A 72089-nucleotide genomic window follows, 5' to 3' on the forward strand; every position below is an offset into this window, starting at 1 on the left:
AAAAGATTATTTTTTTAAGAAATTTTGAGAAATTTGTTTTTGTGTTGTTTTTGTGATATTAATTTTATCTTGATACATTGTTTTATTAAATCATTATAGACCATTTTTATGATATTAAAACTAATGTTCAAAAATAGTATAAATGCTATTTTAAATCATAAAATATTTTAATTTTCTAATTTAAACATTTATTAATTTTGATAAAAGATATTTTTGATATCAACTCCATAATTAAAATTAGTATTTACAACTCAGTCGATAACAAAGTTTTAGGATTCCCATCTCCAATGTAAAGTAACAGATGACGCGTTAGTTTACATAACATATTTTGTGTGGAATACATTGTTTCAATATATTATATATCAAACAATTATTATAATATTAACATTATAAAAAAAATTTTAAATTAATCTAATTTAATTAAAATATTTATTTTATTTTCATGAACTTAAATTATTCATTTTAATTTTTTGCTTATTTCAAAATCAATTTTAATCAAATTATCATGATATTATTATTATAAATAAAATTAATTGATTTATACAATGTAATTAAAAATATTTTAGTTTTTATACATTCTTTCTAATGATTAAATGATTTCATTATTCCATATTCGAAATAGAAAACAATAGAGAAATTTAAAAAATTTTATAATATTATTTTTTATTTTTAAATTATTTATTATAAAATTATCTGTAATGTAAAAAAACATTTCTTAAGAATAAAAGAATCAGAAAAATATGATAAAATTTATTATTTTATTGTATTCCATCTATTATTTCGTAGTTCATTTTTATATAATTAATTTTTTTAAATTTTTCATTTTTTTAATATTAGATATATATCTAATATTAATATTTAATAAATCAATATTTTAGTTATAACTCTTTTTTTGAATTTAATTATTTTATATGTTAGTTATATTAACATAAAAATATATGTTAATTATTTTTAATAGTTAGAAATTATTATTGTAAAATGTTATAATTATATTGTTATAATATATATATTTATTTTCTTATGTTTTATTTTTCTTACAAAAATATAAATTAATTAATATATTTAAACTAAAATATATTTAATATATTTAAATTAAAATTAATATATTTAATGTCGAAAAATATTCCATCAAATTTAATTATTTGTTAAATATATGTTAATTGATAGACAAAAATTCTACATTTTGTGCAATTAAATATTTGAAAGATCGTGCAAAATAATTTCTTTGTAAAATGCCAAGAGGAACGAGTGAAACTTCTGAATGAAGATCAATGATCCAGCTATTGTTACAAACCTCATGTCGCGCGTGCCAGCTGTGTGTCTCAATCTACACCCTTCTCGAATTTTTTTATATTCATTGTCCTTTATGGTAATTCTTCTGCAACTCACGTCGCAAAATTATAACTGAAATATATCATGCAAAAATGATGTTAATAAATACAATTTTCAATTGTCGAATTGCTGTAAAAGCATTAAAGCAGTTAACATAAATAGATATACATATTTATTATATAAGCCAGATGTGTAAAAATGAATTTTTTTTAATATTTCCCAACCATTTGATTTAATAAAAATATTATTACTTATTTAAATGTGATTCTTATTTCTTAATTTAGTTTTGAATAGATGTATAGTTATATTTTTATAGTAATATCAATAACTTGTTTATTGAAAAATAAAAATTTATTAAAAAGAATTCTAATTATATTATATTTGATAGTTATCATTTATTGATATACATACATATATATAAAATGTTAATTATATTTGTAGAACATTTTTTAAAAATCAATTTGAAAAATACCAAAACAAACACAAAAATTGATATATAAAAATATCAACCGAGAATTATTTATTAAATTATAAGCAATTAATATTTACAAAATTAGATGAAATACATTCTATCTCTATCACTATATCGTTTTATTCTATATTCATCTCAATTCATTTAATATAAATTGCAGTTGCATAATTTAATAAATAAATTTAAATCAATATTTTTTTTATATCAATTTGTACGTTTAGAAAATTAAAAAAATTTAATTTAGAATTGATTCTCAAAATCTTATGAATATAATAACATCTTATGTTCTGAGGACAATATAAGCCGTAGATAATTTTGTTTCTTTACTTGTTAGTCACAATACTTTGAAGGGAATATTAATGTTGAGTGCAAAGCATTATTAAATGCAACATAAAAATACGAAAATAATTTGAGTAAATATTGCATCCATTATATAAAGACTAAAAGAAGACAAATATAGGAAGAGTATATAGGAATAAGCATTTTATTATAATATCATATTGTAACAAATTAAATACAATAATTTTAGAAATGTAGGTACAGAAATATACCAAAGACAATTTTATACATTTATTAAAGCCAAATAAAAATAAATAAATATTTGTTATAAAAAAAAAATAATTTTTTGTATTTTGTACGAATATTTTCATTATATTCAAAAAAAAAATTATCTTTTGTTATTTACAAAATAAAATTTTAATAATTATTAAAAAATATTTGTAAATTTAAAATTTAAAAAACATTTTAAAATATTTTGAGACAACGAAAAAATAAAAAAGAAAGAAAAATAAAAAAAATTTAATTGTCATTTTATTATAATTTAATTGACTTTTACAACAAATGCATTTATTCTGTGTTTGATAAATACACCCATTTTAATATTTAAAAAATAAATAATTGAAAGGTATGGAAGAAAATTTATATTTTTAATAAACGAAAATTAAAAATTGATAATTAAAAAAAAAGATATCTTAATGATGTTATATTAATAAAATAATATAGAATTAATTGCACTTAAATCTCAAATTTTTGACACACCCGGTATTGTGCAAAACCATTACGGATCTTGGGGTCTTGTTAGAGGCGCCTGTGCATGTGTAGTCTGTAATGGCAGATGGCGTGGGGCCTATATGCTGAGCAGCTGCAGCAAAGAAAGGGAGCAGACATTGGAGGAAGAAGAAAGGAAAAAAAAAGAGGGGCAAAAGATCATGGACATAGTATACACATACTCATAAGAACCGCCCTATTCCTATAATACAGAGGAAAAAAAGCTGCCTATACGTAGCTTTTAGTCACTGGAAAATCCTATGAAAAGGAACCTGTTGGCAGAATTTGCGTCATCATTAGTAAGATAGAAAAGATACGAGATAAACACGACACGCAATATTTTTTCTTGTTAAAATTTTGAGAATTATTTATCAGTTTTGTGTCATATTATAGAAAATGGTATATATATATATTAATGATTGAAATTGAAATCAAATTTTGTTACAAAATTATAAATGAGGTATACATAAAAATCTTATTATCATCTTATTATCATAAACAGAATATATATACAAGTTGCATCTAAATTATATCTTATTTCTATGATCAATCTTGTGCTTATAAATTATAAATATAAATATATAAATATTTTTTAAAAAATACAATTCAAATGTTTCATAATTTTCCAATAATTTTTATCAATTTGAAATAAATAAAGCATAAATTTTTTAAAATAGAACAGGATAGAATAAAATAGGAATAATATAAGAATAAACGAATGTTCATTTTAATGATTTTTAAATGAAATATGAAATTTGTATATAATTTTAATTTTATTGTAATATATAATAGATTATTTTCTTTTTTTTTACTTCTCAATTGTCTCACAAATTTTTTTTTTAAATTTCAATAAGATCTAATTTATGATAGTAAATAAATAAATGCTTTTTGGATTTATTTTGAATTGCATTTTTTGAAATATATTAATATAAAAAGAGAAAGAGAATATAAGAAGAGAATGAGAATAACAAATTATGCAATTATTGTGATATATAATACGATGTAATGATGAAATATAGATAAATATTATTATTTAATATTATATTTAAAATTATATTTAATATTATATAAAATTAATGTCAATAATAATTAATATTAAATAAAAATTAATATTAATTCAATAATTACAATAAATAATTTATATAAAATCAATAATAATAAGAATAATAAATAGAATAAAATAAATAATAATATATATAATATTATATATATACGTATATGTATTACTAACTATTCGAATTTCAAATATTTTTATACATTGTTTACAATTTTTTAATAAAGCATTAAATAACCTATACGTATTTATGTATACATATATGTATACATTTATACGTATTACATATTTTGTTTATTTTTTTTTCAAAATTTGATATCCTATTGTATTTTATATTTACTATTACTTATTTATTGCATTTTATATTTAACATTTTACATATTCATCATTGAATTAGAATTTGTTATATAAATTGAAAATTAAAATAATAAAATGAAGAAAAAAAATATTTACATTTAAAATATTATTTATTAAATGCGTATACTTTGTTAATGAAAGTCGATATTTTATATTATAGTAATGCCTGTGTTTATAATGCTGTGTACTGACATACAGCTGATAAAGCAATTCTTTATTAACGGGATTCATGTGGTTTTTTACATCGTCTGTGGTTTGAAGTTACTGCAGCAGTTACACCAGTAATAACAACACTAGAGACAGCAGCTGCAGATCTCCTCTATCGACGAGAGGACAGCTGTTCTCTTTTACTGCTTCCAAATTATGATTTAAATTTCTGAATCAAGTTCTGCTTTTCCTGCTTCTCTTATGATTTATTTGATATTCTAGCAGAATCGTAAATTCCAAAATAGTCAATGTTTATCTGAAAATTTCTATGTAGAAATATATATAATAAAATCAATATGAAATAATTCTAATAATTTTTATATTATTTCTGATAAGTCACTATGATATCACAATTAAAATGATTTTTAATATAATTATAAATTTAACCAGTAAAGAAACTAAATAATACCTATCTATAATTGATTATTTCATTTATTATTATAGGAAAATTTATTTATTTTAAAAAATCTGAATTTTAATGAAACTGTATATATAGAATATATATAGAATATAATAGATTATACATAGAGCAATTTATTTTTCGATGGAAAATCTCTGAAAGTGTGAAATCAATTTCAAACAAATTTTCATTCATTTTTTCATACTTTATAGATTTCATCTGGAATATTTTTTATAATAAAATGGAGCAAATCTATTATTTTATAGTTTAAAATTTTTTTTATTTTGTATTAATATAAAATTATTATATTTAAAAAATACGAAAATAAAACTAATATTTTAAGGATTAATTTCATTTTCTCGAAATGATATTTCACTAATAAAAAAATTACAATTATAATTTATAATTTATTATAATTTATTATAATAAATTGTAATTATAATTATAATTGTAATTATAATTTATTACAATTTATATACTCACAGCATTTCACATAAAATGTTATTATTTGATAACATTTTATTAGCTGAAGTTTTATAAAGATATATAAAGGTTTTCATGATCGAATATATCTAAGTATATTTATATGCAAAATTGGTACATAGTTGCTTTAATAAATAAATTTTTTTTTATTAATTCCATTATACAATTTATTTTAATTTAATTATATTAATTTATATTAAATTATATATATTAAAAAAACATAATTTGAATAATTTTAAAAATGTACTTGAAAAATGTACAATTTCTTTTCTTTTTCTTTTTAAAAAATATATCAGCATTAAAAATATCAGGTAATCAAAAAAGTTCTGTTATTCTGTTATTATTTTTAAAATAAAAAAAATATAAGAATATAGAACTTTACAATTAATCTGTCTTTGTTTTTATAAATGAAAATGATTATTATGTTGAGATTTAAAAATTGATATAGTAAATCAAATTTAAAATTATATATTGTTATTTATTATATTTAATTATAATAAATTCACGAAAAAGTTCTGAAAATATTGTTACAAGATTCGTAAATGAAAATATTTTGTTCTAATTTCGGATAATTATAACTTAATTTTATATCTAGATAATCAAGAATCAAAAATATAAAATTTTTAATTTTTTGAAATCATGACTTTTATATAATATTTATAATTTTTTTTCGTAAAAATAAGAAATTATTCTTTATATTAACTATTTCAATGAATAATAATTTTTTTATATATTTCTTTCTTTTCGTGTCTTTAAAAAATAACAAAATGATAGAAATGATAAAATTTAATAATTGATGTAAACAATTATTTCTAACAATAAATCAAACGTGAAACGCGAGATAATACTTTCTTATAGGATATCTTATACAATTGCATCCTTTGTACATAATAGAAACGATAATTCGAATAATTCACACCACGATACGTAAGTATATTTTATTGAAAACGAAGCGTTAACGATATTCCTTCCCTGAATTGAAAATGGTATGCGATTATATAATATAGGAGGATGATCGCAAAGAGGACGCGCGTACGCGTGCACGCCGTGTGTCGATTAGAATAGGCGAAGGGTGATTTAGCCCTTGTATCGAACTTGTATTGTATTCGTCTCGGTGCCAGCTGTTCCTATTTTTTTCTCTTTCTCTCTCTCTCTCTCTGTCTTTCTCGTTCTAATTCCCCCCCTCGACGAAGTTTTTCTCGAAGCTTTCCTTTGTCGAGCATCATCCACGTTCGTACCAATCGATCCGTGCCGAAATTAATCAAAAGGGAACGATCGTGAGCACGTGGACAACCCCTACTGCTCGCCGCTCGAACGAAACGCAGACGCTTCTCTCCGATCAAAATATTAAATAGCGCGACCAACCCTCGAGGGCACTGGCTCCCCAATAATAAGAGGTGGCGAGGTTCTTGCTTGTGAAGGGGGATTCGGGGGTACCGACGCGCGGCCACGTGCCAGCCATGGGAATATAATGCCGCAATGGCCACGTGCCCACCACATAACGGGTGTACGTTGAGAAAATGACCACTGGTTGTTTTTTAACCGCAAATGCATCCTATATATACAGTTCCTCCTTTTTTTATGACATATCTTCTTTTGTTTTTTTTCGTCTGAAATTTTCCTGAGAAAGTTAACTATGTGTTTCTTGATTGTATAATAATATTATACATATATATATATATTATATATATATATATATATATATATATATATATATATATATATATTTAATGATATATAACATTCAAATTTTTAAAGAAAGACAATTTTTTTATTTATCTTTAATACTTTCTTTTAATTAATAATTATATCTAATAATAAATTATTTTAAAAAAATTTATTTAATTAATTATTTGTTAATTATTTATATCTCGAAAAAATTTGTCCAAATTTAGGATAGAAAATAAGAATTAAATTCATTTATTTTATATTGTAATAATTTTCTAATCTTTAATTTTATAATTTTCTATCATTTAATATGATTATTGTGTCTGTTAATTGATACATACTTTTTCAATAAGAGTAATATTGATTTGAAATGCAAATCAGAAGTAACCAAATATTTAAAGAAATCTTTTGAAATTAATTTGTAAAGCATTTTAATATGTAAAATTATACATATATCAATAAAAAGAGGAAAGCTCTTCAATATATATGTATATTTATATAATATATATATGTATATTTATATATATAAATTTTATACATATAATTAAAATCATCATTAAATATAATAAATAATTAATATAAACGATATATAATTTAAAATGTATTTTATTATTCCTTTTATATCGAATAATGATTGATTAATAAATATTATTTTAAAAAATATTGCAAATATAATAATTAATTTTGAAAAATCAATTAGCATATAAAATAAAATTTACCTAAACTTCTGACGATCTTGAATAAGTATGCTAAAATGTGCCACAGTTAGGGCTTGAATGACAAGAGGGAGACTGCACTAGACATCTGTTAGATAGGGTAGTAACAAGATGAAAACACTTTTTTTTTTATAACGTTAATGAACTGCTGAAAAATTATTTTTCCCACTATATTAAAATTATCAAAAGATAAATAATAAGCAATTTTTTCTCAGTTTTTGGAAAATTATTTATTTATTCATTTAATTTAAAAAATTAAAAAGTTTATTATATTACATAATATATAATTAAATTTTAAATATTTTTTTTTGTTTTTATGAAACAATATTTTTACACAATTTATTAGATATAATTATTAATAAGTATAACATCATTTATTAATATAATAAAGTTAATTAAGTTATATAGAAATAGTCAGTAAGAAAGTCATATAAAGATTTTAAATGATAAAACAAAATTTTCTCATAGTTAATCAAAACATTATAAAACAATCAAATCATAGATGACGAACATTTCATTTATTTATTATTTTTTGTTTGTTTCTGTATCCAATGTGTTTAATAGTAAAGTATTAAAAATATTAGATGCCAAATTAATTTTTGAATTGTTTAAAATTTCAAAAAAAAAATAATTTAAAGAATAAAAATATTAAATTAAAAATTTTTAATAATTCATATTTATTTTTATTCAGCAAGTAAAAACATTTATCCTAAAGATAGGATAAAAATAAATTATGAACTTTGTTTTATCAAATCTATATATTTAATGTAATATACTTAATTTATTATGGTTATAATACAACATAATCTATAAAATTTCTATTTAGAAAAATACTTAATTTATTCTGGTACATAATTACTTCTATAATAGCACAATTTTGACTAAATACAATATACAATATTCAGAAAAAAACTTCGTTTTAATATGTTCAAATAAACTAGAATATAGTTAAATTAATATCTTTTATTATTGTTATTAAATTTAAAATTTATTATTATATTAAACTTATTATTAAACTTAAAAATGTTTTAATTATTATTATTTTGTAAATTATTTCGTTTACTATTTCTTTTATCTTTATTTTAATTTTTATTTTTATTTTAATATAAAATATTTATCTAAATATTTATCTAAGCAAAACACAATCCATATGATCATAGAAAAATATAAAAACATTTGAACATATATTGAAAACCAAAAAATTGATATTCAAAATATTGTTTAAACAATAATATCCAAGAATTGAAAATATATAATTGATATCACTTTAAAATATTCATAAAAGATTCATAAAATTAAATACTATATTTTTTAATTTTAATTTTTTTACATATCAGTCAAATTGAACTTGTAATATATTTTTATTTTTAGAAATTGAATGAAAATATGTATAGGTATTATCATATTATTATATTATTACATTATTATTCAAACAGTTATTTTCATTCCTGAATTGATTATAATACTCATCATACATATATGTGTGTAATATTAATTATACAATTATAAAAAATTTTCTTTTTTTCATTTTATTTATACAATCGTTTACAACACCAAAAATTAATCCATACTAATGCTTCATAAAATATGTTTTTATATTTGTCATATGTTTTTAACAATATGCAATAATATTAATAATTATAATATTAATAATTGTACAATTTCTCTAAGTATTTATTTCTTTATCATATATAATATTATGAATTTATATATATATAAATGAAAAAATAAATATAAAAATTGAATATTATATTATTTTTCTAAATAAATATATAATTCTAATTTAATAGGTATATGATTAAATATTTTTTTCTGAATTAATAAAAAAATACTTTTTTACGAAAAATTGCTTTAATGTCTTTTCTCATGTTACAATAATATTTGTATTAAAATTGACAATTTAATAAATATAGGATTAAATATTTTTTTCTGAATTAATAAAAAGATATAACTTTTTATGAAAAATTACTTCAATGCTTTTTTTCATGTTACAATGATACTCGTATTAAAATCGACAATGGAGATGCCGGGGATCGAACCCGGGACCTTTCACATGCAAAGCGAACGCTCTACCACTGAGCTACATCCCCATATAATAATTGTTTATTAATCATTTAAAATTGTATTACATTTTATACTAAAAAAATAATAAATTTTTGTATAAAAAATATAAAAATAATATCTTTAAAATAATTTAAATACACAAACATATATAAATAAAAAATATTATTGTGAAATTTTTACTATTCATAATTAATATAAAGATATTATAGTTAAATGTATATAAATCAAAATAGTTAATAACAAAATATTAAAATGATACTTTAAGATTAAGAAAAATTCTGCTTTATTATTTTATATATACATATTTAGAATAACAATTTCAGAAAAATATTTAGATAGAAATATATATATAATTATAATAGAATAATAATTAGAATAGAAATATATAGAAATATATATTCTATATATTCTATATATATATTCTATATATATATATTTATAAAATTATAAAATTTTAAAATTATAAAATCAATTCAGAAATCAAAATTAATAATCATGATTTTGTAGAATCATTAAGTTCATTAATCATAATTATAACTAACGTTGCTATTTCTATAATTTGAACTTGTAGAATTTTCACTTTTAATACAAGTTTTATCACTGAAAACATTTTTGACTTTGTAAAAAAAATTATTAATTGCATATAATTAATATTAAAAATTTATAATAAAAAAAATATTTTAAATTATTTTAATTTATAATAAAAGTGACATTTATTTTAATTTCTATTATTTAAAAAGAAAATAGAAAAAAATTTTTATTTTTATTATATTTTTTGTATTTAAATTCTTTTATAATAAGTAAGTTTTAGAATTTGTTATTTATATATTTTATATTTTATTATTATGAAATTTTATTAATATAATGATATTTTTTTCATTTCTCTTCAGATTTTTATTAAGATTTCCAAGTGGCATAATATTCCAAGTTTCACTTGGATAAGATGGTAACCCTCATCATAATTCTAGGCCTTTATTTATATACTTTTTTATCCATAATTTTCGTTTATCCTTTTTGTTAAAATATTTACTTATTATTTTTATTGTTTGGTATTTTTTCATTTTCCAAAATATACAATATTTAAAGTTTAGATACTTTTTAAATAAAGTTAGGAAACTTCATACCAACTTCATAAAGATTTAGAAATAGTTTAACTTATTCTAAGACGAACAATACAAAAAAAAAAAATTAATGAAACTTCAAGTTTCTTAAAATTTTAGATAAAACGTTTTAATCAAGAGTATTTATAAGAAATTTCAATCTCTATGATAGTTAGTGGAAAATTGATATAAGAATTTATTCTTCTAAAATCTTTTTAATTTCTTTAAATAATAAATTAGTTTTAATTCTTTCGATGAAAAAAATTTCATCGATTTACAAAAACTTTCAATTTTTAATTTTTAATTGTTTCATATACAATAATTGTTTTCATATACAATAATATATAATAATAATTATCTTATTATTTATTATCTAAAATTAATTTAAATTAAGTTAATTTAAATAAAATATAATTTAAATTATTATAAAATAAAAAGTGTTTCTAATATAATAATTTCTATTATGGTATATATATATACGTAAATATATGTACATTAAATATTATGTATTTTTTAAAAATTTGACTTGATTTGTGTTAAATGTGAATTAGGATAATTTTACAATATTTAATATCTATATCTTTTTACGTATTCATATTTAATTGCTAGTTAATTGCTGCAAAACGATTGAGTTAAAAGAAACATCTAAACCTGATCTATTCTGTTTTAATCAATATAATACAATATCTAATCTAATCTAACCTAATCTAATCTAATCTAATCTAACTGAATAATATTATATTTGCATATGATGTATACTTTGTATATGTACATTGATATGTATATTTTGTAACTAGGCTGAATAGAGTTTATATGTATAAAAAAAAGTTGTTCAGAATAATGGTTGATAACATATTCTATTGATTATAATTGCTATTTTATAATAAATAATTGGCGAATGCATTATATAATAGAGAAATAAATAAAAATTGTTTGAATTCTTATAAAGTTATAAAGTTTCATTTAAATTAAGTGTTAAAAAATAATTATGCATCATTTGAATTCATTCATTCTATCTTAAAGGATATGTAATTAAAGAAAAAAAATAATTGTCAATTCTTTAATTTTATAATATTTTTCTATAATATATCATATATATACAAAATTATATATATCATATAATTTTTTATATTATTTATTTATTAATTTTAATTTATTTATTAATTTTAATATATTATTATTATTAATTTCTATCGTTAAAATTATAGAAATTTTAATAAAATATACAAGCATTTTAATTTAATATATAACACTTATAAATTATTAAATTATTAACACTTCATATTTCATATGTTTATGTTCTTTACCGTGAAAAAATACATAAAATATTCTATAAGGTCTATGTAAAAAACCAATATTTCATATTGCAAAAAACCATTATATTTAATAAAAAAAAAACTCCAGTAAAGTTCACAAAAAAGAAATTTTTTTTTAAAGATTAAAGAAACATAAAATTATATATCTTACATAATACCAATACACATAAACATATATATATAGTAAACAAAATCAAATTATATAAACAAAAATAAATATAAAAGAGAATGAATGAAATATAAAATTATTTTTTGAATTTGAAGAAATTAAATTATTTATTTTAAAATTATCATTTAATCATAGTAATATAACATAATAATAATTATAGAATAATAATCGTCATTTATAAAATTTGAAATAACAATACATAGTGAAAATATTGTAATTATATAAAGTATATAATTTAAATAATTGCATCATATATATATATCAATATATATATATATATATATATATATATATATATATATATATATATATATTGATATATATTTACTTCATAAATACTCTAATATGAATTTTTAAAATTAAACATTAACTGTATATTATGTAATTATATGCTTTATTTTATTTTAATAAAAGGAATCAAAATGTAGACTAAATTAAAATGGAAATTAAATTCACTTTCCTTATGTATTGTATATTTTTCTGTTTAGCATGACTAACATAATGCAATTCTCTTTCTATTGTTTCTCCAACTGCAACCGCATAAGATGAGAATATTAACATTGCAGATACACATTTATGATTGCTTGCTTTCATTACTTGAAAAAAAAACTTCATTAATATTTGTAAATATAATTTGAAAGAATATTATTTAAGAATGATTATCAAATGATTATCTTAATTTTTTTAATCTAATTTTTTTAATAAACTCAAATGTTATTTGAAAAAATATATAAATTTCGAATGTATCCAGTTCTATTTATGAAAATAGATAAAATTCAATATAAAATATAATAGAATTTTATCTAATTTGTTAGAAGATAAATCAGTTTATATAATATAAAATTTATTGTATAATATAAAATTCATAGAGTATTCATATAAAATTCATAGAATAAAAATTCATTTAATTTTTTCCACCAGCTGTGATTTTTTTTTCAATTTATAGGAATTCATATCGATACAAAAGGATTTTATGAAATATTTTCTTCAAAATATGACTTTAAACTGAAACAGATATGGTTATTTAATAAAACTTTAAAACTGTAAAATTTTTGTCTGAAAAATTTTTCAAAAATGCTTTATTTTTGAGATATTTTGATTATTTTTGATCATTTCAGAATTTTTTGATATTCTTGAAAGTATAGAAGTAATAATATATTATATACTATATTATAATTAACTAATATTATTTAGTTAATTAACTAATAATCGAACTTCATGTGCTTTTTACCTGCATAAGAAATATATATCATGCCAAGTTCCGATCTTTGTAAAAAGAATATTGCCATTGAAGAACGTCTCATAGCATTTTATTTTGTATCATCCTTATCTTTACCAACTATGATCATTATTGCATTCAATATATATTTTGAATCTATTCAATGTCTGTAATAGAATATAAATTGATATCAACAAATCTCAACGCAGAAATTAATTTTCTTAAATAATAAGTAAAAATCATAATCTTTTAAATGAATGAAATACAGTTAAATCTCTTTAATTATCATAATATACAATACTTATACAATACTTATATTGTATAGAATTATATTTATACTATAATCTATACTATACTATAATATATACCATAATAATAGTTATAAGATAAGCAGTTTCGGTAATTGTTCATTTTTATTTTTTCAATTTTTATTTATTTTTTAAGTTCAAATGTAATGAATTCAAATTCGTTTAAATATAATCATTGTATTTAAACGTAATCATATTTTATTGTTTATTAAAAAAATAGCAATTTAATTTGATTAATTCTAATATAAAAGTATAAAATAAAGAAATATAAAAATTTCATGTATTCTATCATAATGATTGATTGCTAATTAAAATGATGATCATAAATCAAAGATAACAGATATTCGTTCTATAAATAAAACAATTTTATAGAAATAATAATTTTAATTTGATGGAAATAATAATAGTTTATTAGAAAATGTGAAAATTATTAATATAATGTCTAGAATGATCAACTAATATGAAAAATTTTTCCTTTAAATATTTTAAATTATTACTTGAATTATATACAAATCTTAAAATTATATAAGTCATTATTATAATAAAAAATTAAGATTTCATTCCGTACATATTAAATAAATAAAATTAAATAATAAAAAAATAAAAGTAAAATAGATAAGCATTAATCAAATGCATATCTTTTTACATTTGAGATTTTTTTAAATATAAATTATATTAAAAATAACATTAAAATAATAATATTCATATATTCATATTATCAAAATAATATATTATATAATAATATAATATAAATTTAATAATTTGATCGAGATTTAAATACTTGTATATAAATTTTTATAATTTATAAACGAAAGAGAAGAAATTTTGAAGAATAAAATTTCATGCAAAAAAATCATTTCATTAAAACATCAGAAAAACATCTATATGTTTATAGCAAAATCAAATTAAAGTAGTTAAATATTTCATGTAATACTAAATGACTTTATATCAAATATTTTTTAATAAATATGTAATGCGTGTTTAATGTTTTCAATATGTTCAAAAATAATTATTTTAAAGAACAACTCGAAGATAATATTTGTTTTATAGTATTCATAAATTAAACTATTCACTACAATTAAAGACGCTGTACATAAAATCGGCACAAACACGATATAATAGAGCTAATTTGATATATATAGCAACATCAAATATGATTTTTCAAATATTTTTTTTTTTAACATATTTTTTTTTTTAACAATTCTGAACATTTTTTTTTGATTTTTCAATTTTGTTTTTGAATTATTCGCAAAAAAACTTTCAAACTATTACATTGAATTTTTATGCATATACATTCTCAACAACACACGATATATTTATGACTGTAGCTATCACTTCATAATTGAACAAGCATGATATATAAAACGGGTGAAAAAATACTATATTAAATAATTAATATAATTATCCATTACAATTCATATTCATCTATAACGAGTTTAAGAATTTCGCGAAATATATAAATATACAACAATAAATAAAAAATAATACAATATTGTATAATGATATAATTACAATAATTATTCATTTCGAATTAAATTACGAATTAATATTGAAATAAAAATAATTTATCAAAAATTATAAATATTAATCATTGTATCAATCAATTCAATAACTTTGAAGATATTATTTTATAGATGAATTTTAAATTTAACACTTTTCTAATAACTTATATATATATTGTCTAAATATATTGCTTAATAAATTACACTTAATAATACATTTAATGATACATAGGTTAGTGTATGCTTTAAAGTTTTACTAAAATTTATATATTTTATATACATCATAAAAAAAATCTTAAAAAAAATCTCAAATTTCAAATTTATAAAGAAATAGATAATATATAGTCACCGATAAGTGATAGTTCATAATATAATATTGATAGTATATATATATATGTATATCGATATATAATAATAAAATATTATTATTTAAGATCTTTATATTAAGTATTATTAAATAGTATGTAGTTATGTAAAATTTTAATGAAAATATCAATTCAATATAAAAATGTTTATTGTTTTTATTAAATCTACTCATTTATTAGATATTATACATTTGTTTCAATAGATTAATTAAAGTATCAATTAGTTTTTTCAATAAATTTTAAATTAAATATCTTCATATCTAATATGTACTAATTTGTTAAGTTATATTTTTTCCTCTTGCGCTATGCAAGAAGACAACTGATAATATCAATAATTATTATTATTTTTTTCTATTAATAATAATATTGTTAAAGTTTTTAACATTGTTGTTATTGATTAAAACTATTGTTAGTGTGATAAAATTTAATGTCGATGAATTCTTCTCTTCGATGGAAACAGTGTTGATCAAATAATATAGACTGCGTTTTGTTTTGTTCTCTAGAATTAATTTGTATTCAGTTCAATTTATTATCATTTCATTGAAATATTTAGTAAACATTTTGGTACAATTAAAAATTTGGCACATATTTTTTATAATATTTCGAAATAAATGAAAAATATTACTTGAATTTATTATTATTGCAATATATATTTTCATAAAATTTGCAATATATATATAGTAGTTTCTATAGAATCTTTATAAGAAAATTAAAAAAATAAAAATTTTTTTAAGAAAATAATTTTATATAATAATTTTATGATAAATGGATGGAGCTGAAAGAAATGATTTATTAGTGAAATAATAAATGCTTATTGAATATTATCAATAAAATTTTTTGAATTAATAATTTTTCTTTATTTTTAGATTTTGAGAAAATAGTTTATCACTTCCTAATTATCCGATAATTCGTTAATCATATTGTATTGTTTATAATTAGTATAAATTTTCTTTGTCGTTATTTTTCAAAAAAAAATTTTTTATTAAATTGAAATTCGAAAAACACGCTGGTTATCTCAAAACTCTGATATTTTTTTTTTTAACTTATCACTACTTTTTTTTTAACTATCATTACTTTGTTGTATTGTAATGTTATTGTGTTGATAAATGATATTATCACATTCAATTTCTTCAATAAATGGTATTAATATTATTTTCAATAATTTTATATAAATAAAATATAAATAGAATTTATTTTAAATATATAACAAATATAATATAACAAATTAGTATCTTTATGTTAACTTTAAATATAATCTAAATCATTAACATATTATCGAAGTAGCTTATGTTTTTTTTTTCTTAAGTTATATCAATAATTAAAAGCTATCTGATCTATCTAAATTAAATCTTTTTTCATCGGAAAAGATAAATTCTAAAAAATAAAAATTAAATTTTCATTTTTTAATGCATGATATGTGTTAAATTATTTATTTAATTTTTAATCATAGCGATAATTTTGTTAATTTTGAAATTTGTAAATATTCAGATAATTGAAACCTGCTGAATAGAAATTTAGAAATGCAAACATCCATAAGAATAAATTTTTTCAATGATTAAAAAAATGTTGTTAAATGCTGCATTGTAATGAAATAGATCTATTTGAATGACTATTATAAATAATTTATTCATTTTAAATGAAATATAATAAAGAAAATTTATTTTTTAATTTTCTGCAATGCTTGCGGTTTTTGCATAAAATTATTAAGCATACATTACTTTATAAATACTTTAATCTTATTTATAGGAATCGCTTAGTTTGATATTAAAATCATATAATTCTATAATAAAATTAAAGCGTAATTATTATTTATATGAGTACGTTTATTTCACATCTTCATAATATATAGGTCTTCAATAGAATCTTTTTCTCAATTATTAATAATTTTTTTCATGATATTTTACTAATAATAAATTAAAATATAACATATTCAAATTTATAAATTAATTTTAACATAAATATTTACTTTCCAATTGTAATTAAAATTCCTTCATATCTAGTAACAATTATTTATAGAATTTAAATATGAATTAAATAGCTTTATAGAAATTCCTCATTTTTTTTATGGAAAAAATTAAAATATGTACAATTCCAAGTAAATAGTTGTAGGTTTACATTTATATAAAAAAATCTAAGATAATTGAAAAAAGTAAGATATAAGGTTATATAAATATGATAATATTTTTCAAAATATAAATAATTTTATAGAAATTTCAAACATTGTAATATTTCTTGTAAGATTTCTTTTTTTTTTTTAGTATTTTATTTAAAAAGTTTATTTTTGTATTTTTGTATTATTGTTTACTTTTTATAATATTAAATAAATAATATATATATTATAATATATATATATTGTAATAAATAGTATATATATTATTAGAATAAATAATATATAAATAGTATATATATTATTAGAAATAATAGTTACATATTAATGCATAAAACTATATATGTTTTTTATTTAAAAATTTTAATTGACCTAACAATATTATAAATAATTGATCTCTACAAATGAGAGGATATTTTTTGAATTTATCAATATTTTGATAGCATATATTTAGATAACACTATTTAATTATTATATTTTATCATAATCAAGAAAATTTGCATTAGTAATTTTAATATATTTTTTAAGTATATTTTATCATTTCTAAAATATAATATTTTCTTAATTAATAAATCTCTGAAATATTAAACTAAAAATATTGTAAAATTATATAAAACAACGTGATATATTTAATAAATTTTTAATATATTTTGTGAATAAAGAATAAACAAAAAATTTTTTCCAGAATTTCAGTTATAGCTTTTCTTACCTTCTTTTTTTCTCTTTTATTTTATTTATTTTTATTCTTTTTTTTAGATTTTTTTATTTTACTTTTTATTTTATTTTGACTATCTTTATTAAAATCATTTTAATAATATTTAATTAATATATTATCGTTAACTGTTATTCCATCTTATATAGAATTTTAATCAAAATATCCAACATATGATTAACATTGTATTATTTAATTAGGATAAGATAAATTGCTAATAACATTTGTTTAATTGATTGTACTTATAGTCAACTAATTCCAACTATAAAATTACTAACATATAAGGAAAACATTAAAATACTTTAAATATTATTATCATTATATTATTTTTAATTATTTATTTATTAATTTATTAAAAATCAAAAACTAAAAGTTCACTAATCAATCATGATCTCTATCTTAAATTAAATAGATATTATAATAGTTATATTTAATTAGGAACAAATAGAAGAAAGAATACTATTTATTACAGTTTTTATTAATCTTAATTTTATTAAAGTTATTCGTCTTTCTTTTTATAACATTTTTTTATAATATGATTATTTTACAATGTAAAAGAATTATATAAAAATAGTTTTTAATGTACAGTGTTTAGTAATTTTTGTCAATATCAATACAAATAATATTACTGTTTTCTAAAAAAAGCAGGTTCGTAGCAACTTTAGTCTTGTTCTGTGAAAAATATTTTACAATAAAAGATTCTATGTCAAGCGTCAATTTCAATTTTTACAGTAACTCTGATTCATCCATCACTGTGTCAAATAACTTCTGTCTGAAAAAGACATATTGGATAATTCTATATTTGCATGGTCTTCTTCTTGACAGTAATCTTTTCTTTCAGAAGGAAATCACGAAAAAACTCTAAGCAATATTTGAAAGTTTGCTTTCTTGTCCTAAACTCCATCGATTTGGTATTGGCCTTCCTTTTGACTTTTGAACCTTAAGTTTTCTTTCTTCTTTAGATAAATAAAATTCTTTTTTAAAAATAGAAGATTTTTAATCAGAAGATTTCATAGGATTTTCTTTCATTTGAGAGAAATAAAATATTTATTTCAGTCAAGTGTCTTTTAATATTATTTATAGAATTTATGAAAAATGACTATAATTTTTGGCGAACTAAAATTTTGCTTCATCGATATTATAATATAGCTCTATTTATTTATGAATACAATAATGAATGAATAATTTATATTATTATAGGAATAATTTATTTACAATAAATTTACAAAAATAATGATTATATATTAAGAAAATATTTCATGAATATTCATTTATTCAATAAATATTCAAACTTTTGTTATTGTTATACAATGATCCAATGATCATATTTTATTGTTTTAGCTTGATTATAAAAATCGATTTCCATGATTAAACTAATCTGTATCTCATAACAATATTAAGTTCGATGTAAATGATTTTTATTGTTAATTAATGGCTATAGAGATTTGACTGATCTAGATCCAATACATATGCGTAATTTTTGTTTGTAATATCGCTGTTATATCTATCTTCATTTTTTGAGAAAACAAAACAAAAAATATATGATTACAAAGATATTGCAAGAAAATCACTCATCTGCATCACATTTTAGAATATGATCACGATAAATCACAATCATCGACAGCCATCATTTAAATAATCAAATTCACAAATTTAATTATATTTATGAAATAAAATGTATAGATATAAAATTACAAATTTTATAAATGTATACATATAAAATATTATTTTATATTTTGGTTTATATTTATTATTTATTTTTTGATATTATATATAAAAATGAATATTTATATCTATAAAATATGTAAATAAATATTGTTACGATTTTCTTTGATGCATTTATCATTTTATTTATATTATTTTATATTTATAATTTTACAATCTTGTAACAACAATATTGATTTATATAAATAATCATAATTAGTCATGCATATTAATTCTTTAGATTTTTAATGTTGATTTAACTTTGGAAATGAAATTTTCTGTTTCAATCTTTCAATTTGCAAAAAATTAAATTGTCGAATATCATGAATTATATTTTGCTTGTCATCATATGCATATACATATATTATATTATATTATATTAATTTTTATATAGCTGAAAGATGAAATAACTATTGCAACTATTAATATTTTAACAAGTATCATCAATTATATTTATAACTTATAATTTTAAAGAAAAACAAATATAAGACATTAGAATTGAACTGATTTGCAACAATATTGATAGTTCAAAAAATCATCATTTGATTGCATATACTAGATAATATTATTTTATATTATATAATATAAAAAATATATAAAATTATAAATATTTTATAATATAACAATGATAATCAATGATAATCGATTATAATCAATAAATGGTTTGTAATAATTATTTTTATTTTTATTTTATGATTAATTATTAATAATTAATAGTTGTTGATAGTACCTAATTGATAAATAAAGACTTGAATACTTGTATCATCCTTATATCATTAAATATTATTTAGTAAAGTGACTTATCATTTTATTACATATCAACATTATATTTATATCAGTATTAAAATAGAAAATATATCTTTATAATATATAAAAAAAATAAAAAAATTTTTCTTGTAATAAAAATAAATTAATATTAGAATAGTACAATATTTCCGAATCCAAATTAACTTAATTGCATCATGTTATTTTTTTGATGTGATGACGAAAAATCTTCAAATGATGAATTAGTTTATTTTTCAATAAATGATAATGTATAATATTTCCTATTAACATTGATAATCAATGAAAATATGAAAATATATATACAATATATATGTATATCTTAATACATTATCTCATTATACAATATTATATCTCAATAAGAAACAATTTTAATCATATATGAGTGATTAATTTTTTAATATTATTTTATTTTTTAATATTAAAATTTTATTTTAAATTTTAAAAAAAATGCAATAATATTTAATAGCTTGTTATATTATCGTTGAAACTTCTGATAAATTAAAAATTATATTACTGCATGAAACATATGATTTACACGATCAATGCGTTAAAAGTCGATATACTTAAATAATATGATATCGTCATTCTTATTTAATGCTGAGACTTGTGTATTTTCATAAATTTTCCAAAAGTAAATTAAAAATGTTCATATTCATGTAGATATATAGATATATGTAATTCAAATAAGCAAGCCTTATATAATAGGAGTTATTCATTTAATTAATTTCTTCATAAATTATGATTTCTTATTCAATTAATAGAATTTTATGTTTATATAAAAAAAATTCACGAAAACTTTTCTTTAAATTTAGAAATAAATTTGCGAACATAATAATTTTATAATAAATTAATTTTTTAATATATTTCATATCATAGATACAATATACACTTTTAATTATATTATATTAAGATTATATTTATATAAGTTAAGTGATGCTCATCTAAGGTTCGAATAATCAGGTATAATCAAATATTAAATTTTGTTTATATAAAAATATAAAACAAATTTATCTAAAAATAAATTCAATATTTTATGATTTTATAATATATCAATTACTATATTGATTAATATACTTAGTAAAATATATATTATTATATTGTATAAATTATTGTATTATATTGTATTATATTTATTGTATTATATAAATGATTATAAAATATAATATAATATAATAATAATGAATATATTTATATTATATTTGTATATATAATATATTAAATTAATATATGTTTTATGTATATAAAATTAAATATGAATATTAATTTTTAATAATAACAATTTACATAGTTTTGATATTTACAAAAACAAAAAATTGAAAATCAATCAATTAAATTTGATTAATAATTAGATAAAAAATAGATTAAAAAATTAGATTAATAATTAGATAAAAATATATATAAATTACAAATATTTTAAAAAATTAAAAATAATAATTGTTTTAATAATCAGATTTTATATTTTATATAATAATGAATTTTCTAATAATGACAGAAGAATAAATTCTCATCATTTATATAATAAAATATATTTTCTTTTTGCAAAATTATAAATTTAAATGTCAATTAATTATACATATATATATTTCTGATTTTATAATTCAATTTTATAATAAAATTTTAGAGGTTCGGACAAAAAATAAAGAAAAAATAATTATATATTGTAGTAATTTTTTATTTGTTTCGTAATATTTATAAATTAATGTAATACCAACACTTCGTAATCTCTCAATGGGATTTCTCTGCCTTCATAAGGTACGTATATTACTCCATGACTTCTATGTATCTATAAAGAAATATTTAATAGAACTGAGACATAATTCAATAAATCCAAATAAAGAGAAAAGAAATCTTTTATTTAAATGCTTAAAAACGGAAAATGAAATTATAAGAAATTTTATATATCATAATCTCAAAATGATATATTTATGATTCATGATATTATTCATTATTTTGTATTGTAGAAATAATCATTGACATTCGTTTGAAATAGAATTTATCAATTCGCTACAAAAAAATTACAAAAAAAATATTATTTAAAGTATGCACAAAATTTAATATCTATCTTAATTTATTTGAAGCTTCATTTTTTAATGTGAAATATAGAAGGATATAAAAATCTTTCGTCAGTTTCATAATAATTATTTATAAAATAATTCTTTTTCTTCTCGATTTCTTATCGAGAGTTCTGAACAATTTTTCTTTATATATGTTGCTCGGTTTTCGAGTTATAAACAAAAAAAAAAGTTCGATACTATTAATACTTCGATATACATAATATTTTTAATTTTTTCTATATGATCATTGATTTTAATTGATAGCCATTAAATATAATAGCCATGAACCATCGTTACGTCAATGCGTGTAGCGTGCAGCATATGCAATAAATGAATGAAGAAGTTAAGATTTGTATTAAAATTAGATTAATAAATTTAATTAAATTAAATTAGATTAAGTTGAATTTAATAATATTTATAATAATAATATTAATCCATCATCATACACAATTTTTACTCGGAGGATCGTATCAATTTTTATTTAAATAGATATTATAAGATATTAAAAAAATAAATGCAGATTTGAATAGATTATTCAGCTGTCGAAATTGGCAATCAATACTTTGTAATATTAAGAGATACATTGCCATAATTATAAAAAAAAAACATTTATTGTCATCGATAATTTTTTGCGAATCTCAAAAATTAAAACTAATCGATGCTAATAGAAAAAAGTTGTTCAGAATGTTGAATTTAACAATGTTTTTTAAAGTCATTAAAATCAGAGAGAAGAATATTTTTATAATAATTATTTTTATAATTCAGTTCCTCATGACTAAATCACTGTGAGTATTTTAAAAGTGATGTTTTACGTTTTTAATGATTACAGTATTTAATTAATAAATTGAAATGTGACAACTTTTTTCTTTAAATTTTTTTTTCTTTTTCTTTTTAATAATATATTATATAATATATTAATAATATCAATGATTATATCAATCATAGTCATAATCATAGTGAACATATTTATTTGAAAAAATATGTTTATTTGTATATAAACTAAACAAATGTTTAAATTAAATTTTCTTGAAAATATGATTTTACAAAAATAAATATTTTTTTCTTTTTTTCAATAATTTTATAAATATAATATTTTCGATAATAAATAATAACTTTCTGCTTGATTATATCAATTATATTAATATTATATATGATTATATATATATATTTATTATATAATTTGTAAATATTTTTTATTTGATATTATGATGATAAGAAACACATAATTTTTTTTCTTAAATATTGAATATCTTCTTATTACTTAATAATACATAATTATAATCATTTGTTAAATTGAATTTACATATTTCATAAGATAATAAATTTAAAATAATTTTAATATATAATAAAATAAATTTTAATTGAAATATATATTTATTAAGAAAGATAACAGGTACAAAATAAATACAAAAAATAATTTAATAATTATGCAATAAATTAATGCAAAATATAAAATTAAAATTCCTTTTTCCTATTCATGAATTCTAATAGCAAGTAAAACTTGTCTTGTATAATATTAAACTGATAAAATTAATATTTATAATAAATTCATGAGATCTTAATTAGATCAATAAAATTTTTTATTACTACAAATTAAAATTTATTTTAATAGATTTTAAAAATTTTGTTCAATAATTTAAGTAATACGATTTTTATTTTTTATATTTCTTATTATATAATTCTTATTATATAAATTTTATATTAATTATTAATATTTATTATATAATATTTATTATATTAGATGAAGAAAATTTGGTTTAGATTTGAAATAAATTAAAAAAAATTATTATTTTACAAGAATTTTTAATTTAAACTTTGTATTTTTATTTTTAAATAATAATTTCATTTTAATAATAATAATAAATTTACAAAATTCAAGAAAAAATATTATAATTGATAATTTATTAAAAAAATAATAAAATATATTTAAGAAAATCAAAAAATTATTTATAAACATTAAATTTGGAAGAGATCTCTTTTTATTATTTTTTATTATTATTATTTTTTATTATTTTTATTATTAGAAATAATCATACAATTTTTTCGTTTTATTTTAATATATAATAAAATTGTTATAAAATTTATTATCAATTTTTATGTAAATTATTAAACTAAATGTCAATTGTTATCAATGTTATATTATTATTTTATTTTAATAATATAAAGATATAAATTATATTAAAATAACAAATTTATTTCATTTCATTTTCTATAAGATGCTAAATTTTATAATGAAATATTTTTATTTATATATGTGATATAAAAAGCGGAATTCAATGATATGTCTAATATATCATACGATGATATATCTAAATATTTTTGTGTAGAAACTTTAAATTAGGATTTCATTGATGAATGAAAATCATCAATGATTAAAGATATATCGATTTCAATTTATGTTTATTCAACTATTAATTATAACTTCATTCTGAAATTACTGCAAATATTTATATAATTGAGGTCTGAATTAATCTAAATAGAAATTTATAAATTCAAATATCAAAGATAATTTCCTTCAGTGATTGAAAAACTATCAATGGATCGAATGATGCAATCAAAATAAAATAGATCCATTTGAACAACTATTACAGATCATTAAAAAATAATATCTTTTTTATATAAATTTAAATGAAATATAATAAAAAAAATTTATTTTTTACTTTTCTGTTGTTTCCATACAAAATTTATATATATATACATTTCTTTATTAATACTGTAATAAAAGATTACATACCTTGTTTATAATGATTTTCCATAAAATTTATTTGAAATTTACATACCTTTCCTACACATGGTACACCATTTTGATAAGCACGACCAACAAAAAGTATTTCTCCTTCTACTGTTCTTCCAGCTTCTACTGCATCTGGCGGAACATGACCATTACTTGATGGAATCCACTGAAAATCGGCGGGCATCAATATCTAAAAATAAAAAACTTTACAAATATATAAATATTTATTATTTAAACATTTAAAAATCTCAATTAGAGGAATAGAATAAAACTCATTCATCATTTTTCAATTCTTTTAAAATTCTGTATAAGTAAATAGGAAATGGTAAAATATATATTATAAATATCGCTAAACGTCAGCTTCGACAAATATATGAAATATCAATTTTGAACATTATAGATATAATTATATAGATATAAATATAGATATAATAATTTTTATTATATAGATATAGATATAATAATTTTTATTATATCAAATGATAAAATCGAAATTTTTATTTATTTATTTATTTATTTTTGTAAATTCAAATTCTGATTCATTCAATTTGAAGAATATTTTGAAGTTCAAACACGTAACATATTTTTCATGAATATTGATATTGATTAAAAATTATTAAAAAATTAAATTGTATTTATATTAAATATTTTAAAATTTTGTTAATTATTATGGAAATCATTAATGATATATATATATATATATTTTATTAATAATCATTGATAATCAAAATTAATAAAAACATTTAATTTATTCAAAACCATTATTCTTATTAAGAATTATAGAATATGTTTATTATGCATTATAGTGCATAATAATTTAATTATTATAAATAAATCAAATAATAAAATAAATAAATATTATATATATTATTATAAATAATAATATATAAATAGTAATAATTTAAGTAAATAATAATAATAAATTATATAATAATTTAAATAATAATAATAATAATAATAAATATAAATAATAATAATAATAATTCAAATAATAATATAAAAACTTTTTTAATATAATATACAATAATATATACTAATATGCTAATATTATAAACAGAACATATAAATCTCTTGGCATTCAATGTATTTTAAATATTTTTCACATAACTAAGTTATTTAAAATGTTGATTATTTGACCATTATGTATTTGAATCATCGATTATCTGAATATAAAATGAGTCACATATGTAAATATATATTTATATAGTAAATTGCAAAAATGTCCCTAAATATTTTATATTTAATTTTTAACATGTAATTTTTTATATTCTATTTATTTGTTTTCTTTTTAAATAACAATTAAACTATTATTGTAAAACTATTATTGTAAAATAAAATAATAAATAATAATATTAAACATAAATAAAAATTGATATCAAATTGCTCCTTTTTATTAATATATAATTTTCCGAATACTCAATATGAATATTTTTAAAATTAATTGTATTTAAACTGCATGTCTATATTGTCTAATATTGTTTACATACTGTATATAATATGTTTTGATGGTAATTAAAACTAATTTATTCATGATTATGCATTTTTTTTATATATTAATAAATATACAATAAACATGAATATGTGAAAATTAGTTAATTTCTAATTATTTATACTCAATTTTGATTCTTCTTAGTTAATTATTTGAAAAACCACTTATTTTTATCCAATTAATTTATTTTCCAAGTTCAATGTTCTATTGTAATATTCAATGTTCTATTGTAATACAGTTTTATAATATATAATTTTTACCTCAAATTCATGCTTCATATGTTCTTTTCCGCCATGAGCGACATAAGCGACACCATGTTCTGGTTTTACCTTAGCAGGAAGTATATCGCCATTATGGTAAGCACGTCCAACAACAAGTATCATACCATCCAAGTCCTTGCCAACTGAGATCATTCCAGGTACGAAGTAACGAGCACCCGTATATCTAACCCATTTATATCCTACAATAGAAATCAATATTGGTAAAACCGAATGTAGAAATGTTTTCTACATAGAAATTCCACATTCTATATTCTAGAATCTGAATAGAATTATTAAATTTAAATAAATTATTTTACGTATAATTTTTGTTAACATATAAATATTTATATAAATTTAAAATTTATAGCAATTAATAGTAATTAATTAATTGAAAAAATTAATTAATTTAATTAGAATTAAAATCATTATAATAATAAAAGAATTAATTACACATATTACACATATTATAATTACACATATTATAATAAACCGAATTATATATGAAAAATAAATATCAATTAATGTATCTGCTTATATTTATTATATAGAAAAAGAAATATAATTACAGTTTACTGATTACAGTTTAATCTGAATATTTATATAATATATGAATATGTGAATGTTATATGTATAATATGTGAAGATTAACATAATCTCTTTATTTTAGGTTATGTTAGGATGTGCTTATATTTTGTAAATTCTAATTGTATAATTTTATGAAGTTATTACAAAATTTATAATGTAAATAAAATATAAAAATCAATACTCAAATATATTGGTTTATTAAAAAGAAATTAATTTTAATTTAAATTGTGGGCGATAATATAAGTAAAGCAATATTTTTTTTAATAAAATAAAGTTACAACGTACAAAATACTAAGAAGATGAAAAAGCGGTTTAATAAAAAAATTTAATTTATAAAATAGTTTTCATCTCAATGTAAACTTGATGAAATAATTTATAAGTAGTAAACAAAAAAACGAAAAGACAATATAATAAAAATCAAAAAATTAAAAGATGTAATAAAACAAAACAAATTCTTAAATAATATCATAAAAATTAATTTAAAAAAAAAAATATTTAAAAATATTGGATATTATGATAAAAATATCAATTTAAAAAAGTACATTATATTATTAAAAATTCACTAGAGAGAGAGAGAGAGAGAGAGAGAGAGATTGCGTACATAATATATCAAATATTTTTCTTTTTTGAAAACATGAAATTTAAGGAAAATAATCAATAATTCTACTGTTCTATAATTTTATACGATTTTTGAATATAAGCATTTTTATTTCTTTAATTTATCATAAAATATTTTATTTAATTTTTTATAATTTTATTATTTTTATTAATATTATCTTTTATTATTATTATTTTATTATTGTTATATCATAATTTTTATTTATTATTTTTATTTATTTTTCATCATTTCCTATGCAATATAACAAATTATATATATAATTACTTTATTTACTATTTTATTCCTCATCAGATACACAAAATACTGTTTAGTTAAATACATTACACAAACTAATATATTATACAAAGTACAATATTAATATAATACATTAATATTAATACATTAATATTATTATAATTATAGATAATTACTCACCAGGCATTTTTATTTTTATAGCACTACTTTTATAAAACAAATTTTTCTTAAATCACATATATTAAATGTGCGAGTATATAGTTCCAACACGGTACGTTGCTTCTCATTTATTAAATGTATGGGCGTAAATGTTTTATTCTTTTTCAAGTTATCAATCTTATCGTCGATGCGTTATATCAATTATGATATATATATTATATCAATATGATATATATATATACGATACATAGTGTCTCTAAGATTGGATAATTGGAAAAGATTCTTAATGTCAATACTATGAATCAACTTAGAAAGTTCGGAATAAAAGAAAATAAGGAAGAAGAATTGAGACGATTAAAATAAATTTTCAAATTTTTTATATCTTTTTAATGAATTTTTTATATCTTTTTATCAATTTAATTATGAAATTTATTTGATAAAAATGAGAAATCAATATAAAAAAATAATACCGAATTATATCATTTTTTAAATATAAAATGATAAATATGATAATTTGAATTGTATTTATATTATTTTCATCTAAATATAATTTATATTATTTTAATAAAAAAGATATAATAATATAATTAGATATAAATATAATAATATATCTCACAAAATATATACATAAATATAATATTGATAAAAAGTTTGATTTAAAAATAAAAAATAGAAAATTTTTGTTATCATTCTTGATTAGTATTGTTTTTTCTGTTAAATAAAGTAAATATTGCAGGCATTAATATCATAATATTGCAGGTTTTCAATGTGTCAAGTGATCCCTTCATTTAATGACAAATCATTCTTTAATGATAAATCATTTGCAACTATGTCATAAACTTGTAATTATCAAACAATTACTATGCAGAATGTATTTTGAAGAAAAATAATTTTTCTGATTATTTTTTATTTTCATTAAAAAAATTTTTGTATTGTTAATTCTTCTAAGATTAAATTTTTTTTAAAGATTATGAAAACTTTTTTTTTTTAATATCAAATCTTATTAATAATTATTAAGAAAAATATTTTTTGAAGTTTCTATAGAAAAATATAATATTGTGAATTATAATATAATATTGTTTAATATTTATTTTATCAAAAATAACCTTATTTAGTATTTAATAAATTTGAAATTGAAATTTACAAAGTGTATGAAGATTAATATTTTTTTATTTTATAAAAAACATATATAATAAATAATAGAAATATTATATATGTATTATATAATACTATATAATATTTAATAAATTTATTATGCAATTTTATATCTAAGTTTACATTCACATTTCTTCTCGAATTTATGTATAGAAATTACATCAGAAAAAAAATATAAACCGTGAATTCAACAGAAAAAAAAATTTAATAAAAAATTTAATAAAAATATAAAAATAATTAAAAAAGTAATTTACTATGTTGATCGTTGCAATTAAGAAAACTGCCTATCATTTTCCATAGCTATCTTTTCTGATTGAGTTCTTCTGTTACATTTTTGCGATTCATATTTAAGATAATATATATAAATAAATAGTATTTATATATATATTGTTATCTATCAGAATCAATTCAAAAACTGATTTTATTCGATAATGATAGAAAATATGTATAACTTTATTTTTTTCTTACAATGTATAACTGCATTTTTTTGTTGGAAAAAATAATTCTAATTCAAATATAATACAAATATTTATAACCTATAACCTAGTTATAAAATATTCACACATTAAAAGAATTCAATTTATTTCAATTTCTTACCTTATTTTTATTCATGAACTTGTATGGTTTCAATTTACTACTTATCTAAATAAAAATAATAATACTTAAGACATTTTTTTAATTGTGTACATTTTATAATATAATATAAATATTAAATAATCATGTTTTAGTTCATTTCTTGTTGACAGAAAGTATATAATAAAATAAAAAATAATTTACAAATAGATTAGCATATTTATTATATTCATCATATTATTGTAAATTCAGAAAATATTTCTAAGAAAATTCTTACAAGAATTTTTGAAAATCTGAATGAAAATTTTTTTTTTATTTTAATTTTATTTTTCTTAGACTGAGTTGCTTCTTATTCTGAATTCGTATTATACAGATAATATATTAATATATAAAGAGTAGAACATCTTTGGAAGATTCTAAATCAAAATAAACACAAAAGTTGATATAGAAAAATGTTGATTAAGATTTATTTATTTATTGAATTATAATTAAATTAAATTATGCATATTGGCATTAAATGAAAAGATAGAGTGAGACAAGCACATTAATCATGATTAAAAAGTTTTTTCACTATATCTCACTTCGTCTAACGTAAATTTCAATTGCTTATAACTTAATAGATAAGCATCATTTTTATATATTAACTTCGAGCAATATTTTTGTATATTAACTTTTCTTATGTTTCTTTATTTTTTTGAAATTAATTTCTAAGAGAGTTTTATGAATATGTTCTATGAAATTTTTAATAATAAATAACATCCTAATTATAATTTAATAATAATTATATAAATAACAATAATTATAATAAATAGTTTATAATATTTGTCTATAACATTTATATTAAAAGAAATTTCTGATTAATTATTTAATATTTTTATATAAACAAAAAAAATTAAAGAAATGATGATGACGAAGCAATATATAAGTTTATATAGGTAAGTTTTACCTGTCATATTGCTTTTTCATTCTGTCTCATTTTCCAAAACTATATACAAAACTATATACATATATTACATTTATTAACATTCCATATATAATACATATATAGTATATAAGTATATATAAAGTATATATATATATATATTTAAAGTATATATGTTATAATTATATATATAATAAATATATATATGTATATATTATATATATAATTACATATTTTTTTATGATAATTTATGTTTCTATTTTATTCTACGATACTTTTTTTTGAACTGAAACTTTTGATTCTTTCTTATTTTTAGATAATCTTAATATTTTTACAGTATCTAAATAATTTCGGTTGAATAATATGTTCAACTATATATAAATGAACATTAAAAATAATAAAATAGTAATAATAGTAAAATAAAATAAATAAAGTAAAATAAAAATAAATTATTTCTTTCTATTTTGACTATTTTTAATGTAAAATATGACATTTTTTTTCTTTTTTCTTTTAACTAACTATTATCAATTTATTTGGTTTGTACAAAGAATATATTTATATTATTGAATATATTTGTATTATTATATTATTAAAGCTTTTTAATAATAAGAAATTTTTAATAATAAATAATAATTGAATTGTATTATTATTATTAAAAAAATGTCTATAAATTGAATAAGATTTAAAAAATATGATCAAAATGATAATAATATCCTGATTTAATTCCTTTAGTAATTATTGTTTTGTTTTCTAAGAATCTTTTAACATTTAAATTATTTTATGAATATTTTATTATAGAAAATATTTATTATAGAAAATAAACTATTAATAACAATATATGAAATATTATGTTTTATAATTCATTTTATTAAAAATTATTAAAATTTTCATTTGATTAACAATTCGTAAATTTCTATAGTTTTTTTAATTCGAGAATTTTAGAAATTTTAGAATTTCGTTTTCTATAATATTGGTGAAGAATTTAAATAATTTGGAAAAAATCTGAAGAAAATATTTATAATTAATCAAAATTTGATTAATTGATTTAAAATTTGTGTCATAAATAGTATCATAATCAAATTTTTTAGCACATATTTATATTCATATATTATATATATATTTTTATATATATAATTATATTACATTATATATTTATACATTATACATTATATTACATTATATTACATTATATATTTATATATAATAATATTTCTATAATTTTTTTTGTTAACTCTGTTAAGATAAACGAAAACAAAACATAAAATAAAAATTTATTTGAAATAACAGTAAAAATTTCATTGTCATTTAAAATGCATACTTTGTTCAAATAGAATATTAATTTTTTTTCCATAATTTTTTTTTTCAACAATTTTTTTTTTCAACAGACAAAAACAGTAAGTGAATGATAATTGAATATCGATTGATATCTTTTTTATAACAAATAAGAGGAATTAAAATTATCTCTTTTTACATCAAGAACCGTTTTCAATAATTTCATTCTATTTTTTTATCCGCTTATTATTTTAATGGTAATAAAGATATCCATTAATATGATAATTCGCAATTTACAGATACTTATCGTGTTCATTTATGGAAATATGATTCTCGTGACATTCAGATTTCGAATTCATATATCTTCACTTGATATCATATTATATTTCGTTCTTGTTCGAATAGAAAAAAATAATATTTTATAAAATTACAAAATCACAGCTTTCAATGTATATAGATATTTACCATATCATAATTTATCGCAATATTAAAAATTTTATATATTTAGAAATTTTTGTTAGTTTTTTCAAATATCTATAAGAAAGATACATGAATTGACGAAAGATGTGGAACATTTTTGGATTTGTAAAATTTAATTCATTTGAACATTTGTAAAATTGATGAAATATACTTTTTGAAATTTAATTGAGAATGTTTATAGAAATATATAAAAAGTAAAAATGTACAATACAGAAATATATATTCGAATTGAATGTTTTTAGATTATCGAAATTTAAATTCTAAGAACATTCATAAGATTTAAAAAACAGAAATTTTTAAAACATTCAAAATTTAAATCTTATTAAGATCTTATATTCAAAATATGAAACATATTCAAATATAAATTGAACGAAATGATTGTTTATTGAATATTATCTTTTATCTGATATAATAATAAATGCATAAAAAAGAAAGGAACTATTTAATCAATTTTATATAAAAGTTATATAGATTTAGGAGAGACATAGTTTGATATAATTTATTTTTTTGATTATTTAGAGAACATATAATTAAGTTTGTTTTTCTAAATGAAATTACGTATTCTTTAATAAATTAATTAATTTGATTCATCATTTTCTAAAAAAAAAAATTATTTAGAAACTATTTTAAAGATAATTTAAAATTTGTAAGACTTGTAAGAGTTATTCAACAGAAATTAAAAATATTAAAATATATTTCAAATTGAAGATTTTCGATATAAATAGCTTAATAATTATTTATAAAAAATAAAATTAAAATTAAATCGATTAATTAAAGAAAAAATATAATTCTTATTAAAAAAACAAATTTGATCGTCGTAAAATTTTTATATTCTATTTTTATGTCTATTTACAAAAACATATTATATTGAATTATATTTTTCTCATAACTATTCAATTTTTGTTCAAAATTTTCAATATATTTAAGAATTTCTAAATTATTTCAATCTTCAATTTCATGTTAAATTTTATGTTATGATTCATTCTGTATACATGTATCAAAAGATTTACTTATTTATTAAAATTTAATAAATATTTATATATATATTTATATTTTTATATTATTTATAATCAATATATTTATATTTTAACATTAATTAATATAAAAAAGTATTTATTATAAATTATTATTATATATATTATAAATTAAATTAAAAGATTTTTAATTGTAATTGTAATTAAATGATTTTCCTTTAAATAAAGGAAACAAAACAAAATGATAATTGAAATTGCAATAAACGATAATTAGTATATGATTATAAAAATATATTAGTATGTAGTATATAATATTATATACTAATAATATATATATATATATATATATATATATATATATATAATATATATAATATATAATTATATATATTATCTATATAATATATAATATTAGTATATAGATATATATTAATGCGATTTTACAAAGTCGTGTTATTTATTTAATGAAAGATATAATAGCAAAACAAAATATCAAAAATAAATGTCGCTTAATTAATAACTAGAGAATTGAAAATCATTCTATCAACAATTCTATTTAAATTTAGATTAATTACATAATTCATCTTACGTTAATAATTGATATTATAAGATAACTTCATCATTGCTCCATATGCAGATTAAAATTAATTAACGTGATGACATATATCTCATATTCTAGAAAATAATGGTTTGAGATAATCAGAAAAAATCTTTCAATAATTAGAAAAATTTATTCAACTTTTTATAGCATCCGTAAATCTTTAAAATACTACAATACAATATTAATTGACTGATTTCGCTAACTTATACTTTTTATTAATTTTCTTTTTTCTTTCTTTCTTTTAAACTTAATTATTAATGATGCCTGATTATCCAAATAATGTTAATTTTCTTCAGAAATATTATAACACCATTATATTTATATCTAGTTTTTTTTTAATTAAAATTTTTTTAAATTAAAATTATTCTAAATAAAATAATTTATTTTAAATTAAAATTATTCTAGATAAAAAAAAAACTAAAATCTGTTAAAGAACTTTTTATTACAGAGTCTTTTAATATAATAATAAAAACAAAAAAATTCAATACATTGATAATGTTTTATTTTATTTAAAACTCACTACTTTGAAAGTATTGTGTACTTTGAAAGTAATGATACTTTTAATGTCTTTTAATATCCTCGAAAACGATATCGTTAATCGGTGAAAAATATTATAAATATTCCTTTAGAAAATATTTAAATTATTATTCAAAATTCAATTAAATATTATATCATTATATTATCATTAATATCTTTTATTTTTAATTTTTTTTCGATTATCAATTGAACAATGAATTAATTAAAATAATATATATATATATATTAAAATAATATATATAAATATATAAAATAATATAATATTTGGTATATTAATGAAAAGAAAAATCAATTAGATTAAAATCTCAGGTGACTTTTAATTTTAATTCCTCTTAAAATAAACAAGTTCAAGATAACAAAATCTTTATTAGAAAAAAAATTTACTACATAACTAGTAATATAATCTCATAAATGATAACGATAATGATAATGTTGTGAAAATTATCAGAACAATAAAAAAGTAGAATCATAATAAATAAACGAACTTTAAAAAAGAAATATTAAAAGTAAAAAATTATATAATAACTATCTATATATTTAATTTAAACTTAATTTTAATTATTTATTGTTAGTTAATTGGCCTTGTTTTAAATAAATATTTAATCATATATAATTAATATAATATAATCAAAGAATTTTACGTAAATAATAAATATTTTTATATAATATATATAATCTTATCTTATCACAATAATTTAATAATTTTTCTTCTTCAACTGCAGTTTTGATATCTCGTCAAACAACTCGTGAAAGATTATTATCTTATGTTAAAGATATTGTTTTTATCCATTAGTTAGTAGAATTCAATACAATATTTTAAATTAAATTAATGGAGCATATTTCATGCTCAATTACTTTCCTTGCAATATGTTGATATTGATAACTAAATGTTTTAATCAATTTAAATAATTTAATAAATTTATCTTAAAATAATTTAATGATTTAATAAATTTATATTAGTATGAGAATAATTTATTTAATATGTGTTTATAAAATTTAATGAAATATTAAGAAATAAATGTTTATATATTTTTCGACTTTTTTTTTTAATTCATTAGAATCATCTAAATTTTTTATTAAAGTAAGAAATAATTATTTAAATAATTTATTTTGAATATATAGTAATATCAATTCATTCAAAAAAATTAATTATTTCTTTATTTGTTTATAAAAAGATAATTTAACAATCAGAATAAATAAAATTTGACATTGTATCGCACCAACAGAGAAATAAAATAAAAAGTCTATATTGTTTTTATTGTTTTTATATAAATATATATAAATATTTATAAAATAATATTATTTAAAATAATATTTCAAATTATCTAAAATGATTATTTTATTTGATCATTTTGAATTTAATGAAATATATATTTGAAATATATAAAATGAAATATATATATTATATATTTTAATAATATATTTTATAAATAATATTTTAAATAATTTTTAATCTTATCATCATTAATTTTAATACGATTATCATTAATTAATCTACATAATTCAGATACATAAATTTTATCTTTTAAATTTATCATTATTATACATAAATTTTATCTTAAAAATTATATCTTTTTAATCTTTAAAATAGATCAAACATGCATTATTTTTTTTAATTGATTATCAATGAAAAATCTTCGACTATTAAAACTTTCAAAGATAATAACATAAAATAAAAAAAAATTAAAAAATCTTTCTTTTTCAAATAATAAATATAAAATAAGAAAGTGAAAGTTATTCAATTCATTTTGAGAAATATTCAAATCCAAAATTTTGGAACAATTAAAATAAGCTAAAAATTTTAAAAAAATATATAAATTTTCATTAAATAGATTTCTAAAGAAAATTAATTATTAATATCCTTTATTTTTTTATTATTTAATTTTATAAAATTAAAAATTAACATAAAAAATATAATTTAATAATAATAAGGCCAATCGATATTTTATAGTTATATTAACTCTCTTTTGAAAATATATTAGATATATCATAAATTTCTACATATTATATATAAATTTGATTTATACTCATTTCTCAAGATTTAATTTTTATCATAACTTTATTCATTTTTTTAATATTATAATTTTTAATTTATCATTTATATATAAATATATGAATCATTTGTATATGAATAATTATCATATTTATAATCATAAAAATATTCAAAAGAATAAAAATGAATCCAATATAGTACATCCATAATATAACAATTTATATAATAAAATATATTTTCAAATACTATATTATCAAATAAAAATTTGGATATCATATATATTAATAATAATAATTATATTGATTTGAATTTTTAAATTCATTTTTTATTTTAAAATGCAAACTGTATATAATTATATATATTTGATTTGCTTTAAAATTATAAATTTGTTTCATTCGCAATATGTATTAACAATTTATAAATTATAGGATTAGATCTAAAGAAAAAAATAAAGTAATATAAATAATTTATTTCTATGCTAATGTAACAAATATCAGCTGAATTCATTTTTTGATCTGATTTAATACTGTTAATACTGTGCTACAAATCTATAAATTACAAAAATATAGAATCATAATTTGCTTATTATTTGTGTATTTCGATAATTGTGTTATAAAATTAAAATTATGTATTAAAATTGTAAAATAATATAGTTTTTAATATGAATCCAAATTACTAATAAATTACTAATTTTTTAATTATCTATATTGTATACATCAATATCATTACAATAATGAATATTGAATTATAAAAAGTTTATATAATGTTTTGTATAAAACAAAATACATAGAAAATTTAAGATGTTTTTACAAGCAGTAAAATAAACTAAAAAATAAATTGAAAAATAAACTAAATAAGCTGAGATAAAATAAAATGAAAATGAAGAATAAAAAACATAAGGCTTCGTTTTTTATTTTTATTAATAATTAAAAATCGTTGAAAATATCTTTTGGATGCGAGCAATTTCATATAATGAGAAACATAATTTTCAAATCTAATGACTTATATAGTATATATACAAATGTAATTTTCTAATCTTCTATAAATTATAGAAGAAAAAATTTTGATATTCAAAAAGAATTATGAATAATTCTATGTGACATTTTATAATGAAAATATGTAGATTAAACATTATACCTATTCGTTAATAGAAATTCATAATTTTATATCAAAATTAATAAATGATTCTATCTTTATTTTCACTTTATCTAATTTAAAATTAAATTCTTTATAACTTGAAAAATAAACTTTGATATTTTTACATACTAATTTTTGTGTTTGTTTTAGTTTTTAAAATCATTTTTTATATTTTCTATTTTAAAGTATAATATAATAAAATAACAAAATATATAAATAGTAATATAATATAATAAAAATGAAAAATTAATATAGATAATGATATAAGACTATAATAATAATTTCGTACCATTGTGGAATATAATATTTTCAATATTAAACAGAAATATTTATTTGATTGAGTTCAAGATTGAAAATAAAAAATAAAAAATAGCTAACGTACATCACAAATAAAAAGTGCGACTGAATAATATATACAAGCATGAAATAATTCCTTGTAAAAAAATAAAATAAAAATCTTAATTTTTGAAAAAATTAAATTTAAAAATTTATATATTAGCATATGCAATTATAGTTAAAATATGATTTATTGAATAACATATAATGTATATCATGTTTAAATGTCACTAAATAATGTCATTTTTGATGTTATTTATATAAGCAATTTACTGATTTATTATAATGAATTTTGAAATAAATTATGAAAATTTATTTTTTACTTTTGCAGAGTTATTACAGTGTTATTTTAACCAAAAATTTTGATTATTAAATATTTGAATTATTAAATACGCAAAATTAAAAAGTCAAGATATTATCAAAAATTCATATATATATTATTAATTGAATATAATTATATATTATATATAGTATAACTATAAACTATAACTATAACTATATATTATATACTATATAATAACTATATATAACTATATAACTATATAGTATAATATATATTATACTATATGATAGCAAGATAATCGTGAATCTATCAGTTTCAATTCTATAATTAATAAAATAGTACTAATTAATAAAATAATAAAATAGTTGAAACACTTTTTAGTTTGTTTGTTTTTTAAATTTATTAATATTTAATTTACAAATACTATATAAATATTGATATATATATAAATATTATTTATAAACGCGATAGACAGATGATTTACAGACATATAATAATTTTCAAACTCGATTTTCACAAAAAGTAAGCTTTAGATGAATAAATTTTATTTTATATTTTTTCTCTTTTTTTTTCATTATTAAGCATAGAATATTAAAATATTAACCAAAACAATACAAATCTAAATCTTCATAAATTTATTCAGGATTTTTATATTCAAATATTTATAAAAATGCAGAACAATATGCAAAATAAAAAATATTTTTACATATATTTCGAAAACTGAGGCTGAACGTGGTTATATATATATATATATATATAAAATTTTAGTAAAAATAAAGTATTCAAAATAATGATATTTGCAATAAAATATTGTTGTATTGTAAAAATAATAAGATAATTTCTATTTTAAAAAATTATTTTGAATTAATCGAATTGATTTAATGCTTAAAATTAATTACAATTAAATATATGTATTAATAAATATACATTAGATACATTAATAAGAACACATTTCTTATTGTATGTATTTATATATACATGTATAATATGATCGTTCGAGAAAAAAAATAAAAAATTTTGAAAATTAGGAAAATTTTATGTTACGAGGAAACGAAATTAGGAAATGTATCATATTTCGAAGTGTCGAAATATAATAAAAATTGGATGAGAAATAGATAATAATAAAAAGATCTTGTACATGCGAATATAAAATATGCATACAATTTTGTTTTTTATTGATTATAATTTTATTGATTATGACAATAATTATTTATATGATATTTCAATAATTTTAATAGTCTATATTTGATCAGTGTTTTGGAAAAAGTATTCCGATTTTTATATAAATAATACATAAATATTACATATAATTATAATATTTTATACTATTTTATAGTAAAAATAAATCTAATAAATAATAAAGAGCATACCTGTCTTTATTTATTTATTACATTCATTTTATATTTAGAATATTAATTAATTTTATTTTATGCAATAATAATATTGAGAAAAAGAAAACAACAGAACGCGTTATAAGAAAATGTACCTATAGTGTTGAATATTTTTCTACCCTCTGTTGACTTAACAGTTATTTTTTATTAATCGATGCATCCTCAGTCAATCCTCTCAATCTAAAAAACAATAGAACTCCTAATGAGAGAATATAAATGTACATGTCGAATATTTTTTATGCTTTCTCTTAACTTAATTATTTTTTAGCAACCGATGTATCAATCCTTTTAATCTATTATCTATTAAAGCATAAACAAAAAATAGAATGGCATAAATTGTTGCATCAATAATATTAGAAGATAGAAATAATATTTTTTTAAGAAATAATGCATAAATTCTTTTATTTAAATATTTTAAGAGAAAATTTGTAATAATAACAAACTAAAAGAAATCGCAAGTATATTTTATTCTAAATATACTGACTAACCAAGATTTCAAATATACTGTCTATATAATATGTCAATGTATTTATATAATTTTCTCTATATTGGATTTATGTATCTATAGAATATATATATATAAATCCTATAGAAAACGTTTGGTTCTCGAGAAACGAATAAAAAAATACGATATTAAATCAAAAGAATATTTTAAAAATATTTTGAGAGATTTTTAAATATAGTAAATAAAGTAAAAAAAATATAAATATATAGTAAATATATAGTAAAAAATATATAAATATAGTAAATATATAGTAAAATCAAATATAGTAAATAATAGAGTAAATAATCAATAAATTACTTATTAAATACATTCTACGATAAATAGATTGGAATCTATCAATTGCATACAAAATAATTGCTAAAAATTAAATAAATATTATAGAATATTAAAAACTTATAGAATATAATACAAAATTGATGTAATATAATAAAATATGCAACAAAACACAAAATATCCAAAGTATAATACATATTGTAATATTTAAAGAATGAAGTCAATTTCTATTTAAGTTCCATTTTTTTAATCATGTGAAAATTTGATTTTACATAAACATTTGTAATCTATTTATAATTTAATAAATAAATCTTAATCAACATTTGTATATATCGTATTTATATATATATATTTGATTTGATCTTTAGAATTGATTTTTCCACAAATATATTATTACTTTTACATATTTATTCGATTTATGAATAATTATACATATTTAAATTAATGATTTATTATTTATGAAATAAAAAGAAATTTAGAAATAAAAAGCAATTTTATATTATCATTATATATGTATTCATATAAATGTAATGAATTTTTATGAATTTATTTATAACATTTAGCTGTGAATTTATATAATATATAAAAAAAAAGAAGATATAAATAAAAAAAAGACTTAATAATAATCCATAGAGATATTGTGATACTATTATCTTTAATATATTTTTTCTAAAGTGTCATGAATGTTTATATAGTGGTATGATATTGGTGACCAAAGAAAAAAGAGGAAAAATGGAGGAAGCAAGAAGTCGAAACCTCTTCCGGTAATCACTAGCAGAGAATAAAAGTGTTCTTTGTTTCCACATTCTTCTCTTTTTTCTCATGTTTTAGAAATTTTACGCTAGCATTGAAAATAATATCTGTCACTTTACAAGTATGTTTTAATCAAGATTGAAATAATTTTTGAAATAAATTTTCTTGCTGTATTTGACATTTATTATATTCTTTCAAATATAATATGAAATTCTTTATTTTTTTATTATTATTTAATATCATTAAATATTAAAATTTTATATACTAAAAATCAATTAATCTTTATAATATATATAGTAAAAATAAATATTTATCCTTCAGGTAGTAAATTTATATACTGAAAGAAATAAATAGTAATAATAGATAAGTATAGTATTATAGATAATTGTAAATATAACTATATTGTAAATTATAAATTATTGTCTGATTTTTCTTATCTGAAAGATTTTTACATAATGTTTATATAATATTATAAAATATTTAATATTTTATAATTATTTTAGATGATATAATATCAGAATTTTCTCAGGTTTTTACATTTTTATTTTCTAAATATATTTTTCATAATCATATAAAAAATTTTACTAGATCTTCATTATTTTATTTATTATTCGATAAATGAATTTTATTCTTTAATTATACATATATCTATTTAAATATTATAATTGATTAGAAATAAATCGAGATTCTAAAATATATTTTCATTTTTTCTGTTTTCATAGTATTTATTCTATTTAAAATTGATATAACAAATAATATATATAGAGTATAATGTAATTTTTCAATTTTAATTATTTTTTCAATTAAAAAATTTGTCAAAATAATCTTTTTTTATTATATCTAAAATTGTCTTTGATCGAATTACAAATAAATAAGCTATTGTTAATGATTTTTTAATATAAATTTTTAATTAATAAAAAAAATGAAATATGAGTTTTTCTTATAATATCTTTTATCATTAAGAATATTAGTAATATAAATATAATTTATGAAATGTATGTAACGCAGAATAATACAAAAGAGAATAATTCTGTTCCAAACATGGGATTTCCTACCTGCAGTAGATGTATGCCACTACCAAGTTTCAACTGTTTCTATGTTGTGTACTGATTACTGATCCATGTAGGAATGCATAGCTTTGTTCAAGTAGAGTTAACAATATATAAGATTAGATTTGTTGTGTGAATGACAATTGCCTATTTCAATATAATCTTGTTAGATACATGATTAGTCGTTAAAATGAAATTCTTATTTATGCATCTGTTAATTACAAAATAGATTTAGTTACAATTTTTGTAAAAATACATAATTTGAATTTCATATTTACATATTTTTCATATTTACTTTAGAGTAAAAAATATATTTAAAGAATCTTTGGATGATGATTTGAAAATTAAAAAATATTTTTATTATATTATTTATGAAAAATAAAAAAAATTAAAAAATATTTTTATATTATTTATAAATTTTTTTTGCATTAAGAATTCTATAAAAATTTTATAAGAAATTCACCATTAATTGTTTTTCTGTAATATTTATTATTACTTTTTGAAAAGTTATTAAAATTGAAAAAATATTAATTATGAAACAAAATTTTTTTATTAAACATTTATTAAACATTATATATATAAAATTCTTATTTTACTTATATATTTCTAATTTTGTATAACGTAGAATGTAGAACTTAATAGATATCTTTAATGCTCATAATTTTTAATATAGTGAAATTTTTATTTTATTGATTTCTGATTAACCAATTTCTTAGCATTTTGTAAATAAATTATATATTTCGCAGAATAATATTTTCAGGGAATATTTTTTATATTTTGAAAAGAAATTGTTATAATATAATATAACTTAACATAAATAATAATTTATACATAAATAATTAATATAAATAATTGTTATTCTTTAATTCTTTAATTCTTAAAAATATAATTTAATTACTTTTGTAATTTTTTAAAAATTAATTGATTATTCTATTATACTGAAAAAAAAATGATAACTAGATCGTTTAATATATATTTTTTTTATTATTTTATAAAAATAATTTATTGTGATAAAAAAAATATATTTGAATAGTTTTATTTATAATATTTAAAAATTTACAAATGTATTAATGATTATAAGATTTTGAATGATTTGCACATCTTTATTCTTTGTCTTTTTGGCTTATGATTCTTCAAATTAATCTACTATACATATATTTAACATTTAATTTTTTAGTTCAAAATGTTAAATAGTAGGTATTTATATCCTTCATCACGCTTTTAACAAGGAGGATAACTGTTCTCATTTTAGGCGCTGCTGAGATTAATTCTTAAAGCTTCTTATCTCAACCACCCACGATGAGCTTTAAACAGTGTTTCGCTGACGTAAACATTAACACATGTTCCTCGGTCGATGTCATTGAGTTTAATACATTTTTAGCTTAATACGAATAAATAGAATAAAAAATAATAAAATTCAGCCACAAAAATTTTATTCTGAAAATATCATTTATCTTATCAATATGTAAATGATACTGATATTTTTAAAAGAATATAATAATTATTTTATTATTTGAGATGAAGCAAAACAATATACATTAACATACATGGTCGCAGAAATATTAGAGAGAAAACTCTTTTTTGATAAAAAAAAGAGATTGATTTTTTTTATATAATAAAAGTTAATATTTTATAATACTATGAAACTTTAAGTGTTATGAATTATTACTGAAAACTTTAATCAAAATTAAAAAAAATATATTATAATTATATATATTATCATATTAATAAAATGTTTGTATGTGTTCAACCAAAGTATTCCATAACAGAAATTATTTTGAATCTTATTTATTAAAAAAACAAAAAAACATTAAATGAAAAAAAATAATAAAAACAAAATTTCCCATTTTGTTAAAAATAGTAATCACTAGCCAAATAAATACTACTATTTTTTTAATTAAAATAATTTAAAATATAAAATATAAATATAAATATAAAATATAAAAATATATATTTCTAATAAACAGAGATTTATGTTACAATTAAGAATTTTTCAAAATTAGACTATAATAATATTAAGTCACAAAAATGTACAGATATTTTTTAAAAAAGATTTGTTTATATCTTTGTTATTTATGAAAAAATTGGAATTAGAATTTGTTTTAAAAATATTTTCAATTATACATATATGTATACGTATATATATAAAAATATTTGCAAAATTTAAAAAATATTTCTATTCCAGAACTGTTAGTTTTGATAAAAAATGAACGTTGTTTATATTCTAAATAATATTTATTATACTGAACGAATGTTATTGCTATATAGATTTACAAAAAATTTTTAAAAGATATATTAAGATTCGTGGATGGAATCAATAAAATGATGAGTAATAAGTATGTTTTTCGGCGATAAACAAGATATACTTTTTGTCAAAGTAATCAAATGATTCATCTGTTAAGGTTGATTATCTGATAAACTACTAGATAAGAATATAATATTTTATCTTTTTATATATATTTAAAATGAAAGTTTCTTTTTTAATTAAAAAGAATTCTCTTTATTCCTTTTTATTTCTGAATTGTAACAAAAATTATGTTCTTTATATTTATATTATTTATATATATTAAATTATTTATTTATACAAAGAAAAATTATCAACTTTATACGAATTGATATTAAACGATTAATAATATAATTGGTAATTGATAATATCTAAAGATATAACATTATATGTTTATGACATTATATATAAATTAATATAAATTAACTTATGAAAATTTTGTGTTTAATATAATACATTTTATACATGAGATAAATATCTGGAAATTTTTTTGATTTGAATTTTAAAGATTTTATATAAATTGAAAATTTTTATTTTCTTTCAAATTTTGAAAATTCCGAAAATTCAAAATTTTCTTTTTTAATCGTTTTATAAAAACTTTTAAATATTATTTTTTACGAAGTTATAAATACATTAAGGCTTGCAATCTTTATATCTAAAGGAATATTTACTGGTATAATTGAAATATGAATTAATTTATAATTCTCTATATTGCATTTCAGTATATTGTATTTCAGTATTACGGTGACACATATCTTAATCATATAATAGAAATTTAAACAATTTTTATTTTAAGAAGAAAAAAGAAGCATTTAATTCTAGTAGAATTTGAAATGTTAAATAATTACTATTTAGAATCAAAAACTGTATATATATCAGAAATATATTTAATATATGTAATAAGTTGAAATTTTTATTCTAAATAAAATTAAGAATATATATTAAAATAAGATAAAAATCAAGAATAATATATAATATATATAATTGCATTAAAATTTTATTTTAGTGAAAAACTTAGAATAAAACTTTTTTGTTTAAAATTTCATTTTGCAGAAAATCAAATTTAAAAAATTTTGTTTATCAAATATATGAGTTTGGCAAATTCTCTGTTAAATACAATTGAATAATTCGTAAAGAGGACATGTTGTTTAATGTAACATTGAATAGTCAATGATTAATTAAAAAAAATTTTATTTTATATTTTTTAGTTACTTTTACATATAAATAACATCTTATTGATTAAGATAAGTATATAAATATTTGATCTATTTTTCTTGAAAATGAAAGTTTTAACACAATTTTTGTTATTATCGATATTTGTTATATTTTGAGCAGTAATGTAATTCTACTTTATCTCTATTATGAATTAATCAATTATCTAATCTTATCTTTTAAATTATCAAATTATTTATATTTTTCCGACAAATAGTCAAATTATTCATATTTAATAAATTTTCAAATTTGTTTTCTCAAAAACAAAATATTCAATGCAATTTTGTTATTTTTAATTTTTGTTTTATTTTTAAATTAGTACCTCTAACTTGTATCACGAATTTAATGCATAGTATATCTATCAAATTATGATATAATAGTATCAAAATATAATATATGTACCTCTTTCTAGATTTAATTTTTTTCCATATATTTAATAGGTTAAAAAAAATAAATTTTGTTCAATTATATTAAATATGCATTATATTATACTATATTATATTATATATTACTATTACTTATATTACTATATAATAAATGCATCAAGATTTCAGATGCATATTATAAAATATGTTGCAAAAATTATTTGTAACGCACTTTATTATTTAAATATATTACCATCAGTTTTAAATAATGAAAAATATAATTGAAAATTATTTTAACATAGATGATGAACTATAATATTAAAAAATTAGACATAAATTCTTTGAAAGCGCAATATAAGCGCATAATATTAATTTCTTATTATAATAATATTATATATATAATTATATATATAATTATATATAAATTTGTTGCGGACAACAATGTATAATTGTTAAAAAATTATGGAGAAAATTATTACTTAAATATAAGTTTTTGTTAACAATAAAAAATATTTTTGTTATTTGTTTGTATTCTTTTTTTTTAAAACAGAAAAGGAAGGCTTAATTTATTGAATGATCCATTTAAATGGTTTTATGTTAGTTTCTTATTTAAGAAATTATTTATTAGTTTTAATATAAGTTTAAAATTAAATTCTTTATTTCATTTCTAAATGAGTTATATTATTTTAAATTGATAAGTTTTGTTAAAAATATTTATTAAATGTTTTTAATATAAAAGAAAAAAATTTTACATACATATATATGTGTGTGTGTGTGTGTGTGTGTGTGTGTGTGTGTGTGTGTGTGTGTGTGTGTATGTATATATATATATATGTATATCATAGAAAGTAAAAAAAGATAAATTAGAAAAAGATTAAAGAAAAGGCTACCAAATATATTCATAATAAAATTAAATAATTAATAATAAAATTTAACTAAATCAAAATCAATATTATAAAAATTTAGAAATGTTTGCTTCTAGTACAATATAATTTTATATTTGCTTCATATTGAAAAATCTCGTACTGTGAATTTGTGATCATTGATTTATTGAAAAGAATGTGTTCATGAATACATGATGTAATATAATAGTAAATATTATGTTATATGCGAATCCATTATGAATATTGGAAATTTATTAGTACTTTATATCTATTAATAATAATTACATAACATACGAGTATGTGCTGTATTTTCTATGACTATTTATATTATTATTGAATACATTGATATAGCATTAATATTTATATATTTTTTGTTTATTATTATTCTTTTCGTTTGTTATGAAATTTTTTTTAAATCTAAATATAAATTTAACTTAAATTATTAGTCACACACATTATTTGTTTATTTTATTTTAATAAATGATATGAAATGAAATTTGAAATGAAATGAAATTTGTCAAAATTTATCTCTTATATCATAAGTGCTTTTATATATTTGAAGTAATTATATTATGTATCCTATAATTTATATGATCAGTAGTCAATAATTAATTGACTATCAATTATTTCAATTATTTGATTTCAATTATCATCAATTATTTTTTAATTCACAATATCAATTATTTCTTTTTAGAAAAATAATTATAAAAATTATAAATATTATAATTAGAAAAATAATTATAAAAAAATCAAATATAAAAGTTGATTAAGATTAAAACTCAAAAGTTTGCATTTAAATGAAATGACAAAAATAAATAGTAAAATTGCTTTGTTTTTTATTACATTTCACCATTATATTCTGTTGCCATCTTATTTAACGTGTATAAATTTAAATCATTCTTAATTTAATAAATAACAGTTAACTTAATGTTTTCCTATATTAATTTTTATATTTTTTTTAGCTTTTAAAATTTATCTTCCAAAGGCACACAAATCTATTAACATTCTGTAAAATGTTAAAATTATTAAAATTTTATTATAAAATTTAAATTATTCAAATCCATTATAAAATTAAAATTATTCAAATCCATTGATGAAATCATTCATTGAAATTCTATAATCTTTTAATTACAAATATATTCTAAATTTTAAGAATTTTAGAATTTGAATATATACATAATCAATTGTTTTCTGTTTTGTTTAATTGTTTTTTTAATGTCAGAAAAATGAAAGAATTATTATATTATAAAAATCATAACATGCTTTTTTTTTATATTTATTTTACTTTCAATTTTTTAAATAATTCTTATTAAATAAAAAAATAATTTTTATCTTTTAATTTTTATTTTAAAATAAATGTTAAAAAATATATAATTCTTCAGAATCATTTTTCTATTAATTGAATATAAAATAATTAAATTTGAATATAATAGAATTAATATATATATAAAACAATAAAAAAAATTATTCAAAAGTCCAACAAGTAATTTTTTTTTGTATTTTAAATATTTTTTTTATAAAAATTAACAATTTTATATAATCTGTAATTTATTATCAAGTAAAAATATTTTATCAATTTTCATAATGCTTTATTAATAATTACTCTTTATTCAAATAAGTTAACATTTTTGATAAAATTCTAAAAATATTTTCTATAATGAAGAATTGATGATCTTGACAATCATTCTTATATATTATCAATTAGTATAAAATATATATTTTGTGACAAATTAAAAATTAATAATATATAATAAATAATAATTATAATGTTAGATTATTTATAGTACATTATAAATTATATTATAATTAGGTGATAAGTAATAAATATTTTTTTATAATAAAAAATATTTTATTTCTGCAAGAAATGAATTATGGAGAAAAATATTATTTTAATGAAATTTTGAATGAAATTCTTAATGAAATAATTTATTTATCTGTATTTATTATTATTTAAAAGGATTATTTTTTTTAAAAGGAAATTCATTCTTATATAAAATTATATAAAATTATAAACAATTAATAAAATATTAAATATTCTCAATATTCATTCATTTTTTTGTTTTTTGTTCTATGAATTTTTTTTAATTAATTTCATTATATTTATTGTTTTAACATTATTTTATATTATTTAAATTTATTATTTTTTTAATATCCATTCAAAGAGTTTCGATTATATATTTATCTTTATCTATTTTTTAAAAATTATATAAATATTTTTTTAAAATTTTCTATTTTTTATAATAATATTGAAAATATATACTTATTATATATTAATTTATAATACTATAAAACCAATATAAATCAATAAAAAATCTTATATTTCATAATTATTATAATTTTCTATTAAAATCGTTTTATTAAAATACTTTTTATTTATTTTTTATTTATTTTTATTTATTTTTATCATTTATTTAAATTTTTGATCATCTCATGTCAAAATATAAAAAATCATACGATATTATATGTGATAAAATCAATAAAGAAATAAAAAAAATTATTGTGTTTTATATTTATTTAAAATAATGATGAAAAATCATAAGAAAATTTAATATTTAATAATTAATTATGTTTATTACTAATATTATTTATTTATATTTATTTTTATTATGTATTTATTTTTATAATATTTTTATTCGGTACTTTCTTCAAAATTTAAGGTAAATTAGCAAATTGATAATTTTTCAATAAAATTATAATTATTATATATAAATAATTACAAATTTGTTAAATGCAAAATAGATTTCAATTAAACGACATTTCAAGTTAAAGATTTCATTGTTAAAGATTATTTTTTCTTAAGATCGTGATCAAACCAACATTTCTGAATATAACTCAAAGAATTTTCATCTATAAATAACAATCTAGTTAAGAATTTCTGAGATTCTAATAAGTTAAGAAACTAATAAATAATAAATAAGTATATAATTGATAAATAACAGAAAAAATTAATTATAGAGAATCAAAATTAATTTTTTCTCGATCAAGAAGTTTTTATACAACTATGTGTATTATTATCTCGTTGAAAAAATTCAAAACTAATTGATGCCATAACAAATGATGGTAATTGTCGACAACATCTCTAATAAAATAATAGTATAGGTGGTATTCTGGGAAATGGCGCATAACGAAAAAGAATAGTAAGCAATAAAAGAAACAACGAAACGAAGAGAAAGAAATAACGCTCATGAATAATGCTATGTCCACTTGAGAAACTAACGGCAGCCGTTAATGGATAATTATAAAATGTTCATGAATGTTTTTTGACATTAATGACATTATCATATGCAATAGTTCCTTCAATTTTTATTTTTATAATATTAAATAAAATAATATTAAATAAATAAAATATTAAATAAATGTCTTATTTAAATAATCATATCATTATTATTCAAATATAAATATATTACTCAAATATATAATAGAATGAGCCGAATTCATGAACAAACAAACAAAAGTTGCCATTTATAGTAATATTTAAATTGTTAAAATAATATATTTAAGAAAAAATATTTTTATTCGTTAAAATCTAAATCAAAATATTAAATATAAAATAATACGATTTATATGAAAATTATTTTTTTTATTGATTTTATATACTTTTGTTTAATTAAAAAGTAAAATATTATAATAATAACTTAATTTAGTTAATTTATTAATTTTATTAATTTAATTAATTAACTTAACTTACTTAATTTTGTAATATATAATTATATATATTACAGTATTAGTATATAATTTATATATTATATATATATATATTACAATATTAGTACTAATTTATATACTAGTATATAATAAGTATATAATTTTGTAATATAATAATTTTTAATTATTATTATATATTATATAATCATTATATAATCATTACATTGTATATTATACAATAATTGTATAATTATATATTATATAATATAATAATAATTGTATAATAATTGTATATTATATAATAATTTTAGATTAAAAAATTTATATATTATAGATTTGAATAGATCGCAAAAAATTATTATTTTTTATGAATTCCTAATTTGCTCATATTATGAACATCGTTTCATATTTTCATTCTGAAACATTAATATAAAAGGAAAAGTATTATAATTGATAAAATCCTGAATGCATGAAATAATGAAAATAAAAATTAAAAATTAAAAAGTTTTTATGATAAAATACATTCAATAGCAATAATTTAAAAATTATATTTCAAACTGTTTTATACATTTTATTTGAAATATAACAGGTAAGTTTTTCATTATTAAAAAATAATTGAATACACTTTGATTTTTAATTTTTTAACTTTAAAATTGTTTAATGAATTATTTATTATAAGAGATATTAACTACACAATCACATAGTTAATTTTATTAAGCACATAAAGATAAAAAATAATGTTCAAAGACTAAATGTTTTTAATAGCATATAAAAAAATTATATGCTATCTCGTATAATAATCTCATATAGCTAAGTGTAGGAAATGATTTTTGAAATGGATAAATAAAAATAAATATTTCTAATGTATGATATAAGATTTTTCAAAAAAACTTTTTTCTTGGAAATAATAATTATATAAAGAAATAAATATTTCAAATAATATTTCAAATATTATAAATATTTCAAATAATAGTAAAACTTTGAATAAACAATTTTTAATTGTTATTCAACAATTAACATATTAAAATCATACTATTTTATGTAATATAATAATAAATAATAATAAAAATAATAATAATAAATATATATAAAAAGTTTAATCCATTTTCAATGCTTAATCAATAAGAAAGGAAAAATTGAACATAATTATTTTTGATCTTTTGTATTTTTAATTAAATCATTTATTTAATATTATTTATTTACATTTATTTCAAATAAATAAAGAATAAATGAAAATAAGATATAAGATTAAATAAGTAATAAAATAAATATATAATAAAACATAAATCTTAAGAATCAATCTATTTTATTTGATATAAATTTGATATATAATTGAAATTATGTTAACACGAAAAATCAATTTTAAATGTCAAAACAAACGCAAAAGTTGATATCAAAAAATATTGAAACTTATTTATTAAGTTATAAGCAATTAAAGTTTGTTTTAAACAGAAAACAGGAAATGAGTATGATGATATAAAGCTATTTCATTCTCGCTTCATTTAACGTAAATTTTAATTGCTTCTAATTTGAATAAATCTCAACGAATATTTTCATATATCAATATTTATGTTTTTTTGGCTTCTAGAATCGATCTTTTAAAGATATCTCATGAATATATTATGATTTCATATAATATTTACATACATTGATATTTACATGGTAAATAGTACTTATCCATAATATAGACAAATGAAATAATATTTGCTTATGAAAATATTTTAATTTTTTAGTATTTGTTTTTCTCAATGTAATGTAATGAAAGTGTTAAACGATGTGTATAATTTGTTTCAAACTTATTAATTTATTCTCATTTGTGTTTTACACACCTTTAATTTTAAAATCACTTGTTTTATAGATCCTATTAGTAGCAACTATAAAATAAACATAAAATATAAATTATTTTTTCAATTTCGCAAAAAAAAAAAAGAATATTAAAAACAGATGTGATTAAAAAATTGTGAATTGAAATGAAATCACATATTTTATTATAAAACTTCATTTTCCTGAATATCCAGTATATATTCTCCAACAAGTAAAATTGCATTCTACCTTTTCAATCAACATAGTCGCATTTAACCGGTTCAGACAGAACTTTCACTCTTTAGTTTTATATAATCCAAACACATCGTATTTGAGTTGCATTATCATTGACGTATTTTTTGAATATATATATATTGAACAAGCTTATTCTGATATATCAAGTTCATTTTCTTATTTATTCATATTTTTATTTATAATTAACATGTATAAATGTCATCCAGATCAATGTCAAAGATATAGGATCATATGATAAAATATATCGAGGATTAAAAATATATTAAAATGTAAAATATATAATAAAATATATAACAAATGCAAAAAAATGATTAAATATTATATTTATCTGTTTCATAGAGTAATAATGACAATGTTTATTAATTTTACATTATAATAAATTTAATAAATTTATATTTAATAAATTTCTTCAAGAATTTTCTTGAATTTCATTTAAACATTTTTCACAATTGACTTTCTAACTTATTTTAATTTTAGATATTATACTTTGTGATTTATTTCATTATATAAATTCCATCATATTCAAATATAAATTATTATAACATTAAATAATATATTTTTTAGTTTATTTAATTAAGCTTGGTTACATTTTTAATAATTTTTAATAATTATGAAATCATTATCTTATATCAAAAATCAAAATTTTCATGAAATCTTTTTTTTTTGATAGTTTTATATGTTTTTATTTAAAAATTTTAAAATATAATATATATAATATATAATTTAAGATATAAAGATAAAGTATTTATAGAGTTTTATCGACAATTATTCCGTCGAATATATTTTTATTGATATTATTTGACTGGTATTAATTACAACGCATTGAAATTATTGACATTGATTTCATTGATACTTATGTGTGATGTTGACTTTATATTTATATTTTATTATTATTTTAAATATATCAAAGAAATAAATTTATCATTAAGAAATTATTGTCAATAATAATAGATAATACACATATAGATAAATAGAAAATTAATATTGATGAAATAAATATTGATGAAAATATTATTGGTGATTTTAACATATTAATTAATAAAAAATTAATATCGGCCAAATAGTGTCGATAAAAATATCGTTGATGAAATAATCATCAATGATCACATCCAATCCATACCAATCCATTTATAGATCCATACCTATTCGTATTTATAGATCGTTAAATAGTTACTTTAAATCGAATTTTATATTATATATCGAATAATTTGAAAATATATCCAAATATTTTTATAGAGTATATATATACGATTGAAAAATTGTATCAATTAGATAAATTATATTTTTATATTAATATTATATTAATATTAAATTTAATATTTTCGATTCCATAAAATCTTTTTTTTTAATATAATCAATGCGTTGTAAATATTTTTATATAAACGATAGATATAACGAAAAGAGAAATTAAATAGTATTTAATGGTAACAATTATACAACAAATATTTTTATGATAAATTACATCACAAGAAAAAAACGAAAATTTTACCATCACCGAATCATATAAATATTTTGAACGATATTATATTTATATAGAATAGTTTGAAATTTTTAAAAAAAATTAATCATTTAAATTATTTGTACAAATCTTAGTATTTGATATAAAGAAGAAATTGAAATGAATCATATTTTTTCTTTAATATAAATCTTCGATAGCTAAGAATTATTTGAATAATAATAATGTATATGATTTCAAACTATATACTAGTGTTCTTATTAATTCCAGTATGTTTATTATATGTCATTATATTATAATATTATGTAAAGAAGTATTGTAAAAAAGAATTCAAATAATACCATCTAACGATCGTATAAGTTAAATGTCACGTTAAAAGTATGCAAAAAGATGAAAATATTATACTTAGAAAAAGGATTTAGAAAATATCAGATCGAATTAAATTGGTTGCAAAGTATTATATTTCGATGAGAATATAATCATATCTTATATTTATAATTAATTTTAAAATAACAGACATAAAAACAGTCGAAAAAGATATAAGTCGTAATGAATATCATTATATATAATATAATATAATACAATATAATCATTATATATAATATAATATATATATAACAGAAATAGATTTTAATTAATTAATAATAGTAATTTTATAAATAAAATTTATTGTTAAATATAAAAATATAGATAATTATTGCATGATTTATATAATGATTTATATATATGATTTAATATAAAAATGCTAATGTTAATTGCAAATAAAAAACGATATCGAAAAAATAAGTAAAATATAACTATATCAGTATTGCTGAGTATTTTGAAAATTTAATCCTTGTTTCAAGATTATATAAATATTTTTGTATTTTAAACAAAATATTTATATGTTATAAACAAAATATATATATATAAGATATAGAATGATTATGTAATTTCCATACATTGTCATATAGATTAATTAAAATATTAACTATTCGTTACAGAAGAATTTAGAACTGAAACTATCGCAATATATTTCATGACATTACAATTATTTAAATACAAGTATTGACAACAATATAATCTATTAGAAAGTTTAGAAAGGGAAGCTTTATTTATTAAATTATACTAAATAAAATTTTACATTCAATTTTCTCGAAAACAAAGTATCAAATTTTTTTAAAAAATCAAAGTATCAGTTTTTTTTAAAAAATCGTATCACATATTCAATTATACTATTACGAACCATTGTATTTATATATAAACAATAATTTTTTAAAAAACATGCAAGGAATCAAAAAAAGATTAAAATGATCTACAAAAGTATTATTTATAAGTTATAATATAAGAGTTATAATATAAATTATGATATAAGAATTATGACAATAGATTGAATTCTTTTAAATTATAACTATATTATGTTTTTTAAATTTAATATTATTTGTTCATTATTTACTCATTATTTGTTTTATTGTGTTAGTGTATATATGATCTTATTAACAATAAAAAGTAGGCAATCAATACAATAAGTGAATAAATTATATATAAAACTATAGTTTGCAATTTTTTTTATATAATAATGAAGTCTCTAGACTAATATTTTTAAATATATTATATTATAATAGTAATCATGAATGCTATTGATCGATATAATTTATACGTACAAGAGTATAAGGATTTGTATGTTTTTCAATTATGATTTTATGAATATATATCAATGAATATCTTATTAAAAAAAATGTATTCCAATAAAAAATGCATCTTCAGAATTTTAATTACATTAAAATTTAAATTCAAATGTTTTAGATATTGATTGTTGTTGATATATGACAAAAAAAATAAAGGATTAAGTTAAATTTGCATTTTTATTTTTACATATACAATTTTAACATATTATAGATAAATTTCTGTTCTAATTTAAATTATAAAAAAATGTAATAATTATAAAAAAATATTGTTTAAATTATAAAAATGAGTAGATAAATGCTTCTGGATAAATATTTCGATCTTTCTGCCATAAATATCTTATATGTGAGATAAATATATTAAAATAATATCTCTTATGTTATAAGTTAAATATATATTTTTAAAAATAAATCCGTTATACGTATGTTATATTTTTGTCTTAATATTGTAATTTAAGATTCCTTAAAATAAATATGTTTACTATAAAGAATAAAAATAATTTATATTTAATCAATAAAGAAAATATTGGTTCATCATTTTATAAAATATAATAATAATAATAAAATAATAATATGTATATAAATACAAAGTATAATAATAATATAATATAATATAATACAATATAATATAATTTAATATAGTACGATATAATATAAATATAATATAATATAATATAAAGAGTAATATAAAGGAGTTCAATTGAATTATTAGTAAAAATATATTTGTAATTTATAAATTTTATTTTTTTTAGAAGAATATATAAAAAGTGTAATTGGACTATAATATTGAATAGAATAAAATTATAAAAGAAAATTATATTTTATTAATATAAACAAATATTTTTATCGATTTATAATTAAAGTTATGTAATTTATTTGATTATTAAATGATTAAATAAATGATTAAAAATAATGATAAAATGATAAATATATTTATATTTTTAAATTATTTTTTTATATAATAATTATTATATTATTATATTTTATTATATTTTATTATATATAATAATATAGTATATTATATTTCATAATATATATATAAACAGATATAAAATTTATTGAAAACATTACAATGCAAAATATAAAATATTAAATATTAAATATTTGTACATATATTGTATAAACATGATAAACATTTTATTTTATTAAAAAAAAATTGAACATTTGAATTTACAATGTGTTATATTATTGCAATATATCTTTTAAATTATTTATTATTATTTTATAAGTGCATTTAACATTACTACTATATTTTATGAATAGCATAAATGTATTGATTTTCGTAGTTTATTTACTCAAATAAATTTAAAATAAAATAATTCTTAAATATTTTATATATGATGATGCTATTTAAAGTAAAATTATAGGTATGTTTATATTATAATGTTGATAATAAGTTATAAGTTACTATAGTTATATATATATATATATATACACATATATACAATTAAATAAAAATTATTGTGATTAATTACAAAATTATTATTTTTGAAATTGTGTATGTGTTGACAAATATTATTATATGTTAAAAAATACTACATTTAGAAAAGATTATATTAAAATTTAAAACAATGTTATTTCTTGAACATTATTAACTTTACTATTTTTAATTTGTTATAATTTAATTAAAAATTAATTAATTTTGTAATAAAATTTTTTTTTTATAGAAATGTTATTTATAATATCTAAAATTTGATACTTGTTTTCATGTTTAAGTGAATGAAAGAAAATTGATTTATGAAAGAATAATTATGATACTTATTTTTGATCTTACTTATCTTATTACTTACTTATTACTTACTTATCTTACTTATTTTTATATCATTTTATAAAGTAATTTCTTAATTTCAAATCATTATCATTATTATTAGTTATTTTTAATAATAAATTATTAAAATAAATTATTCAAGTAATTTTATTCTTAACTTTTTCTTAATTAGCTATTAAAATTTTACTCATTTTTAATTTTATGTCATCAGAAAAGTAGAAACTTTGAATGACAAAATATTAAAAAAAAATGGAATATAATTATTCTCATATGTGTTTGAATTGTTTCAACGAACGTTATAAACAATAATAAAATGTTTAAAATGTATTTATATTTAAATAATATTTATCTATATATAATTGTATATGTTAATATCATTAAACATTTGAGTCACAAATAAAATTATTGAAAATTATTTGAAAAAATTTATAATTAGATAATCCTCATAAATTTCATGACATAGCGATCAACATATTAAGAAAAAAAAATGATAAAATATTGTTCCGAAACGATAAAATGAGAAAAGAATACAAAATATTTGATAAATCTCATTGAATGGAAAATTAAATATAAGAAAAAATATTTTTAAATTTAATAACTAATCTAATCTACTTTAACCTAACTTATAAATATATTTTTGACTTAATTTTATTTTATGCAAGATGATAAATATTGTAATGAAATATATATATATATATATATATATATATATTTGATATAAAAATATCAAATATATGGATTTAGATTAGATTAAATTAGATTACGTGATAAAAAAGATTTGAAGATAATATAATAAATAAAAAGGTATTTAGATTATATTTATTTGATGTTACTCATAGCGATATAATTTGATTAATTTTGAAATATTCAAACAATTAAAGATTGTTGAAAAATTATTAAAACAGAAATTTTAAAATGCAAATCTTTATGGATAGAATTTATTGAATGATTAAAAAAATATCAATGGATCAAATTGTGAAATCAAAAATAAATCTATTTGAATAATTATTATTATTGAAAAATCATTAAAGAACAATCTTTTTTGTAAATCTAATATAATAAAGAAATATATATAATATAAAATGAAATATAATAAAGAAAATTTGTTTTCTAATTTTTTGCTGTTTTCGCACAAAATCATTAGCATATTTACTTCTCTATTGAATGATATCTTATTGATTTACTTTACGATGTAATCTATATGAAATCTAATCGTATTTAGCTATATTTTTTAATATTTTTTTTAACTTTAAAATATAAAATTCTTTTATAATAAAATTCTTTTATACATACATTAGGGTACATTAAATTACTAAATTAAATAAAAAATTGATATTGAAAATAGTGTAAATGAAATTATAATTTTAAATTATTAAATTAGTAGAAAACATATACGTTTTTTGTTTACTTTAGATAATTTTATACAAAAATAGATTCACTAGATTTTTGGCCACATTAATGAACTCGGCCATATAAAATATATCGTTGATTGGATTTATTGGTTTCATCATTGAGTCAGCATATTATATGAGTTACTCATGAAGGCTTCAAGAATACGAGCAGGAACTTAAAAAGGATTTTCTCCAGAAGTACGAAACATCGTAACGTGACACTTTTATTAGAAACTATGCGATCTTCTTTTGAAATTGCTCATTTATCAATTCAAGCGTTTTCTTTGAATTTGACTGATTTTGAACGCTATAAAATATAAATGTATATTATAAAGATAAGCTTATATGTATCATGTATAAATTATGTATCAGAAAAGAATAAAGTTTTTAAACAATAATTCATTTGAATAAATTCATATAAACAAAAATAAAATTGAAATGTTTATATGAATTATATGATTAAAATATTTCAAAATTTTATGTATACAATATATTTTTTATAAACTGCGAAGTTTTTCTTTTAGTATTTTTTATTTAATATTTTTATAGGATATTTTAATATGATTGAAATAAAAAAAAATTGATATTTAATAAGAGTTATTTACTAATGTTATCTGTTTGAAATTTTTGTTGCAATTATTTTTAAATTTTTCTTAACTAATGGAAATGGTAATATTATTATATAATATTAATATATCAATTAATTTTTTGATATTTCACTTTTTACATAATTCAATAACGTTTTATCAATGAATAATTATGAATGATAAATGTCATGCATTCTATATTTATTTTATAATTTTTCATAATGCATAATGTTTTAAATGTTTTAAATAATGTTTTAAATAAATTTTTGTTTTTTTATGTTTAAATTATATATATTATTTATATTAAATTATATAATATTTATTTATATTTCAATGAAATATAATAGTTTACTATTGAAATACATATTTATATTAAATTATTTATTATTAAATGTTATGCATATTTTTGCTTTTTATTTGTTTTCTGATAAATTCTATAAATTTCTAAAAATATACATATTATTTGTTTAATAAATAAAATTCTATAATATTCTTCTTAAAATTAATTACTATATTTTTTCAGCAATTGAAAATGAATGTACACAAATTGTAATTTTTTTTAAACTTTATAGAAAGATTTTATTTTATATTTACAAATTAATTTTAAGCTACAAATTTTCTTTTTCGTTGCATAAAAATATATATATTTATATATATATATATATATATATTAATATATTCAAATACAAAAATTATAGAAAATCAATTTTAAAAGCTAAAATAAACACAAAAATTAATACAAAGTATCAAGTCGAGCTTTATTAATGAATAATATTTTTAAATAATTTAAGTTTGTGTTAGATAAAACGAAGATAAAAAGATAAGATTTAGATCAAAATAGTATTTTTTTATTTTATTTTGTCTTGCTTCATTTGAAGGAAAAATTTAAATTACTTGTAACTTGATAAATAAATCTTTTCCAATATTTTTTATATAAACTTTGGTTTTAACTTCTAAAATTAATTCTAAAATTAATTTATATAAACTTTGGTTTTAACTTCTAAAATTAATTTCTAAAATAATATATTAACACTGTATATGTGTTCTCATATGTGTATAAAATTTTTATATTATTTTTGAAATTTCTATATAAAGAATATTCTGTATTTTATATTAATAAATGTATATACAAAATGATGTAATTGTATCTAATGGATAACATTTTAAGTTACATTTCATTTCTTTCTTCTTTTTTTTAATGTAACGTGATATAAACGAAGAGGAAGTAAAAATTCTTGTAAAGACGCGTCATCTTAAAGTGAATCCTTTGACCTCGTCAAGTAATTTGCATACTATTGAGACAGATGTCTACCATCTCTAACTCTCTCTTCCCTCAATATTCTCTTTTTCCTTTTTTTTTTGCTTCACTCTATTTGTATCCTTTTTATATACAACATCCTGTTTTCTTTTTTATTCAAATGCTATTTCATGGAATAATAGAGTACATCTTTTCATAAAACATTAAAAATTCAAAATGATATTAATGTAACTACTCGGTGAGATTTCTATTTTGTAATAATTTTCATTTGTAAAAAATTTTTTTACAGATACAATGTTAATGTTAAATATTATTAATATATTTCATAAAATCATAATTTTTTATAAAATTATTAGATGATTACAAATTTAATTTTTAAAAATATAAATAAACAAATAAATTTTATAAATTAATGATTATAAATTAAATTTTAGAATATAATCAAAACATGAAATATTAAATAAATAATAATATATCTGCTTCTGTTCAGATAAAATAATTATCAATAATGAAACATTGAATATATAAAAGATAAGTTGGAACTAATGTAAACAAAAATATTATTATAAAAATAATACCATCATATAATGAATATTTCAATGGATTAATCAAATATTGGATAATAAAGCTAATAATATTTTTAATAGGATGCGGACGTACGTATTAATTGAAGTATAGATCAATTAAAAATGTATATTGCATTTAATGAGGAAATAATTATATCAATAAATGCTGAATATGAAACTTTTATTTTGAAATATCATTTCTAACGAAATATTATTTTAAATGTATATAAAAAATTCATATATTCTATTGTTTATATAATATTATTAATATAATAATATAATAATAAATATTGAAATTTATGTATTTTATTTGTGTATTGTCAATTATTTTGTTTATAAAAGTTGTTTTAAAAAATTTAGAAAAAATTATGATAAAGTAATCGAAATTATAGAAATGGATAATAAAAGTATTAGTTTTATAATTATATTAATTCATTTATATTTCTATTTAATTTAACTTTAATTCTATGTATCATTTAATAAACTTTAATTACTTGCATTAAATTAATTATTTATTTAGTAATTTATTATTATTAATAATTTTTCTATTTATTCTAATAATTAATTATTCTAATAATTTTTAAAATCAAAAATATATATATATTATATATAATTATATATATATATCGAAAAAAGAGATCATAAGTCATAAATTAATTTTACAATAAATATAAAATAAAATAAAAAATAAAAAAAAAAGCGTAAAATATATATATATATATATAAATCATACATATAAACAGGATTGAAAAATCTAATATTTTCCGAATTTTTATAATTAACTTTTTTTTATTTTTTTAATACGTTTTTTCTATTTCTCGTTTAACATTTCTAAAGAATTATTTGTTATTACAAAAATTCAAAAATTACTTTCTTAAATATTCTTTATTTTGAAAATATGACTTGACTTTGAAAATATTAATTTTTCATGCTTATTAGATATTTTCTTTTTTTTTTTATTTAAGGAATGCTGCTTATCTAAAATGAATTTTAATAATTATAAGTTTTTTTTCCAATGTAATATTTTTGTTATTTTTTATATTAAAATTATATTTATACTTTAAATTTTATTAATGATATTTCAATAATAGTACTATATCAGTAATAATAGTACTTTTATCATCTGATAATATTATAGTAATAGTAAACATTTATTTATTTATGAAGAATTTTTTTTAAAAAATACAAATAATTTCAGCAAAAAAAAAGATGATCTTTATCATCACAATGAAATAATCTAATACAATAAATTTTGAAATTAACAAATTTAACATAACCATCATTAGAGAATACAATTGTGATAATGACGCAATAGACTCTTCTATTATAGAATAGGGTGAATTCCATAGAATTAGAGGACATCCCATGAGATATGATCCAATCGCGGTCACTCCATCATGCATCATTGGACAATCTAATTAAACTCTGCACGCACTAGCTAAAATACGCAAAATGATATTATATAGGTTGAAAATTTATTTCAATGTAAGTATTTATCAAGATTTTATTTGCTAATGTATATACATGTATATTTTCTTTTCTTTGTGAAGAAATTGTATAATGATATGTATAATGATATGTATAATTATTGAAACAATTTTATTAAACTTTTATTTTAATAAAGATGTATAATATATTTTATTAAACTTTTATTTTTATAAGAATGTGTAATATATATGATAAAAGAATATTATAATAAAAATCTGTCTCTATTTTTATAAAATAAATAAATAATTTATTCAACACAATTAAATTATATTTTTAACTTTTGACTTTTTTTATTTGTTTAGAAATTTTTAGATTTTTTTAAAATAAATATTGAGTTTTTAAGATATCTTAAATTAACTAAAACTTTAATTTTTAATTTTTTTTTTTTTAATTCTAATTTTCTAATTATTGATCTAATATTATATGATCTAATATTAAAATGAAAAAATTAAAATTGCATGATTATTTATTAATAGTGGAAAAAAATGTATGTAGGAAACAATTTCTAAATTAATTAAAATTAAAATTAAAACTAAAATTAATTTTCTGTAATTCTACAAAAGCTTTAAAGTATCAATTTTTTGGTTTTTTAAAATATTTTCTAAATATATTCACAAAATAGATAAGTAAATTAAAAACTCTTATGAAATAATCATTATTTTTTCTGAATCAAACCTTTTTTATTTAAAATTACATACAAGAAACGTTATTTTCTGTATAAAAAAATTAAATTATCGAATAAAAGTATAGAAAATCAATAATTGTTAAACAATTATTGTTTAAAAAATTATATTAATATATATATAACTATAATAATTGTTAAACAATTATGTTAGTTTGCGTAGAAATCACTTTAAAATTTAAAAAACTAAAAATTATTTAAAAATTTGTTGATCAAATTCAAAGTTTAATAATATTTAATAACTTAATTATAACTTTTGTTTGTATATTATTAGAAATCATAAATAGCAAAAAAGGAATATTATTTTTATATTGCGTTTTATTTTAATACATTTTAAAAAATCTAAGAAACTATAGTATAAAAATATAATTATTAACATTTTTTCTTTTCCTCAACAAGGAAAATATATATAGATTTTATAATAAAAAAACATTAAATCAATAAAAATTCATTTCATTTCTATAGAATAAATAAAATTAATTACATTTATTTCAAATTTATATTTTTTCTATATAATTTAGATTTTCTCTATTTGCAAATTTTTAAATTTTTTATATATATTTTTAAATACATTTTTTTAAATTAATTTATGAAAATAACAAAATTATTTTTAATCTTTTTCTTGACTAAATTGAATGTAGGTAATTTTTTATGCTCAATTCGTGATAACGAGTTTTTCATTGAATGTAATTAATCTATCGAGTAAATATTATACAGAGTACGTGAATGCATCTCAATACAGCACAGAAGGAATCTGGTTTCCGTAAGCAAAGGTTGTTGAGGTCAAGGCAGTGAGGGCGTTCACCAGAATTATTCTTCTCGTTTTTTTTTCTTCGCGCTATCGTCCTGAGTGCTAAGTTATCTTTGCGCGTACAAATTATTAAAATCAATAAAATCTTTTTTTTAATGGAATAATTTCAATGAGAACATCGCAATTATGCATTTATTTTTCTTATAAAAAAATAAATAAAAATCCATATTTGTTTTTGTTCTTTGTTATTAAAAAAGTTATGCATTTTTGAATGAAATTTCTTTTATTATAATATATTTATTATCATTATAATAATATTTCGGAAAATTTTGTTATTGTAAAATGCAATTATCTTATAAAATTTCTATTTATTATTGAAAATAAATGATGATAAAACTGGAAAGAAAATAATATTAATGTAAAAGGTAAAAAAAGAATTTTCTTAAAATTATTATATTTTTAACAAATAAAAGGCATATATTATATATTGTAATGTATTATATGTTTTATGATTATAACAAATAAATAAAATATATATATTTAACAAAATATATATATTTAATGAAATGAAATTAATTGAAAATTAATATAATAGTTATATATTTATCATAATAAAGATTAATGAAATTCTATAAGGTATATATAATTAATTAAATAAGTTATAATCATATACTACAATATACATAGATATAGATAATATATATATACAGTTAAATAGCTATACATATAGATTTTTGTATAATCATAGATTATTATTAATAAAACTTTCATGATTTATTAATACTGAAAATAATAATTTTAAATAATAATAATAAGTTGATAATAAAACAAATAAAGTTTTATAAACAATTTTAGAAATTTTATATGACTATTTTATTATTTTATTTGATATGAAATTGTAAAAATTACAAAATAAAGATTGATAATTACAACTTTCAATTTATCAAATCACAATAAGCATGAAAAATTAAATTTAAAAATTATTAAAAATTTAAAAATTAAATTTTATTTAATTATTAAATAAAAAGTACTATTATATTATTAATATTATTAATATATTATCATATTATTATAATATTATTAATAAAGCGCATTGAGAAAATAATTTTTTACATTAAATATAAAATATGGGATAAAACTTAATTTAATAGCTTCAAATTATTTAAAATTACTCAATAAAATGTATCGCATTGTCAAAAAAGTAATAGTTGGTTCTGAAGTTAAAAATTTTCTTTAAATTGATTAATTTTCTTTAATTTGACTTTAATATATATATATAATAATTTGAAAACTTATAACACTTTAACTCTATTAACTTATTTCTAGTGTTAAATAAATATATTTATTTTATATTATTATATTATATTATATATTTATTTTTTAATATAGATATATTTAATATTATTTAAATAATAAGATTAAATATATATATTATTAAATATATTTTAATTTTTTTTCCTTATATTTATATATATTTCTACAATATTTCTACAATTATTAATGTTATATATATATACATATTTAAATTATCGAGAATTATTATTATAAAATCATTATAAATGGAAATTTAAGTAATTTTTATTGCTTTTAATTTTGAATTTTTATATAAAAGATTTAAAACTAGTTTCAATTATATATTGACAAGTATCGTATTATATCTGTATGTAGAATTAAAAGATATATATTAACGATCACAATAATCCAATTAATAAATACAATATAATAGCATTGTATTCAAGATATATTAATTATTTAATTATACATTCTATTTCAAACTATTTATCATTCATTTATTTAATATTATTAGAACAAATTAACATTTTATAACTTATGATATTACTATGTGTGTTAAAATAATGAGAAAATTTTATAGAAACGGAAAATTTCAAAATATAAATTTTGTTGTTATATATATTCATATATTGTTCTTGTAAATTTTATTAAAAATAAAAATATAATTATAAACTTATATAATTTTAAATAACTTTTTTATTTTTAAATTATAAAAGTTTGTTTTAATATAAAATAAGAAATGAAAAGAAAAAGGAAACGAAAAGATAATTCAAAAGAAAAGAAATATGGTTTTTCATTTAATATTTAGTTATTGATTTAATAATTTTAAACAATTATTTTAAAATTAAATTAGTTTTAAGTTTTCTTAGGTTTTTTTCCATTTTATTTTAATTTCTTATTGAGATAATATTTATAAAATTAATCATTTAATCATTAATTAATTCGATATATCTTTTTTAATTTAAATATCAGATAAAAATATAATGATAAAAATAGTATTATTTATATTAATTAATTTGAATATTAATATGATATTAATATGATATTATAAATTTTGTTTAAAATAATATCTATAACAAATACCGAAATCATTTTAAAGCAAATAGACTTTTTAAATAAGATTTAGAATTTTTTTTTATTAAAAATTACATTATTACATTTAAAATATCTATAATTAAAAATTTTTATTTTCAAAAATTTATTTTTTGAATTTATTATAAAAATACAAAGATCGAAAAGAATACTTACTTGATTTAATTGTAACAGTATGAAGAAAAAATTAATTTGAAAAGATTTGCAATGAATCAATTGATAACAAAATAATATATAATAAAATTTATCGACAATGATAGAAATCTGTCCATTTTTTATTTTTAATTTTCAATAATTTGAATAGTCTATATTTTATATTATAAATTCAATATATTAATAATAATTACATTCAATAAATATTTTATAATAATAAATAATCAATATATCAGTAATAATATTAGTAATAATTACAATTAATAAAATTAGAAAATTTTTGTTTGAAATAATTTAGAAATATTTCCAAGATAAATATATTACATTTAATTAAAATCAATTGTTTTATTTTATTATTCACTTATTTTAATTAAAACGATACTAAAAAACTTTAACCTAATATCATTCGAATTTGAATGACGTGGCAATTAAATAGTTTACGTTAAAAGATTCTGTCTTAAAAAAAATAATTAAAATATTTTTAATGGAGAAAAATAATAAAATAATAAAATATAATGATAAATATATATAGATAACAGCTAACAATGAAACTTTTTATAAAATCAAAGAGGACATTAATTAACGCGATTTCGATAGCATTGACATCACTGGTTGCACAATTGGATGAAAGTTAAAAGTCTTCGATTAAAAGAAACATCAGTATTAGGTCGTACTTTCTAAAATTTTACTATGCATATGTATGTAATTATATAATTTAATGACTTGTATTGTTATACAAGAAGTTAATATAATTAGGAATAGAAATTACAAGAAATACAGGTAATATCAACTTTCTATTGTAGCCTGAATTGCCAGTTAACCTACTACCTAATAGATATTTCAAATACTTTCAATGATGCAAACCCCTCCATTTATTCTACATAATATTGTACAGTCCATAAGAAAAGCTACTCTAATTTCGATTTCATATCTTTTGATATGAAACTTTATTTCTTTTATTTTGAATTTAATTTTTATTTATTTAATATACGATGTATTAAAAATGTTATTAATTATAAAAAGTTTTTTATAAATTATAGATTTTAAAATAAATAGAATTTTCATATAAGATACTTTGAAAATTATATAATTATTATTATTATTATGTCATAATACTAATATTAATTATTATGTAATTATATAATTAAATTTTCTATAAAGAATTTGGATTGAAAATAAATTCATATAATAATTCAGAAATTCTTGAAAATAATTTTTAAGAATAACGAAAAATAATTAATAAAAATAAAATTTCATTGTTGCTTTATATAACATTATAATGCTTTATATACAATATCTAAGCACTTTTTACAAAAAAAGAAGTATACAAAAAATATTTTCATTATTGAATCTGATTCAATAGTATATTAAATATATAATGTTAGATATAATATAATAAATAATATTAAAATATTTTGTTTCGCAAATATTCTACATAAAAATATAAATAAAATAATTAATAATATTTATTATTGATATATTTAATTTTTATATAATATATAATATAATATAATTTTAGAATATAGAATATATTATAAAATTATATTATATAGAATAAATATTTTCATTAAAAGTTTTTTAATCTTAATCATTAATTAATTGAATACTGTGACAAGCGACATGGTATAACAATGTCTTTATATAGAAATATCAAACTTCGTGACCTCGATTTACTCAATGACATGGAGTTAGACAACTTGAAATTAAGCGTTGCTTTATAAGCGACATTATACATTATATCTAGCATTCTACAATCTAAATTCTATTCATATGCAAATGCCACATTGATTATGATGAACTTTCGAGAACTGAACTAAAACTCAAGATTGGGTAACAATTTTTTTATAAGATCGTATCAATTATGAAAGTTTTGAACAAACGGAAAATATCGAATTTTCACATTATTGATCTTAAAGCAATATAATAAACTTACACAAATAATAGAATTCCTTATGATTATAGATTATATAAGTCTTTCTTATTTATTACGAAAATATTTCAAATTTAATTAAAATTATAAAAAATTAAATTAAATTAAATTAAAAAATTAAAATTATATTCAATAATTTTAATTACATTTAATTATTTTCATATGTTTCACAAATATTAAATTTCATTATGATTTAAAAAAAAAAAATGAAAATGATTGAAAAATTAACTTCTGAAATATTTAATTTCATATGTAATTTATAACGCATATAATAAGTTCTAATGTTACTTTAACTAAAATTTAATATATAATTATTAAATAATAATCGAAAATTTCTAAAAGTAAATACATATTTAAATTACATATTGCTTCATGAGTAAGTATATTTATTAAATTAAAAGAAAATATCTTATGTATTTTTGATGTTGTATAATATATATATATATATAAATTTTATATCTATAATTATCTATAATTATATCTAGCTTATGATATAATATGTATAAAATATATTATTATATATTTTATTATTATATATATTATTATATTTATATTATATAACAAATACAGAGGTCAATCATCCAATATTTATTGGTTTTGATTAAAAATGAACTTATAAAAATACAAGATATAAGATAACATATAATTTAACATAATATAACATGTTAATTATAATATAAATATAATATCATATAATATAATATATTATATTCACTCATTAAAAAGTAATAATAATAAAAATTAATATCTAATAAAAGCTGATCAATATTGGATATTTCTCTGCAAATTTTTACTTATTATATAACAAATTTATAGTTTTGATTAATATAAAAATATTAATATTTGGATTATTAGTTTAATATTTAATTATTAATTAATTAATAATCAAAATATTTTATAATTATTACAAAAAATTAAAAAAAAATTTGAAATATGAGGAAAAATATTCTGGATAACTTTTTCTTCTATATTAATTAGATAAAAAGAAAACGAACAATTTCTTTTTAAAAAGACAAAATAATTTATAAAATACCATAAATTATTAAATAAAAGCTATAATACATATTATAATACATTATATATAATACATATTATATTTTTGAAATAAATATTAAAACCTTATTTATCTATTATTATTTATATATTATCTCCTTATTTATTTATAATTCAAGACATGTCATCAAATTTTAAATATCCTGCTTTGCTCTTCTATATATTTACTTCTCTATATATTTAATATATAGAAAATTATTATATCAAATCAATTAATTATATCAAAAAAATTTGTTATAATTTTGTATGCGATATAGAATGTAAAATTTTGATTTTTGTTTTTTATCAATTATAAAATTAATTATAAAATTATCAATTATAAAATTATTCTTTTATAAAATAAAAAATATTAAATGAAGAATTAATAACTATAATAAAGTATTAATTAATAAGATTTGTTACATAATATTTAAATTAATAATATTGGTTACATAAATTAATAAAATTTATTGCACGGAATAAATTGTTATTTATATAATTTTTTTATGACATATTAAAAATAAAAATAAAAACTTTTTATGATATGAATATAAATATAAATAAAAATGCAATAATTATTATGCAAATGCAACAAACGATATGATCTATGATTCTTGTGTATATATATATATTAATTAGCAAATATTCACAGTTTTTGAGAAATATTTGATTTAGATTCAATATAAAGATTTATATTTTCTTTAATATATTTATGAAATTCTTTCTTTTTTCATTTTATTTAGGAAGGAAATGATTTATTTGCAAATAAATTTAGCAATTTATATTATTATATATATTATATATTATATATTATTAATATATACAAATTAAATAATTATAATTATATTAAATAAATTATAAAAATATAATGAAATCTTTGATTATAAATAGCATTTTTATAAATAAAAATTCATCAATTAATATAGATATTGATTTGAAATAGAAAATATGTTTACATATTTAAATTTTTAATGATTTAAGTAATTACTAATAAAATCATTAATTTTCGTTATAATGATTAAATATATTATATATTAGAGATTATATATTATATAATAAATATATTATAAATAT

At 16.4% G+C, this 72089-nt stretch overlaps 1 protein-coding gene and 1 non-coding gene across 3 annotated transcripts; both read right to left on the minus strand.

Moving 5' to 3' along the window:
• Window positions 1-3081: 3081 nt before the first annotated feature.
• LOC107999583 (natterin-3-like) lies at window positions 3082-29401 on the minus strand. Of its 2 annotated transcripts, none has more exons than XM_062072028.1 (4): window positions 29244-29401; window positions 27626-27825; window positions 25923-26066; window positions 3082-3123 (listed from the first exon to the last, which is right to left on the minus strand). In XM_062072028.1, exons 1-4 carry the CDS (start codon window positions 29248-29250, stop codon window positions 3097-3099), a joined length of 378 nt encoding a protein of 125 aa, XP_061928012.1. In that variant the 5' UTR covers window positions 29251-29401; the 3' UTR covers window positions 3082-3096. The 2 variants fall into 2 exon arrangements, with proteins under 2 accessions (XP_061928012.1, XP_016914998.1); XM_017059509.3 differs by lacking the exon at window positions 3082-3123 and adding an exon at window positions 22740-22871 and having other exon boundaries at window positions 29244-29400.
• Trnaa-ugc (transfer RNA alanine (anticodon UGC)) lies at window positions 9755-9826 on the minus strand. The gene has a single exon. It is a non-coding gene; the product is annotated as a tRNA-Ala (tRNA).
• Window positions 29402-72089: the final 42688 nt, after the last annotated feature.

The sequence above is a fragment of the Apis cerana genome, linkage group LG2 (genome assembly GCF_029169275.1).
Source record: "Apis cerana isolate GH-2021 linkage group LG2, AcerK_1.0, whole genome shotgun sequence".
NCBI lineage: Eukaryota > Metazoa > Arthropoda > Insecta > Hymenoptera > Apidae > Apis > Apis cerana.

What these genes read in the sequence shown, in the direction of transcription:
- LOC107999583 (XM_017059509.3), bottom strand. An exon ending in ATATGAAGCATGAATTTGAG is followed by an intron (nt 26,067 to 27,625) that starts GTAAAAATTATA and finishes TTTTATTTTTAG; the next exon opens with ATATTGATGCCCGCCGATTT. An exon ending in GTGTACCATGTGTAGGAAAG is followed by an intron (nt 22,872 to 25,922) that starts GTATGTAAATTT and finishes ATTTCTTTATAG; the next exon opens with ATACATAGAAGTCATGGAGT.